This window comes from Pseudorasbora parva, chromosome 13 (assembly GCF_024679245.1).
Source record: "Pseudorasbora parva isolate DD20220531a chromosome 13, ASM2467924v1, whole genome shotgun sequence".
NCBI lineage: Eukaryota > Metazoa > Chordata > Actinopteri > Cypriniformes > Gobionidae > Pseudorasbora > Pseudorasbora parva.
Window position 1 is genome coordinate 33,930,901 of NC_090184.1, and position 70,980 is coordinate 34,001,880.

The 70,980-nt window shown below is 37.5% G+C and overlaps 5 protein-coding genes and 1 long non-coding RNA gene across 10 annotated transcripts; 3 read left to right on the plus strand and 3 right to left on the minus strand.

Moving 5' to 3' along the window:
* Positions 1–10,991: 10,991 nt before the first annotated feature.
* Positions 10,992–17,076, minus strand: dimt1l (DIM1 dimethyladenosine transferase 1-like (S. cerevisiae)). 2 transcript variants are annotated; one of them, XM_067414080.1, is made up of 12 exons: positions 16,883–17,076; positions 16,390–16,463; positions 16,197–16,283; positions 16,040–16,101; positions 15,850–15,943; positions 14,969–15,018; positions 14,560–14,683; positions 14,288–14,380; positions 14,143–14,207; positions 13,984–14,047; positions 12,377–12,483; positions 10,992–12,273 (listed from the first exon to the last, which is right to left on the minus strand). In XM_067414080.1, the coding sequence occupies exons 1-12, from the start codon at positions 16,938–16,940 to the stop codon at positions 12,231–12,233; spliced, it is 921 nt and encodes a 306-aa protein (XP_067270181.1). In that variant the 5' UTR covers positions 16,941–17,076; the 3' UTR covers positions 10,992–12,230. The 2 variants fall into 2 exon arrangements, with proteins under 2 accessions (XP_067270181.1, XP_067270182.1); XM_067414081.1 differs by lacking the exon at positions 16,883–17,076 and having other exon boundaries at positions 16,205–16,283; positions 16,390–16,448.
* Positions 17,077–17,106: 30 nt separating this feature from the next.
* On the plus strand, positions 17,107–23,708 carry pola2 (polymerase (DNA directed), alpha 2). 2 transcript variants are annotated; one of them, XM_067414079.1, is made up of 19 exons: positions 17,107–17,234; positions 17,493–17,588; positions 17,893–18,017; positions 18,159–18,244; positions 18,339–18,396; positions 19,146–19,255; positions 19,442–19,635; positions 19,894–19,982; positions 20,119–20,271; positions 21,042–21,104; positions 21,211–21,265; positions 21,346–21,470; positions 21,613–21,651; positions 21,746–21,819; positions 21,933–22,041; positions 22,737–22,843; positions 23,021–23,077; positions 23,207–23,333; positions 23,432–23,708. In XM_067414079.1, exons 2-19 carry the CDS (start codon positions 17,507–17,509, stop codon positions 23,582–23,584), a joined length of 1,806 nt encoding a protein of 601 aa, XP_067270180.1. In that variant the 5' UTR covers positions 17,107–17,234; positions 17,493–17,506; the 3' UTR covers positions 23,585–23,708. The 2 variants fall into 2 exon arrangements, with proteins under 2 accessions (XP_067270180.1, XP_067270179.1); XM_067414078.1 differs by having other exon boundaries at positions 17,111–17,234; positions 17,472–17,588.
* A 334-nt stretch (positions 23,709–24,042) lies between these two features.
* cenph (centromere protein H) lies at positions 24,043–27,297 on the minus strand. The gene is made up of 10 exons (XM_067414082.1): positions 27,137–27,297; positions 26,309–26,422; positions 25,624–25,679; positions 25,496–25,532; positions 25,348–25,416; positions 25,205–25,261; positions 25,057–25,120; positions 24,905–24,956; positions 24,522–24,679; positions 24,043–24,431 (listed from the first exon to the last, which is right to left on the minus strand). Exons 2-10 carry the CDS (start codon positions 26,416–26,418, stop codon positions 24,345–24,347), a joined length of 690 nt encoding a protein of 229 aa, XP_067270183.1. The 5' UTR covers positions 26,419–26,422; positions 27,137–27,297; the 3' UTR covers positions 24,043–24,344.
* A 23-nt stretch (positions 27,298–27,320) lies between these two features.
* kgd4 (alpha-ketoglutarate dehydrogenase subunit 4) lies at positions 27,321–30,096 on the plus strand. The gene is made up of 5 exons (XM_067414087.1): positions 27,321–27,455; positions 28,150–28,235; positions 28,604–28,667; positions 29,014–29,222; positions 29,695–30,096. Exons 2-5 carry the CDS (start codon positions 28,185–28,187, stop codon positions 29,710–29,712), a joined length of 342 nt encoding a protein of 113 aa, XP_067270188.1. The 5' UTR covers positions 27,321–27,455; positions 28,150–28,184; the 3' UTR covers positions 29,713–30,096.
* A 629-nt stretch (positions 30,097–30,725) lies between these two features.
* Positions 30,726–48,076, minus strand: mier3b (mesoderm induction early response 1, family member 3 b). Of its 3 annotated transcripts, none has more exons than XM_067414084.1 (13): positions 48,033–48,076; positions 47,285–47,309; positions 46,818–46,963; positions 46,547–46,681; positions 46,343–46,466; positions 45,962–46,035; positions 38,741–38,813; positions 37,951–38,096; positions 37,789–37,870; positions 37,609–37,700; positions 35,296–35,423; positions 35,060–35,211; positions 30,726–33,210 (listed from the first exon to the last, which is right to left on the minus strand). In XM_067414084.1, the coding sequence occupies exons 1-13, from the start codon at positions 48,039–48,041 to the stop codon at positions 32,759–32,761; spliced, it is 1,638 nt and encodes a 545-aa protein (XP_067270185.1). In that variant the 5' UTR covers positions 48,042–48,076; the 3' UTR covers positions 30,726–32,758. The 3 variants fall into 3 exon arrangements, with proteins under 3 accessions (XP_067270185.1, XP_067270184.1, XP_067270186.1); XM_067414083.1 differs by having other exon boundaries at positions 37,609–37,703; XM_067414085.1 differs by lacking the exon at positions 48,033–48,076 and adding an exon at positions 47,650–47,849 and having other exon boundaries at positions 37,609–37,703.
* A 2,402-nt stretch (positions 48,077–50,478) lies between these two features.
* Positions 50,479–51,631, plus strand: LOC137038256 (uncharacterized). Its single transcript, XR_010897436.1, has 2 exons — positions 50,479–50,918; positions 51,420–51,631. It is a non-coding gene; the product is annotated as an uncharacterized lncRNA (long non-coding RNA).
* Positions 51,632–70,980: the final 19,349 nt, after the last annotated feature.

The following is a 70,980-nucleotide window of genomic DNA, read 5'->3' on the forward strand; positions in this document are numbered from 1 at the left end:
GCCCCCAGCCGCGCTCCTGTGCCACGACCCACTGAGCACGCAGGGAATACCTTAACGTACAGCCACGACGTACATGAGTTAGTCTGAGAGAGCGGGAGAGGAAATATACGAAGAGAAGACAGACAGTTGCAGGCTTAATCATCAGTGTGAAAGCTCTTAAGAAAGGAACTTGTCACAGGGGTATCATTAATTCAAAGGTCTAGTGAGGGATCACATTAAATTAACAAGGGAGTAATGTCAACAGCATTTAATATTAAAAAAAGTTAAATATTTAGAAAGAGTAGAAATTCTCACAGTAGTTCAATACGCTGCAAAAAAGACTTATTGATGAGTTTTTAATTAGTCTTGTGTGACTTGAGTAAAAAAAATCCTTAAAATAAAGTACATTTACGTAAGAAGATGAGCTGCATAAGATACTGCAACTTGTTCTAATAGAGTATCTTTATTATTGGTGTATTTTTGTCTAAATGCAGTGGCAGACAGTTTCACTTTAACTAGATTACACTTAAAACAAGTGAAAGACCTGTATTAAGACAACATTTAATCATATTAAAGATATACTATATGAAAAAGATGTAACTGAAAAAATGGACAAAAACTTAAGAAAAGCACAATGATTTTGTTATGCACTAGAAAAAAATAGGCCTGGTTTTTCTTAATGAGTATTTTTTTAGGTTTTCCAGTAAAAAATACTTAATCTTTCTTAAAAATAAATAAATGTACTTTTATATTAAAGATATTAAAGAATCTCTGTGGTGAAAATCAGGTTTTTAAAGGTATAACCCTATAAACTTAGCCTGGATGCCAGCCGAACTCAGCCCCGCCCACAACATTTTTAGGTTGGGCGGTTCGGTCTGGACTCGATCCATAGAGGAGTAATTATCCCCGAACAGAAACTGTTCGGACCAATGAAATCATCAGGGCGGGCTTTAGACGATGATGGACAGATGATCAACATTAACGTAATCATCCACGTCATCAAATGGGCTTGGATTATATTTGTTTGAATCCTAAACTGAGAGCTTGTTTGTATATGCATTCACCTTCACAATTTCTCTCAGAAATGATGATCATGTTGGGTAAGTACTCTGTGTATCATTAAATTATTTTATTTTTTTACAACACCGGCTAAGATCGTTTATTCCAATGTGCGTGCAGACAGGGTTGCCAAGTTTTTACAACAAAAACCACCAACTACTAGCCCTAAACAATAGCTTCTCGGGGGGTTCTCCAAAAAAAAAAAAAAAAAGTGTTTGGGGGGTAAAACGTGTATTATTTTGGCAAGGTTGCCTGCTGAAGTTCACACTCATGTGTCTATATATCACAGTCGCTTCAACAAGCGGACATGGAAAACCTGCGGAAAAACGCGGACTTGGCAACACAGTGCAGGTGAGTTCTGTTGACATTTGACAACTAACGTAATATGTCGCTTCGTTGCTCTGATTGGTTGTAGGTTTATCCAATTGAGGTCTTTCCTGGTTCGGTTGAAACACCCCATAATCACAGCCCAATGGAGCAGTTTCAGACTCGTATTCTGACTAGAATTGAGTATGACCATGTCAGGCTAATATAATACTATAAACTATGCAACCTTTTTTGTTTAAAATGTTCTAGTTAGCCTAGAAATCTAGACATACCCTTGTGGCAGCAAATCTAATCTGCCATGAGTGTCGTCTAGCAACTCTCAATACACTTCTGAGCTGTAAAAACCAAACTCTGGTCAGGCCAATCACAACGTGTATAGAGTCAGTGGAAGGGGGTTAACATAATGACGGCAGAGTTGCCTGCTACTTGAAAATAAAGAAGCTGGCGAACTGCGCATCGAATCTTTAAGCATCGAAAATACATTTCCAAAATAGCAAAATCTACGACTTTATTCAGTATTGTCTACTCTTCCGCGTTTGTTTTCAAACCTTAAATAAAGATTCAAATGGTTATGAATCAGCGTATTGATTCATGATTCAGATCGGCAGTGTCACATGATTTCAGCAGTTTGGCAGTTTGGCACGTGATCCAAATCATGAATCAATATGCTGATTCATAACCGTTTGAATCTTTATTTGAGGTTTGAAAACAAACGTGGAAGAGAAGACAATGCTAAATAAAGTTATAGTTTTTGTTATTTTTGGACCAAAATGTATTTTTGATGCTTTAAGAGATTCTAATTAACTAACTGATGTCGCATATGGACTACTTTGATGCTGTTTTTATTCCCTTTCTGGACATGGACAGTATAGTTTGCATACACTTAGATATGCTGTCGGACTCACATTAGTGTGAGTCATTAATGACAAATTTCATTTTTGGGTGAACTAACCCTTTAAAAAGGGAAGATGTGTTCTGAGTTTTGCCGACCGTATACAGTGAAAATTATATCTATCAACTAGCGCCGCTTCAGCTTCGTTGCTCTGGTTGGTTGTAGTGCTATCCAATTGTGCGCAGAAGGAGTTTGAAAGACAACCGTTTATCCCGCTCCTCGGATTGAGCCCTGTCAATGGTGAGTTCCGAGACCCAACATCTTGATGTGGGTCTGGTTTGTCAGGCTAATATATAATTTGAATGTGTGTAATATGAATGTAATCTGGACATACATTTGCCATACTGTCATTATCATTGCATCACTTTACTGCTATTCACAAATTTTCACCTGTGGCCTCATGGGATAGTAAAGTGTCTATCATGCACAGAATGCAGAATCTCAATCTCACTCTTTTATGAGTGCCATGAACTCCAATTTCAAACATATTTTAAACAGTTTTTGCTTACTATAGAGTAGGGAATATATACGATTTCAGATGCAGCCCGTCTCAAAAAATGCAGTTTGAAACCGCCCTAATTTCCTACCGCCACAAACAAGTAACCATTCCTATTAATGTGAGGGGCAGAGCTTGTCCACAGTGAGTACAAGAACACCTTGAAGAAGGGACGTTCAAAGTTGTTCAAAGCGTTTCTAAGCACACTGACTTTTAGAAGGCATCTATCAGACTCTGAGATGGCGAACAGAAACAAGGTTTGTGTAACATTAGCAACAAATTGTTAGACAAACCTGAATAATTTGCTCAAACAAACATATATGGCTGAATTAAACCGATATTTCCACTTGCCACTGTAGCCTTTACTACAGTTGACCGAGTGCATGAAGAAGTCCAGGCTGTGCGAGGGAGTGAAGGCGAGGACTAATTTACAGTCCCTGACAAAAGTCTTGTCGCTTGTGTACAAATTGACCCAAAGTGCCGCTGAAATATATTTCTAATCAAGATTTTTTTTTTACAAGAAATGGCTCATTTTAATCCCACCAGCTTTTGTGATAATGTTTCAGTGAAAAACTAAACTTTCAAAAAGTATTCTAATATTCACAGCTTGGTAAAGCCCATTGAGTCAATTTTTTGCAAAGACATAAGTGTTGTCACCTTGTCATATGAGCTTCACCTGTGACTAATAATGGATCAATTAGGTCTCAAGTGTGTATAAAAAGAACCCCAGTACACTAGACCTTCACATCAACTGCAACTAGACCTCTGCAAACATGCCTAAGATTCACCCTGAGACTAAAGTTTTGATTATCAAGAGGCTGAAGACCAGATCCACTGCTGATGTGGCAGACACCTTCAATGTGTCTCAGCGTCAAGTACAGAGGATAAAAAAAAGATTTGAAGAGACTGGAGACGTTTTTGACAAGCCCAGGTCAGGCAGACCCCGCAAGACAACTGCTCGAGAGGACCGTTTGTTGGCTCGAAAATCCAAGGCCATCCCATTTTCCACTGCAGCAGAGCTCCACGAGACCTGGTCACCTGAAGTCCCTGTGTCAACCAGAACAGTTTGTCGGATTCTGTTGATCCAACAGAATGGATCCGAGATTCACCCAGAAAACAGTGAAGTTTGGTGGCGCCGTGGCGGAAAAATCATGGTCTGGGGTTACATCCATTATGGGGGTGTGCGAGAGATCTGCAGGGTGGAAGGCAACATCAATAGTCTAAAATACCAAGAAATCTTAGCACCTCTTATATTCCCAACCATAAAAGAGGCCAAATTCTGCAGCAGGACGGTGCTCCATCGTATACTTCCATCTCCACATCAAAGTTCCTCAAGGCGAAGAAGATCAAGATGCTCCAGGATTGGCCAGCCCAGTCACCAGACATGAACATCATTGAGCATATGTGGGGTAGGATGAAAGAGGACGCATGGAAGACGAAACCAAAGAATATTGATGAACTCTGGGAGGCATGCAAGACTGCTTTCTTAGCTATTCCTGATGACTTCATCAATAAATTGTATGAATCCTTGCCAAACCGCATGGATGCAGTCCTTCAAGCTCATGGAAGTCATACAAGATATTAAATTTGGATCTCACAGCACCACAACTTAATTTGCTGACATATTTTTGTATTTGCAGTAAATTTGTTCAATTTCTGAATAGGCGACAAAACTTTTGTCTTGCCAAAATTTGAACTTTCTGTCTTGATTAAATGATAAATATTTTTTCTGTGAAAATTATTTATTTCAGTGCATTAAACATAATTTGGGAGGGTTTTAGCTTTTCATATGAGCTATTTCTAACACCAATTAATTAATTAAAAGTCAGGTTAATATCAGGTATTTCTAGAAAATAGGTAAGCGACAAGACTTTTGTCAGGGACTGTATATTATATATATATATATATATATATATATATATATATATATATATATATATATATATATATATATATATATATATATATATATATATATGTATATTATATATATGTATATTATATATATAATATTTATGCTTAAAACAAGAAAATAATCTGTAAATTTACCAACTTAAAGTCTGAAGGAAGTAGATTACCCATTTATTTTTAATTCATTTTGTTCGAACCTGAATGATTTTCTCCTGTGGGACACCAAAGAAAATATTTTGGAAAATGTCAGAGGTTTTTTTTTTTTTTTTTTGGTCCATAGAATGAAAGTCAATCAGCTCCAAATATGTTTTTTGGAACTCCAATATTCTTCAAAATATCTCAAAAAGAGAAAGCAGAGAAAAGAAAAGTCATACAGGTTTGGAATGACATGAAGGTGAGCAAAGAAAAAAAGAAAAACGTGTGTTAGGAAAAATATTTTAAGAAAATTGCACCCATTTCAATGTGAGCAACACGAGTGCATGTTCTCATCATTCTATGCTCTTCTTCACGTAATTTCCACTTCTCTATACCCTCCTAAAAATAATTTAAAAGCTACGAAAAAGAGAAATTTCACTCTCAAGCAGTACTTAAAGTATGCCTACTTGAAATGCTTGCCTTGCTAAATGAGCTTTACAGATTTTAATAGTGGCAGAAATAAAAAAAAGAACATTTTGGCACATCTATAGGCCAGTTCGCACTGCATAGACAAACACCAACAAACAAGTTGGCTGTTAGATTTAGAATTTTATGAAAATAATGTTCACATTCCCCCAACAGACACCAACAAACGCTGACTGAACATGTTTAGTCAGGTGAAAACAACCCCAACCAACGGCAACAAATGCTGAAAGGGGTAACACACTGATCCGACAAAACCCAACAAACGTGTTTGTTGGCGTTTGTCTGTGCCCTGTGAAACGGCCTTAAAGGGTTAGTTCACCCAAAAATGAAAATTAGATGTTTATCTGCTTACCCCCAGTGCATCCAACATGTAGATGTGTCGGTTTCTTCAGTAGAACACAAATGAAGATTTTTAACTCCAACCTTTGGTGTGCGCCAGTCATATAATGGGGTGAAAAGGTAACAAGTCTACGAGAGCAAAACATACAAACAAAAATACATGCTTAGACAGCGTGCACAAAAACCTTGCTGCTCCTGACGACACATTGATTTGTTAAAACACGTTATTTTATATTATTTTTGTACCTCATATCCCGACGAGTCTCATCAAGTTTTCCCATCGGCAGTAACTTCCGTCTAGTGAGGTCAAGCTGGTGCGATCATAGATATAGAATCCTCAGTTGTGCCTGCACAGATTGATCGAATGAGGAATCTACATGGTATATATCTATGATCGCACCAGCTTGACCTCACTAGACAGATGTTCAGAAGACAGAAGAGTAGGGGTGTAACCCCGGCATCCTGGCCAAATTTGCCCATTGGCCCCTGTCCATCATGGCCTCCTAATAATCCCCCTCTCCTGATTGGCTTCATCACTCGGTCTCCTCTCCACCAATCAGCTGGTGTGTGGTGAGCGTTCTGGCGCAATATGGCTGCCGTCGCATCATCCAGGTGGATGCTGCACATTGGTGGTGGTTGAGGAGATTCCCCCCTTCAATGTCAAGCGCTTTGAGTGCCTTGAAAAGTGCTATATAAATCGAACAAATTATTATTATTATTATTATTAAGTTACTGCCGATGGGAAAACTTGATGAAACCTGTCAGGATATGAGGTAAAAAAAAAAAAATACTGTTTGGTTTCTCACAGAAACCAATCGGTTCATGTCTTAACAAATCAATGTGTCATCAGGAGCAGCAGTGTTTTTGTGCACGTTATAAGCAATTTTTTTTTTTTTTTTTTTGCTTTTATAGACTTGTTACCTATTCACCTTAATTTGTGTTCTACTGAAGAAAAAGACACACCTACATGTTGGATACATTGCGGGTAAGCAGATAAACATCTCATTTTCATTTTTGGGTGAACTATCCCTTTAAGATGCAAGATCCATGATGGATCCCAATATGATAGAATGAAATCATCACTGCCAGCCAGGAAATTCTATATTATCATGGACCTATCTTAGTGAAAGACCCTGTGAATAACGGACCCCTGTATGACAACCTTATCATGGCATCAATGTATGGGGGTTGTAAAGACCAGCACCGCACCATTGACCCTGACATGCGCCAAATGCTACATTGAGTATTTATGAGACACCTCCACCACGGTCCACTGCAACCAGCGAAAAAGAAATAGACACTACTTTCATCTGGGCAGCAAAACATGAAGATCAGCGAAAGCAAGAAAAACATCTACAACTACAATAGAAAAAGCAATAGTGAAGTTGAGTCGTCAAATGAAACCTTTCAACGACTGATGCTTGACCCGCTGGTCAGATATTTCCCATGGCCTCCAGTCGCTCAGAGCTCGGCTTTATTCTCTTTTACAGAGACAATGATCAAGAGAATCTAAGCGTCTGCCTCGAGTGAACAATTTAACAGGATAAAAGAGACAGATACAGTAGATAGATAGATAAATAAATAAATAAATCTCAAAGTCAAACACGTTTCGAAGGATCAATGTGTAGATACGACTGGCGTGTCCTCCGGGTGCCAGACTCAAAAGCTCTCTCGCTTTACTTCAAAGAAGGAAGACATTTGAATTTCTAATCTCGATCCTATCAGCAGGCCCAAGGCTCAGAGACTGGCAAGAACCTGCGTTTACAGGAAAACTAGGACAGTATCTGGGCAGCTTGAGAGGGATTCACACCTAAAACCCAATTAATTATTTTCATCAGGACTTCAGGAGACGAGCAGAAAATGGAGAGCCTGCGCTAGGATAATGGAGCATTTTGACTCAGCCGGGAAGTTTGGAACACTGTTAAAAGCATTTTGCTGTAAGGCCACATATATTTCTCAGACAATTCAGACACACCTGCAGACAAGATAAAGCGATACGCTGTGAAACAGTTAGACAGGAATCTGTACAAATGAGCAGGTGTGACGTAAAAAAAAAAAAAGTTGCACAGCAGGACACCCTGGAATAGGAGATACACCTGCTCAGGTGACATTTAGCTCTGGAAATGTCAAACATGACTGTTTGTGCTTCATAATTTCATGTTTTATGCATCACTTTAAAATGTGTGCTTTGGGAAAAAATGTGAGACAGTCAATGTGGGAAGTTTCCACACACACAAAAAAACCCGGAATATTCATCTGCATCATTGTCCGTTGATGTAAAAATTAAAAAGAGATTAAATGATCAGGGTACTTTTAGACATTCATTAGGCTATGTTACAACAAATTTCTAATACAAATAAATGCTGTTCTTTTGAACTTTCTGTTAATCAAATAATCTTGACAGAAAAGCATCACAGTTCCACAAAAATATTAAAGGGTAGTTCACCCAGAAATAAAAATTCTGCAAATTCCTCACCCTCGTGTCGTTCGACGCCCGTAAGACCTCAGTTCGTCTTCAAAACACAAATGAAGATATTTTTGTTGAAATCTGATGGCTCAGAAAGGCCTCCATTGACACCAATGTAATTTCCGCTCTCAAGACCCACAAAAGGCACTAAAGACATCGTTAAAAGTCAGCGTATCGTTCATGATTCCGATCACGTGACTTTGGCGATTCGAATCATGAATCGATAAGCTGATTCATAACAGTTCTAAGCTTTTTTTTTTTTAAATCAGCCCATCACTATATAGGTCGTTATTTATTTTGCGCACAAAAACTATTCTCGTCGCTTCATAAAATTATTATAGAATCACTGTAGTGAGATGGGCTTTCTAATGACGTCTTTAGTGCCTTTTATGTGTCTTGAGAGAGAGTAAATGACAGTGTCAATGGAGGCTTCTGACAGAATTTTCATTTTTGGGTGAACCAACCCTTTACGCAGCACAACAGTTAACATTGATAAGTGTTTCTTGAGCATCAAATCAGCAAAGTAGAATGATTTCTGAAGAATCATGTGACTGGTGTAATGGCTGCTGAAAATTCAGCTCTGTCATCAATAAGTTCATTAATAAATTAATTCTAAAATACATTTAAATGGTTTCATAAACTTTTTTTTCAATCCTACCAAAACATTTTGATTTTATTTTATGGTATTTCAGAAAAAGTACAATTCTATCGGTCTTCTCGCTCTATACTCTTGACTGTGCATGAACAAACCCTTGCATTGATTGACAGTAGAGGCCATTGTCACTCATGTGAGGCTGTACACAATGTGGCGCTCCAAGTCTTAAATCAATTTCTTCCTTTTCCCCATAGAGCAAGATACTTCACCCCATAATATACGAGTCACTGCCAGCTATCAATCAATAGAGCTAGATCTGTCAATACTAGGCTACTATGGTGAGAAACTTCAGCCCAGACATGCAGTGACATTTTGGTGTTGGGAGGAGTGTTGGTAGATGCTTTTGTGGGGGGGTACGTTCAGTATGTTCAAGAACAGTCAGTGCCCTCTAATTATACTGTGTGAAAGAAAGGCTATTAGCTTTCATGTACGTTATACAATAAATAAAATATCTGCAACGGTACTCGGGAGCCACCCAGTGGTCAAATAATGTATTGACAACAAACCAACTGGAAAGTCTAAAACAGCCACTGGAATAATCCACTCATTTAATCCAACACACACACACACACGCACACACACGCACGCACGCACACACACACACACGTCATGTGAATTACCACCATTAGTTAGCTTTTTCATTAAAGCCTTAAGCTTGTGCTTGGCTGAAAGAAGAAAAGTCAGATCAGCTAAAATGTGCCCAAAATCCTTTCAAACCTGTCCATAAGACCAGCTTAGACTTGGGCACAGTTGCATAAACACAGCCACTATGTTAAGACTGTGTTGTGTAAAATGATGTCATTAATTACTAACCTTCATGTCGTTCGACACATGTAAGACCTCCGTTCATCTTCGGAACACAAATTAGGATAATTTTGTTGAAATCCGATGGCTCAGAAAGGCCTCCATTGACACTAATGTCATTTCCTCTCTCAAGACCCATAAAAGGCACTAAAGACGTTGTTTAAAGTCCATCTCACTACAGTGGCTCTACAATCATTTTATGAAGCGGCGAGAATAGTTTTTGTGTGAAAAAAAAAACAAACAAAAAAAACTAAATAACGACTTGTATAGTGATGGGCTGATTTCAAGTCAAAGCTTCGACCAGTTATGAGTCAGTGTATTGATTCATGATTCGGATCGTGGGTCTTGAGAGCGGAAATGACATTGGTGCCAATGAAGGCCTGTCTGAGCCATCGGATTTCAACAAAAAAAAATTTTCATTTGTGTTTCGAAGATGAACGGAGGTATTACAGGTGTCGAACGACATTAGGGTGAGTAATTAATGTCAGAATTTCCATTTTTGGGTGAACTAACCCTTTAAACCTTAATCGGTCTCTGGGGTAAATATGACCCCAATCAACTTTTTCTTAGTAAAAAATTCCCTTCATCTCAGTGGAATAAGATTTTTTTTATCGTTTCACACACACACACAACTGGGCTTGATTCAGTTGTTTTAAAGGTATGTAAAAGAAAAATCCAGTATGACCCCACATTGAAAATGAATGGGAAATGAAAATTATTTGGAATATTATATGTGTGTGTGTGTGTGTGTAATTATTTATTTGTCAAAAACAATCAATAAATCCAACATAAATATGAAAATATCCACAAATGCAATGTCCTGATCACACATTCTTGCTTGCGCGCACACACGCGCGCACACACACTAAAATGTGACTAAAATAGAGCATTTTGATAGAAATTGACACAAAATAATTCCAACATAAATCTGAAGTGTCACACAAAAATGAAGGCCTGTCACTAGATCAACCAATGCAATGTGGAATGAAAATGATCACACACACATATGCGTTCACTCTTCACTTCTGTTCATATCTGCTTATTGTTTTGGTTGTATTGGTTGGTTGGTTTTATTTACTTTTTAAAAATATTTTTAATCCATTTGGATTATTGAAATATCTTATTAAAATCAAGTCTTTTTTTTTATTCACAAAATATTCATAACAAAAGCTGTTATGAGCAGTTGGCCACATCCCAAAAATGAATGGACCTCTATGGAGTCTCTGCTGAAACTATATGGTAACTACACTTTCTTTCTAAAACTATAATTTGTATAATTACAATTTTTATTTTTGTACACAATCAATCTATAAATGTAGTGATTACTTTTGGGATTCAAATTAGATCAATCCACCTTTTATGGTTTAAGCTGGGGGGATTTTTCAGCAGGTTATGCTCCGTATCAGAGGGATGGTCCACAGAAGTATGATGCACAAAGGGGCTTTGTTAAAGTCATTTATTTTTATTCATGTTCAACATAATGAGGAGTATGTTTCTCATTTAAAAGTATTGGCCAGCCTGACATAATCAAAAGCTTTGAAAAAAAATTCTGTGAGAACAAATCATAGCAGTAGTGAATTTAAGATTTTACTGTCAACTCGAGTGTTGCTTATACAGCAGCAAAGCAAAAACAACCACACATAATTGTGGCATCAAAGCAATTTTCCCAAGTTCAGATTTTCATCTTTAGCTTTCATCACACACCAAAACAAGAGGATCTGAAACTCTGCTTGACAGAACAATTAAAAAGCAGCTGAGAGCATCTTTGAACAGTTCAAAGTGATTCCGATGAACATACACTACTTAAAAGTCTCACATACGGTGAGCAAAACAAGTTTCTTTTAGATTTGTATGTAGATTTAACACAAAACATGATTTTCCATTGGTTTTATTGAATTTATACAGCTAAACCTTCCGAAGAAACATGCTTTAAATTAATCTGAGAATAGGTCAATAGGTTACATTTACACATTAAAGTTTACATAGTACAGTTGCATTAACTGTAGATAGAATGCTAATAAAGATTGATCAGTATCACTTCGTTAACCATTTAGCTAACATGAACTAACAATGAATAATACTCTTACAGCATTTATTAAATGAAGCGGATGTTCATTGTTATACAAGTTAATGTATTATAAAATAAACATGATAATTATAAATTAAGATTAACCTAAATAAAAATGCTGTAAAAATGCTGCTCATTGTTAGTTGATAACAATTAGTTCATGAAACTAATCTTAACCAAATGGACTTTATTTTGAAGTCTTAGCAATTGTACTGAGCAAGTGTTTTGTGTGTATACTTTTGAGATTGAAAGGGATGAAGACTAATATTCTCTATAACATCAGTTATATGAAAAGTAAACTGGTGTACTCACAACTGCAGAGTACATATAGATGAAAGTGTAAGAAGCCATTAGATATGTCCTCTTCAAAGCCTCTTACCAGTCACCATGCACACAACTAAAGTTTTACCTCAGAAAGAAGTCCGTTAATATTTCACCATTTAGCAAAGGCACATAAGATTCCCAGTCTGAGAGATTAAGTGTCCCACTCCACATCCATTGAAAATAAATGCCATTCATTTCTTCATAAGGATGAAAGCATTAACCAGAATACAGAGAAGACTGTGACATCACTTCCTGTCAACCTAGTAGCAGTTCCCTGTTCCTTAAGTCTTAGGAGAAGTGTATCCCGGCAGAGTTGAAGGCATGAAGAAGCCTACCATAAAATATGGATGCAGAAAAGATGCTTAATGAAACGCCCTTCCAAAAAACACAAATATATAAAAACATTCTTATGAAGTTAAGCATGTCATACTTACACCATGAAATCATCTATATCCATGGAACGTGCCCTCTTTTCATTAAACTTCGACTCTTGAAGGATGCTATCAATTTTCTGAGCAATGCTGAAATCCTGTTGTACTTCCTGCAGTACAATTTGAAAATATATTTTAATATAATTGTGTATCAGGTCAAGTATAATTAAATTGTCTAAAGCCTTGTTCAGGCTGTCAGTCCAAATCTGAGTTTTGTGCATATCCACTGGAATCGAATAATATTTATCAAGTTGAACAGCAAAAGAATAAAAGAAAAAGAAAAAAAATCCCATTTCTGGGAATTAGTTTCATTCAATCGCTCTGGATTTTGCACATGTTTTGATTATGTCACTTCCTTACTCCATGTAAAACATATTAAACGAATCAGACTTGCTGTTGCTGTTGTCGTATATTGTAAGACAACATTGCAAATCCCTCCGTGTTATTTCTGCCATATGCCTACTAACACTACATCTTGATCTTTGTCTTCGAAACCAACTACAATATTCCAGAAAATTAAACAATGCCACAGGATATACCAATTGGATCTGACCGGTTGCGATACACAACGTGTCCTTTAGATCAGATTCCAATCGGATACACAAATATTTGGACGCAGTCAAAAGTCCCATTTCCACTGCAGGAACTTTTTCCCAGGAACTATGGACATTGGGGTTGTACTCAATGCGTTTCAACCATAGACTGTATAAAAATATGGACGTAGTGTCCGTGACGTCACCCATAGGTTTCCTATAAGCTGTCCTGAAGCTTAAAGTAGGGGCGAGCTGGGCATTGCCATCTTGCGAGCGAGTCATCGCGTGTCACTCCCGGATAACAGAAAATGGGCAAGGGGCTTAGGTGACGCAATGACTATAGACAACGGATAAATGGCTATCCACCTGTCACTCAAAGTAACTATGCCCTTAATTATGCAGAACTTTAAGGCTTTATAAAACGTAAACAAATGAGTTATAAAAAAATTCCCCCCCCTCACAGTTGTCATGAAGGTCAAAATTAGCCGTATAGGCCAAAACCACAATTTGTACCAGGCTGTAAACATGTTTTTTTCTGCTGTAAAGTCGGGAATTTTAACATGGGGCTCAATCAGATTTTGCTTCCTTCCGGAGCCTGTCCCTAGTGGCCAGTCGAAAGAATTGCAGTTTACATTACTTCCGAATTGGCTTCAAGAGAGATCGCGAGAGGTTGCCACTTGGTTTCAACCACAGGAACTGGGGTTCCTATATGAAGTTCCGGGTAAAAATTCCCCCCTCAAAACAGCTCTGCTCACGAGGTAGTACTTTTTCAAAGTTCAGGAACTTTCGGGGGTGGGACCTGTGCACTGAACATGCTGATAGGTTGAGCTTGCGTTACATTGTATTTTAAACCTATAAGTCTTTTCTGTGCGTGCAGTAAGAGTTGTTTGCTATTCAAATCAACAATGTAGTTTAAAGAATATGACCAATGGACCGAAGACGAGGTTCCGGCTTATTTGCAGACGAAATCCATTGGGCTCTGGATAGTAGCGTGCGGTCCTACATCCCCATACTAATCTTTGCTGTACTTTATATCATGATTGTTGTGGAAAAAGGGCTAAAATAAAGCAGACTCACTATGTTGTGCACAGAACAGTGGATTCTGTAGTTCTTCTCCAATAATTGCTCGACCGCAGCAGACCTGCGTTGAAAAAAAAAAAATTTCAATCCCAGGCCAGATTGTTGAATTTATTTCTACTTTACTGATCACTCAACAAAAACACCAAGACGTCTTACTTGAAAGCAGCACTGAGCGTTTTGTTCTTTCTGACAAATGCAATTCTGACAAGACCATCCCATTCCTTTAAATGAGGGGGGAAAAAAATTGTTATATTATTTCCAATAACTGCACAGAGTGTACACTTTAATTAAGGACACTTACCTGAAAGTTGACAGGCGGCGGAGGATTTTTGGGCTCTATCCTCACCACGCTGGACTCTACTTTTGGAGGTGGTCTGAAATTGTTCTTTCCCACCTTCATAAAAATAACATTTCGGTATCTGTGTCAAACTATGCATTCCACACAAACTTGAGGATTTATCCATTCCTATGCCACAGTCATTACTTTTTTCCCCACATTATTTTGGTATGATTAAGAACAGTAAATAAATCAATACAGACACCAATAGCAATCAATTAATAGACTTTCCAAACCTTCATGAGATGGTCCACGCGGGCTAGGAGCTGTGTGTTGATGGAAAGCCTGCAGTATAGCTTGTCTCCTGGTTTAGCCACCAACCGCATGGCAAATTCCCTTTGAAACATCAGCACGGCACACCTACAAATAAACAGTATCAAACCATGACGGTTTGCGTCATAAACATACTGATTAACTCATCTGCCTCTAATAATGTTTTCACTATTTATGTTCCATTATAGAGCAGTGGGTTTTACTGGTTAAGGTAAAGTCATAGAGTACAAGGGGGAGAAGACAAGCCACTCGCACAAATATATAAATGCTCTGATAGCATTAGCAATTCAAGTTCCATCGTTTGTTTACTCTGTACTGCACTCACATCACATTTAATGAATCGGCCTAAAAAATAGATATTTTTTAACTTACCTAAAAAATGGCCTGTGGAGTAACAGCTTGAACACGAAAGGCGATGATATCTAAAGGGGAAGGGGTAAAATCTCAGTGTGAATACCTGTGATTTAGTAACAGTTTACAGTAAGGTTCAATTTGGTAACATTAGTTAAAGATACACTATGCAACTTCTTTGTTCAAAATTTAAATAACGAGTCTAGACGCACCCTAGCGGCAGCAAATCTAATCTCGGCTAGCAACTCTCAATACCCTTCTGAGCTGTAAACACCAAACTCTGGGCGGGCCAATCACATCGTGTCTAGAGTCGGTGGGCGGGGCTTAACATAACGACGGCCGAGTTGCGTTTGCGTGCTTCTAGTAAACACAGAAACTGGCGAACGGCGGTCTTTCGAATCAGCTTTGACCGTGACTCCGGAAGACTTGGAGTTAAGCTTTTCTCTGAGAAAAGAAAGGCAATGAAGTCATTCTTAAGAAGGGAAGATGTGTTCTGAGTTTTGCCGACCGGATACGGTGAAAGTTTAAACTAGCTCTGGTCGGTTGTAGCGCTATCCAATTGCGTGCACGACATGCAGAAGGAGTTTGAAAGACAACCGTTTATCCCGCCCCTCGGAGTGAGCCCTGTCAATGGTGAGTTTCCAGACCAAACATCTTGATGTGGGTCTGGCTTGTCAGGCTAGTAGTTCTATACCAAAATGTATTTTCGATGCTTCAAAAGATTCAAATTACCCAACTGATGACACATATGGACTACTTTTAAAAAAAAAAGTGTTGCTCATTGTTTATTAATGCCAGTCCATGCATAAACTAAAGTTAACTAATGGGATCTTCATGTAAAGTGTTCCCAGTGACTCAAGAGAGAGCTAAAGCAACCAAAAAATAAATCTCTGAATTAATACCTGATAAGGCAAGTTAGCCACACACACATCAAAAAAGGGGAGCTCCGTCTTTAGGACATCTCCTATGAGGATCTGAAGCTTGTTCTGCATTGGACTGTTCAAGAAAACAGATTGTTCAATCAAAGAGATGCTGACGTTGTTGCTGGGTTTTTAACAATAGTAGCAATGAATGCGTATGAAAAACATTTACGTGCACTGGACTCTTTTCTGAAGTTCAGCAACAAGCCTGGTGTCCAACTCACATGCAACCACCTTTGAATTACAGTAAATTGATTAAGTTTTGCTTGGGGGAACAAAATATATATTAAAATTTAACTAGCAATAAACAATCAGTGTAGCTTATTTACTTTCTTGCCTTTCTCCAGGAGTTTGACAGTCATGTTACCAGTTCCAGGACCAACTTCCAAAATCACATCTGTTGGCCGTAGTGCTGCCTGAAAAGATAGTAGTGTATTTTACAAATATGCTGATTATTGTGGTAACACATTCAGAAAAGGAAAATGACATTTACAAGAAAAAGTCACAATCCACATTACTGACCTTTTCTATGATGGCGTTGACAACCAAAGGGTTTTTTAAAATATGCTGACCAATACCAGTATTGAACATAATTCCTGAAACACATCGAGACATGGATTTTTAAATGTATTTATGGGAGGACTGTCAAAAAAGAAGAAGAAATTGTTTGTTTTGTTTAATGTTTGAAATTGTTACTGTTCATATATTATATATATATATATATATAAACACTGGTGGGTTTCATATCAAATGTAAAAGGTATATATTACGTGTTACAGTGATGAGACTGGATGAAAATCCGTTTAACAAAAACAATGTCACAATGTTCCGTGTTCAAAAAAATAGGCTTCGTTTCTAGTATGTGAGTTGGACGTGCTGTTGACAGGTTTCTAAAGGTTCTCCCTTAATCCAAATTAAATTCATAGCAGGTTTAACTTTCACAACATATCTATAAGTACAGGCTTTATTAAATCGTCTAACAACAAGCAGTGCAAAACATCACAACGAACCCTACCTTGACTCTTCACCTCCTGGTGTTTTCGAGTTTTTTTCTCGGCTTTAACCTTGGGCATTTTGATAAGTAACGGCTGAGATTCCAAAGAATGAAATTGACTGTACAAATTTTAGTTTAGATTTACGGTATCATAAACACGTGTAGCACCAACAGGCTTTGCTTTCTCTCAGCAGCTGATCTGCTAGAATTCAGTTGTACAGCCTCAAGCTCCCCCTGGCGTCCTGGAGGGCGCGGGGAGAAACCGGAAGTGACCTTTCAGTTCTGTTTTGCTGGTACTTTTTCGCGGCAATCCGAACGTGAGGCAAAAGCTGATGAGGAATATGACAGCTGATTTTTGACGATAATATAGAAGGTAACCTTTCATATTATTGTATTGTCTGTGTTAACGATTTTTTTCTAATTTCGAGCTCTATCTTGAACTGAATAAAAGGGTATTTAGAAAGAAAAATAGTTTACGTTGTTATGTTCAGCGTCAGTTCAGTGTTTTATTAGTGAGGTTTTTTTTCACTGTTAAAATTAAAGTTATGCTTGATGATGGAATGTGTGAATCGGAACGTCTACCTCTTCTTGAGTGCGTTTCTATTTACAGATTTTTATATTTGAACATCAGTGAACACATCGACAATGGCATCAGTCAGTGCAGAGGACATCAAATCTGACCTGGACACTTTCAACATAGCCTTCAACAATGACACTGTGGACAAAAGTAAACATCAATTTTCCTATTTATAGGTTTTATATATAGAAAGTAAAACATTGCTTGCCTTACTGTGAAAATATAAATTGTGTGTGTGTGTATATATATATATATATATATATATATATATATATATATATATATATATATATACCGGTATATATATATATATATATATATATATATATATATATATATATATATATATATATATATATATATATATATATATATATACATACATACATATACACACACACACACACACACACACCTTACAATGGTCATATGCTGTAATAATTGTCTCTTGTAGTGTTGGAGCAGTGTTTGTGTCACAGGCTGAAGGGTGATGAGATTGTATTCGAGTGGGTTGCTTTCAGCACCTCTAAAGACCAGCTGCCACTCACTCTTGAAAATCTGGATCAGTTTGAACATGAGGTTTGTACAAGGCTATTATAAACACATACTACTGGATGTCAACTGCAGCACAGATATTCTGTAATATTCAGATATCAATAAATAAGATAGGCTACTATGTTTTCCCTGCTTGATTTACATAATGCTGATGTATCCTTACAGATACTCAACAAGAAGAAAAAGTCAAAAGGCTCATCAAAGGGAAACCAGTTTAACAAGACTAGAGACATAAACTCTATCCAGGAACTGTATCCTTTTCACTCAAATCATCACTAGGTTTAATTTGACATAATTTACTTTTGGCCCTAAATGTTCAGAGTGGTCTTCTTAATAGTCTCACAGAATCCGAGCAGAAGAGGAAGAGGAGAACATGTTGGATTCCTATTCAACACCTGCCAAGGTGAGAAAAATAGGAAACGGATTAATGGGGGAGATGTACTGGTCAATTTATTTCTGTGATGCAAAGCTGAATTTTAATCAGCAATTACTCCAGTCTGCACTATCACATGATCCCTCTGAAATCATTCTAATATGTTGATTTGATACTTGGTTATTATCAATGTTAGCGCATTTTTAGGGTTAAAAAAAAGCAGCATTGTTCAATCACTGTAGAAGTGTTTTCTGAAAATATAAATCTTTATTTTCGCTTTTTATCAATTTAACACATCCTTGCTGGATACAGGTATTAATTTATTTTAAAAAGTAAGAAAAAAAAGCGCTATCCAATTGTGGGTGATGTGGGTCTGGCTTGTCAGACTATATTGTTACATAAGATTTCTATTTTAAATAAATGCTGTTGTTCTTTTTTTATTTTTACTTTAAATTCATCAATGAAATCTGAAAAAAGTCACAGGTTAAAAACACAAGTGTTTAGCAGCACAACCATTTCTAACATTGAGGATAAATCAGCATATTAGAATGATTTCTGATTGATCATGTGACACTGAAGACTGGAGTAATGATGCTGAAAATTGAAAGTATACATTTTTTTTTTTTTAGCTCAGCTCTTAAATTAAATCTCATTTTTGCCAACTTCTAATTGAACTGCTGATTTGCAATATATTGAAATGTACTTTCTTTTTAATTGGAATGTAATAAAGCACAAATGTATTATAATGTATTATTGTCTTCATCTGCATGTTACCGTAGGGCTCTCAGAAGCGAGCGTTGACCACCCCAGAACATCCTCAGTCCAAGAGAGGTGTGGCCCGACTCGCCAGTCCCAGTCTAATGCTGTCACCTGCCAGCTTCTCACCAAGGTAACCAATTCACCAAACTTTTATCTAGATAGCTTGAAATAAGTTCTTCATAAATTTGATCTCCCAGTAAGGATCCTAAAGACAACATGGACCAATTACCATGGCAAACTGAATCTGATGTCTTTTTTCTCCAAGATGACATAATACATTTAATCTAATATAAAGTTGTTCTATATGTTTGTGTAGTGCAACACCTTCTCAGAAATATGGCATGCGTGGAGGACGAGGAGAGGTGGTTTCTTCTTTTGGGACAGTGCAGGGTCCTCGCTGGATGGGTAAAGGACAGACCGGTGTTAGGGTGGAGATGCTGGAAGGAGGAGACAATTCACTCATCAGCAGCTACAAGTACATGTTCCAGAGACTCAGAGACGTGCGGGATGGTGAGTCTGTGTTCTCATTGCTGCCGTCAATCAAACCTTCATACAAAATTTTGCTTTTTCCAAGATATGCATTGTCATGATTATATGATTGTTTTACATGACATTTGATGAAACACTTCAAGGTACATGGCAGGAAGTAAAATTAGTTTGTTCTTTTTTTTTGCATGACATAGTCTGTATGTATCATCCAATATACATACAATTTGTGTCTCCTTATATATTCTTACCATTTATTTCTGTTCTCTGTCCTACCTGTAGTTCTGACCGAAAAGATTGAAGAGCTCGGAGAGGAATTGCGAAGTCATTTTAACATTGAGGAATTCTCTCCAGTTTCATTACCTGTTCAGGTACAAGCACAGATATCATCATTATGGCTCAATATTCATTTATAAGTGATAAAAATAGAACAAACTTTTGGCTGGTGTACAAAAGTTAATTTGAGTCGTATGTATTTAATGATTTCACTTTCTTTCTGTCCTACAGGATAGCATCACAGTATTGGGGCAGGTGTGTTGTGACAGTAACGGGAAGCTCAATGCCCAGTCTGTGCTGCTGGAGGCTGGACAGGAGCAGGGAGGCAGACAGGTGCCTGTGGATCTGTCAGAGCTCAAAGAGTTCTCACTCTTCCCTGGACAGGTGATATACACACCTACTATTTCATGCACATACTGCTTTTTCCTTTTTCTTTAGTCTTTGTCTTTAATAAATTGCTAAGGAATGTTATATTTAGGAGTGTAACGATTCATCTACTACATCAATGTATTGATTTATATTCCTATGATCCGACTACATTGATCTGTGCTCGGCAAGTTGGCCTTCCGGATGACATATATCGATCTAAGATCATTTTAAAAGATAATCAATCGATTGTATCGATAATAGGAAATAACGCATTTGATTTAAAGGGTTAGTTCAACCAAAAATTAAATTTATGTCATTAATGACTCACCCTAACGTCGTTCCACACCCATAAGACCTCCGCTCATCTTCGGAGCACAGTTTAAGATATTTTATATTTAGTCCGACAGCGTATCTAAGTGTAGGCACACTATACTGTCCATGTCCAGAAAGGAAATAAAAACATCAAAATAGTCCATATGTGACATCAGTTAGTTAATTAGAATCTCTTGAAGCATCGAAAATACATTTTGGTCCAAAACTAGCAAAACTAGCAAAATCTTCGACTTTATTCAGCATGGTCTTCTCTCCCGCGTTTGTTTTCGTACCTCAAATAAAGATTCAAACGGTCATGAATCAGTGTATTGATTCATGATCCGGATCGCCAATGTCATTCTGAAAAAGAATCTAAGGGTTACTGATTAGTTTTTGTAGGTAAATTCAGTAATTTGTGAATGAATAGTGATGTTTGGCATAAGGTTTTGTTTTTTTTTGGTTTTTTTTTGTAGGTTGTTGTCATGGATGGTATGAACACCTCTGGGGAGAAGTTTGTAGCCACCAATTTATATGAGGTAACTCTCACTTATACCCTTTTTAGTTTGGACTTGTTTAGGTTAAGTTTAACATTTCTTGAATTATACCTACTCATATTTATTCAGTGATTTGTTTGTCCACTAGGGTATTCCCCTGCCTTTTTACTGCCCTTCTGAAGTGAAACAAGAAACGGATGAAGGTAAGATTGGTGAAAATGTATCAAGAACATCTGAGATCATGGCACACATTAAATCAATCCTTCATAACACCATTTTTTAGTGTCTGAGCCTGTGATGGTTGTGATGGCTTGTGGACCGTACACCCCCTCTGAAAGTCTGACCTATGACCCTCTGATTGACCTCATTACTATCATCAATAAAGATCGTCCTGATGTATGCATTCTGGTAGGTACAGCTTCCAACGATTAGATTGTTGTAATAAAACCTCTTTTATCTCACAGTATGGCTGCTTTTCTGGACATTTAAACAATATATATTTGAATCTGTGACATTTTCACTAGTAATTAACAGTTTATTTCTCTCATAGTTTGGGCCATTTGTTGATTCCAAACATGAGCAGATTGAGGTAAACCAGATTTTGTATGCGTTTGAAGTTCCTATATTACATATTTTTCGTCATGGCCACAAATTTAAGCCCTTGAATTTCAATTTTTTCACAGAAAAACCAGGTAACAGAAACATTTGAATCCATCTTTAAAAGATGTGTGGACAGCATAGTGGAAGGAACCAAAGGGTGTGTTTTTCTTTCTTTCTTTCCTTTTTTTCTTTCTTTCTTTCTTTCTTACAGCTTCACATTGCTCACCAATGTATAATTGTGTTTTTAACACTTGCATTCCTGTACTATAGTTCAGGATGCAGGTTGGTGTTTGTGCCATCTCAGAGGGATGTCCATCATCATTACATCTATCCTCAGCCACCCTTCAACCTGACCAACCTCAGCAAAGATGATACAGCGGTGAGATGATTAGTTAAATTCTCTGTTCATTTGAATGTAATTGGCAACCTTTTTTATTCTGAAGTACTGGTGATTAATATTTTATCTATTAATATGATTCATACTTAAAAGGATAGTTCAACCAACAAATGAATTAATGGATGAATTAATGTCTTCTAAAGTGCTTGATGGGTGTGTGTAAGAAAAATACTAATGTGTATTTCCAACAGTAAGTAATGAGGAAGCACAGAGGAACGCATCTTCTCACATAAACTTAAACGATGCACTTAAATCACACGTCACAATATTCCTCTCATGAACCCTCATATGACGGTAGACCTTTATAGTTAATAAAAATAGTTATTTTTACACACCTATCGTTACGCTTCAGAAAACATTGACCCATCCTGTGGATTAGCGTCACGACTCGTGTTCGCTTTGAGTGGTTTCTCAAGCGTCAACCGAGCAGCAGCCATTCACTTGCATTGTACAGATTCTGAAATTATTTTCCTATAAATCTGTTTGTTTTCATGTACCATACATCAGGCATGGCATAAAAGAGAATTTTCATTTTGGGTTGAATTATTCCTTTTTTCCATTAGAAACACATGGTTTTATTCCATTATATTTTATTATTCTTACATTATCTTAAGCTGAATTAATTAAACCGTTTCTATTACTGCTCTTGTCATCCAATATTACTTTTCCACCCTTAGCGAGTGACCTTAGCAAGTGACCCCTGCACACTCCTCATTGGTAATGTGACTTTTGGCCTGACATCTACAGACATTGTGTTTCATATGGGAGCTGAAGAGATCAGCAGGTAATACCACTGAACCAACTGGTAATTACAGCATGAAAACCTACACTTCTACTACTACTTTAGGAACGAGTAAATTAACTTTTGTATAAAATGTACTGTTTTCTGATTCATTCATTGAATTTAAAAATAAAGTCTTAAGTGTACACAAGCTGATGTGTCATTACCTTTTTTTTGCAGTGGCACTGGCACAGAGCGTTTCTCACGGATCATGAAACACATGTTGACCCAGAGGAGGTTTGTAGAACATTCCTCATCTTAAATAAAATGACCTCGGGCTTGAGTAGCAGTAAAACGTTGTTTGAAATGTTATTCTTCTCTGCTGCTCCTGTAATACACAGTTATAAATCTTAATTGTTCTTGTAGCTACTATCCTCTCTATCCTCCTGCGGAGGAAGTTAACATGGATTATGAGAAGTTTCAACAATTCAGCCAAATGAACCTCACACCTGACATTCTTATCGTTCCTTCTGAACTTCGGTATTTCATCAAGGTAAATAAATCACATTTCAAAAAAAGTGTTATTTATATATCACGTCAACAATTTTTAATTTCTATTCTGACCGGAACAAATTTGCTGTTATTTCCCAGGATGTGATTGGCTGTGTATGTGTCAATCCTGGCCGTCTCACTAAAGGACAGGTGGGAGGGACTTACGGACGGTTACTCATTCAGGCCAACCCTGTGCTAGTGGATGGAAAGAGAGTGAGCCCTTGTATAGCAGGACAGGTGGTGAAAATATGATGCTATACTTTTTCTACTGCCTAAAATTTATTAAATCATGTCTGTATTTTTTATGTCTGTATTAAATCTTTTCACTTAATGTAGCTGGAAAATAAAATGCTTTGTAAAAGGCTGTTTTGTTTAGTTGATGTCTAGTTTATTTTGTTGTTGTTGTTGTTTTTTTAACTATATGAAATAATAAAAGTCAAACATAATCAAAACTGATCTTGCACATTATATATTGTGTATTATGTATCAGTGCATGTTATTCCAAAAAACATATCTGTAATATATGAATGAAAATGTAAACACTTACTATTCCTCTTTTCCATTCAGCTGATGTTACAGCAGATCGCACAGGCTATTGAATAATATTAACCATAAGCTAACTAGCCATTAAGGCTTCCTGGTCTGCATTCTGGTATGCGACAACCATTTTTCACTCCATTTATGACAATACAAAAGTTAAACAGGTTGTGAACATGGTTTCATGTTACTTTTATTTAAATTCAGTTTGAACTTCATTTTAAAAAGGTCATTTCATCTGTAAATGGAGTTAATTTAATCTAATAATATCCCATTTCAAGGTGTTTCTAAAATATTCTCTACAGTTTATATATAAAACGAGCTGTTATGAAAAGCTTAAATATACATTTTGCCTGTTTCAGCGAAATATCCTTGACATAAATGTACAAGAATCCATTAAACTGTACATGGTAACAGTGAGCGCATTTACAGGTGAGCTATATACATTAATCTGAACTGTTCAGATGAGTCCTTTTTAGTTAGGTATGTTCTCTAGTCCCATCGCAATGTCTCTTAATTTAGGATCATCTCTCCAGTTGACTTTACTGGCCAGTATAATTCCCTGAAAAACAAGCAAGATTGTTTATAAAAGAGGTTCAAATGCATAATGAGCCAAAAAAACAAGTGACGAGGACACAAGCAAGCCACATACCCGGAGCACATTTTGTAAAATGGTGGTGACTTTCTGGTATTTCTGTAGAACCGCTTCAGCTCTTTCCTTGGTTCTCTGCTGAACCTCTCCCTGATTTTCCTTCACCCGTTTCAAGTCATTTATCTCCAGCATTTTTTTCTTAATTCGTCCTTTTAAGTCTAGGAAAACATGAATGAGATATGGTTGTTTTCTACTAACCTGCTTACTGAAAATGTGAGCGTAGCTTTTTTTCTTTAATTTTTAAAAACAGTTTGACCCATCAGATGTTGCATCTCATCAAAATACATTATACCATTAAACAAGCTTTAAAGCTTTCATTTTTAAAATCAGCTGAAAATACTGTGCATTAAAAGTCTATAATTCATCTAGACCTTAGCACATACCAAGTCTTTCCTTTTGAACATCTGTGATCTGGTCCTGAAGCTCTCGTGTTTCCTGGAAAAAAATAATCGACAATTAAATATTCTATGGCCATAACACCGTTTAGAAAGGGAATTATTCATAAATATGAGAATTAATGTTTCTAAAAACATACTTTTAAAATTTTCATGGTCTTTTCACAGAGCTCAGTGTTCTGCTTGGTCAGTTCCTTTAGTGGCCTGTGTGATGAAAGATTGGATTACTGTTAGGACATCTGGATCTGAATGTGCTCATTCGATTTATTTAAATTAAGATTCACTCACTCTGCATCTGCATCATTCTGAATCATCTTATCAATGATGGCATTCCAAATCTGCATTCTAGAAAACACACAAAAACATTTTAACATGGACGCAATCAGATTGATTGTATTGGGGGGGAAAGTTTGACACCACCTAATATTTACCTGTTTAATACCAGTGTTTTGTTGAAGTATGAGAATCTTGCCTGCTCTATTGCACTTTCATACTTGGATCTACAGATTGGTGGAGATGAATGTAAGGTTATTTTATAACAGTATACACATACAGGATTAGTTATAAATCCGCACTTACTGATCTGCCTCAGCTTCACATGTCTCTTTGTGTTTTCCTAAGAATTAAACACAATTAGCATTAGGTCAATTACTAGTGGTTAATATTTACATAAGTGTTTTGCTTATTCACATATAATTGAAGCTTACCCATGTTGACTTTAACATTCATTTCAAAACACTGATTTTCCATTATTTCTTTCATTCTTGAAAAAAAAGACACAAGAAACTAATTGAGCATAGTTACACTGTTATCTATTACATAATGTACTTCAGGGCTGTAACTATATGTTGTTAATATTGTTTTCCATTACGTACCACTGTTGTTTATTGCCACAACTTCACAGACCATTTAAAAAGTTACATTTTTAAGCTGGTCTGCCAGAGCAGTCTAACAGTGCTCGACAATGATGGCCAGTCAGACCAGGGAAGGTGATGCAGAGAATATTTACTGAAGATGATTGTCAATTCCAATGCAACACTTTTTTTTTTTACAGTTAAACTATTAATGTGTGTTAAGATATACATAGCTAAACATTTAATATTGGATGTTTAAATATTATTATAAGTCTACCATAATGATTCAGGGTAAGACAAAAACACGATAGAAAATGGATTTATGTCGTACATTCTCGTTACGTAAATTTTATTTTTATTATTTAAGTTATGGATAGCAGCTTTAATTAATTTAAAATAAAAACATTTTAGACACTGGATTTCTGTACATAATACATAGTAAACAACAGTTGTAGTTGTATACTGTTAATTTGTACTGTACATTTGTAACGATAACAACAAACCATACAAATAAAACAAAGAAAGAATGGAAAATCACTTTAGCAAATGTGTGGGTGTCACTCCATCAGAAGCTGATGGATCAGGCAGGCTGTTTATTTCAGCAGGGTCAGACTCTGAAGAGGGTCCATCATGGCCACTGGAACTCATCGTTCTATGTGCAAAAATGTTTTAGTTATTAATCCCATTCAGATATCTGATGAAGGTTGCAAAAACCTCAGATATAAAACGTTTACATTTTATTTTGTTAACAGACGCAGTAATTTCTGAAAAACAGATTTGTGATATAATAGATTCATGATTAGTTTCAATGATACATGCCAAATGGGATTTGATTAGGTCCAATGTTCCCACATCTTACAATCAATGACTTTCTAGTAATGAATTTAGTAGGATGAGCTTAGGGTAAGGGTACAGTGAATTTTGTGCGTTTTTTCTGAAGTGATGCATTATTGATGTGAGATATCAAAGCTCATGAATTAGACTAATTCGCATGTGAGAATGAATTAACATACTGTTTCAAGTTAATGCAAATAATTGTGACATATTCACAATTTATAATAATTAATATTTGTTGCACTTTGAGATTCTTCGGAATGAAAAGTGCATTATAAATAAAATCTATTATATTCGCTGCTACATACTCGAACATAAAGATTGCAGTTACTTCTGAATAATTAATGCGATAGTTCAGCATTAACTGCCTTTATGGTAGACCTTACATGCCCTCGTCTCGTCTGGTTGCGTGTAAACAATTTTTCGAATATTTTCACTGAACCATTTAAGCTGGTTCGCAAAATTGGTGGACAAGGATTTAAAACAATTACACTCACAAAGTGAGCAAATGTGAACAACTCGTCTCACTTACTGTCGCTTCTGGTTTTTGCTCTTGGTGTTTTGTTTACTAATATTACTTTTTTGTTAAAAGATTCCAAGCTGCGCAACAACGATCCCGTCCGTATCCGAAACTACCGCCAGGAAGTCGTCGAGACGTCACGTGACAGTCATGTGACTAGGTGATCCACGAAACCCCGCCCACTTGCATCAAACTAAGCATGAGCAGCCAGAAATAAAGGATTGGCCGTTAAAGGCCGCTGTCATCACGGTGTGTATTGTGTTTCGGAGGTCAACATGGAAAAATAAGGTTATATGCTCTACTACTAGCACTACTGGATATCGTATTGATGGTAAGAATGTATGTTTGTTGTGCTTATTATGAAGCGTGGCTCTATAGAATTTAAATGTTACGCTATTTTTTAGGCATAAGTTAACTGCTTGTAATGGATATTAGCAGGATGAGCTAGGGTAAGGGTACAGTGAATTAATAATTTTGCGTTTTTTCTGCAGTAATGTATTATTGTGCGATATCAAAGCTCATGAATTAGATGGATTCGCATGTATATGTGAATGACACTGTTTCAAGTTCATTCATTATGATTTACTGATGCAGCTAATGTGACAGCTTCTCTGATACACACTCGATCATAACGATAGTATTTTACTTCTGGATAACTTAATTAATGCGATATTTGAATTGTCTTCCATGATAGTCCTTACATGCTCTCGTCTGGTTGCCAAATGCAAACTCTTCATTTGTGTCGAATCTTTTCAGTGAATCATTAAAGCCGTTGCGCAAAATTGGTTTGAAATGACTGTTATTAATACTATTATTGTTATTGTTTTATCGTTAATCGTGCCAAACGGTCACCTGTAGTAAAACTGCTACAATGATTTTTGAACCAGTTGATACGAACGGTTCCAAAGAACGAATGCGGGAAAATATATTCTCATCACTATTTGTTTGCCGCGTTTGTCCTTAAATTTATGATACAACAGTGCCCTCTTCTGGTTAATAATGTATTAGCTTTGTGGTCTTGTCAGTGTGTTTGAACCGGAAGCAGTGATCGGATGTCGTCATGGGAAGCAAAGTGAGTGGCAAGATGGCAGCTGCCAGTCGGGTCGTGCAGGTAAACACTTGCTTCAGCCTGTATACCGATCATTTTGCTGTGACATCTTGCTCCTTTGAGCTCATTGTTGAAGCGATGATCTCTTATCTGCATAGTATTGAGTAATTTTGATCTTGAGTGTTTTTACCTCACCGATATGCATTGATTCCCCTGGTTTGACAGATGCCCTTGTGGACAGCCGAAGTTTCCTCTCTGTTTATTGCTTTATTTCACTCCTGTAAAGCACAATATCATCGCATCCAAACGTTAAAGCATTATGTGCAGTAAATGCAATCCCTGTATGTTTATAAGTGTCTATGGTTGTAGAAAAGTCACTTATGCTAAACATTTTTATTTTTTTCTCATTACATTTAACTATTCCTTTGCAGGCTGTGCGACCTCATGCACCTTTAATTAAATTTCCTGATCGAAATGGTGTCCCTAGGCCAAATGGTCAGTAGTAACCTCATTGCTTTATTTCTTCCATAACCATTACATGTAATGTAATGCCTGTTATTATGTGAAATATATTATGTGAAGTTTTTATTTGTGTAATGTATTAAAAGTTCTCCAAACTGCTCCTTGTAATAGATGTAGTAAATTTATCATGCCAAACATTCGTTTTTCCCCCTAGTTTCCATTGTGGTATATGTTTAGCCTACTTTCATTGATTTAGTTTGTCATGGTAGCAAACTTAAAATCTTGCTCTACTAGTTTGTTGGTAACGTGTGTGTGTGTGTGTGTGTGTGTGTGTGTGTGTGTGTGTGTGTGTGTGTGTGTGTGTGTACTGTGTTTTCAGTACAAGAGGCACTGAAGGTGCTTACAGCCAGTCTCCCACAGATCTCGCCATCCGCACCGCCACCTGCAACGTCAATATCACCTCCACCCAGACCACCGGGACCCGTCAGCCGACTGCCGGGCACCCCCGACAGCATCTCTGTAGTTAAAGATCTCCCTCAGAGATACCGCAGAAGAACCCTTGCGTTCGATGAAATGGACTACATCCAGGTTAGTGTTCTTTTGTTTGCACATCCCAATCAGAATCAGTATACTTGCATTTTGAGAGAATATGAAGAACGCATTTCATTTCAGTTTTAACAATCGGTAACTCTTTGCTTAAAGCCTTTCTGTATAATTGCATTATAAAGGTTTTCATAATGTACAATATAATTCATTATAATATTACAGACTCGTTACATCTGAAATTGGTTGTTTGCTGTGTTTTAATACATTGTTTTCTAAAAGGTGTATTATAACTGGTTAGAATTATTCATGAGATTACACAATGCATATAATAAGGTCCATTGCAAGCCATAATCAATGTATTAAAAATGTGTTATACATAAAGGCTTTAAGTAAAGTGTTACCTAACAAACTTCTATATCTGCACTTAAATATAAACGCTTTTATAAATGTTGTAATGGTTTTTAGACCAGAATATAGACAAACCTCTGACCATAGCTTGTTTTCTCTTTTGCAGCGAGGCGGACCAGAGTGATGTGCCTGTTCCAGTTTATTCAGAAATCTGTTATCTGACAGTTTTTCTTAGTGTAAGAGGAGTTCATAATGCCATCTAAATAAATTATAGTTATATTGTACATACAGATTATCATTTGACAGTTATAAAGCCTACATTTGGATGTACAGGTGCTCTGTATTTACATTAAAATGCAAAACTCTTTGCTTTCCTTCCATCTGTTGTATTGGCCACTCTGGCCAGAACCTCTTCTGACCATCATGAACAAAGTCAAGGAATTTCCTCTTCATTATATATTCTGGATTCAGAGAGAGCATTGAGTGAATATTCTACAGGTCTCTGAACAAAATGGATCACTACGAGTATTGCAAATCTGAACGATTAAAATATTTACACATTTTTGAACGTTTGTTTTCAGTTCTTTTCTTACTTTATCTAATCATAACCACCACCTCACCATATTTTACTTAATTGAGTAGGATGTAAATAACCACAGTAAATGGCCAAGTTTGTTTCCAGAGCTTTTATTTCTGGAGCTTCTTACACCAAGTAATAAAGTACAACAAAAATACAAAATAATGAAAAACCAACCAAAAAGCAATACAATTATATGTACATATTTTATAAACAATAGAGATATCTGAATAATTCTGTAATTAAATGTTATGATTGTCTGTATATATGGATATACATTTATAGGATTTGTTGGTTTTATTCACAAGGTTTACCTTTGTCCTCCCCTCCATGGTTGAATGTGAAAACCTATTTAATCATTCTTTTAAATTTCTAAATTAAATACATAACACACACATCCACTTTACCAAATTTTTCTTAATATTTTGAAGATGTAAAAGTTTACTTCTATAGGTCAAAACAACCTGTACATTCGGGTATTTTAGTTGTCTTTAAAATGAAACTTCGTAAAATATTTGGGGGTAAAATTACTGCCAATGTACTTCAGATAATCAAGCCGAAGTTCACTTTCATTTATAAAAAGTACTAATACAGAATAGTAGGAGCACAGAGACTTTAAGTATGAAAATAAAAAAAAACTTTTTATATGAGCACCAAGTACTACATCTGTTGTATGCTGCGCATGATACATTTCTCTGCTTGATTTATAGACACTGAAATAAAAATTAAACAAAAAAGATTGACAGAAATAACCAACTCTTTGTAGTGCTTTCTATCCCGTCAAGGAATAATGGCATCTATGGATCCATTCCACTTCTGTAATCGCAGCTCCACACATGCTACTATGTTTTAAGTAAGTAGATACACAAGACTCTTTCAACTCAACTTAAAATTGCAACTGCAGTGCATTCAATAGAAAATACTCTTCACATTACTATTAGCAGCTGTAAGTATAAAGGGTGTAAGAATCACGGTGAACAAATTAAACTCCTTAGTCTACTAAGCAAAGAGATGAACAAATGGGTTTAAATGAGAGCGTCCAAAAGGCATGTGCCACGCAGAATTCCATTTCTACACGACCATCATGAGCATGCATGTTTTTGATGTCCCTTACTGCAGTAAAGAAACAAAGGCAAGAATAAGATATGGATACTGTAAGACTTACAGAAATAACAACAATCTATACATATCTACATATTATTGCCATAAACAAAAAAATATTTTTTTAGCATTTTTGGATTACCCTAGTCAGTCAGGGCTTTTAGTATACAAATGAATTCTATGGTAAATCGTTTTAAAATGCAAATAGCAGGAAGGACTCGAGCTCAGAGGCAGTATCGGTTCTGATACGGTGCGGCAAGCTGACTGCTTTTTGGCATTTAGTATTAATCAGCTTGAAATATGTCAAAGGATCAACAAGAGTCTAATCTGCATAATGCATACAATATACAACAATATAAAGAACTTAAGATAGAGAGCTTAACATTAAACGAGGTCCAGAGTGATTAGCTCAATTAACATTCAGGTGTTCTCAGTACCTCTGGCAGCTACAAAATATACATAATGCATAGCTGAAAATGAACAAAAAATAACACTGGTTGAACTGGTACTAAAGCGGATGCAGTTCAAAACACCCGCAGATGTTACTGACGATTAGTAAAAATCACATGTGAAGTTAATGACTAGCATGTGCCCTAGCTCAAAGGGGAATCATAAACGGCCTGCATCCAATATTTATTCATGACTTATGCTAATACTGTCAAATGCAGGTGACTGCCCCATAGAGCCCGTCTCATAAAGTATCATAACTTGAGTGCCAAATCTTTAGCAGAAACTTTTGGGACTGGAAAATCTACATTTCTAACAGCGCGCAGCTGAGAAAGATTCAATCTGCATTCTTCTCAGTCATTTGTGAAACTTGAGAATAAAGCAAAAAGTAAAAGAAAACTTTCCAGCAAAATTTTGGTAATATCCACAAAATTTAGCAATTTTGCACACAAAAAAAAAAATAAAACCCAAAAAACAAGCTATTAAATGCTTGGATTACCACGATAAATTGAATTATTAAAGCTTATACTTAAAAATATCCTAACTCAAACACCAACCAAAACCAAGATACAAAGTGCTCTTTGTTTTAACATGTAAGTCTCCTGCTCCAAGAAAAACACTATTTTCAATTACAAAAGCCAGTTTCCTGATATACAAAATGCTACATTTCCCAAGGCTTAGTCTATCTCGGGCGGTGTAAACACTGAAAAAAAGTACCCATTTTTGAAACAGACACACGTACATGAAAAGCCTAAAACAACGACAACGAAAAATGCAGTTTTGGCGGCAGCAAATATTTCTTGAGACAAAAAAACTGAAAGATGCAGGTGTCGGGATGAGTACAGTAAGAGACTTTAGCTCCAGCATTTAGGTTTAACTGTATATCACCAAAGACAAAAAGGATATTAAATATCTGAAGGACCAGAAAAATAAATGGCTATTTAAACTCTTGAGAAATCAAGATTTCTTAGCTCTGTACAATAAAGACATCACTGATGTCATATTCCAAAAACAAAAAACGACCAAAAAGTATATTCATATATAGATATTTTTTTCTTAATTTAAAAAAGAACTAATAGTCAGTGAGCAAGATGTCTGGAAGGAGTCAGTCGGACTGAAGTGCAGTGTGTTGGTGATGTCGTGAATGAGAGCCAATGAAACCGTTGGCTTCGCCGCTCCCTATGCTGCTGAAGTCTGTGACCGACACCGCCATTGAGGTGCCTGTAATGCGATGTGCGCGTCTGCCCTCGAAGTCCACGCCCAGGTTAGTAACAGACACGTCGTTAATGAAGGATTCCGAGAGGCCCATCTTGAGCCTCTTGGAGGGCCGTTCACAGTCTTTGGTGCTGCACACGCTGATCTGGCCCAGATCTGAGCGGTAGAAGCCAGAATCCAGCATGTTGAGGCAGCCGCTGTCTCCATTCGTGGCGTAGCTGAGCTGATCGTCATGGTTCATGGCTCCTCTGTGTATACTCTCCAGAGGGGGGAAATAAGGGGAGTCTAAACAGCTCATGTCTCCTGGACCGCTGCACACAGTTGCTACGCTGTTACTAAGGGCTGCAAGAAAAAGAACAAAAACAGACTATTTAAAATGTTGTATCGTTGTCCAAATGCATGATTGTATTTGTACAAATTTTACATATACACTGGCTGTCAAAAGTTTGGAATAATAATCTGTTTTCATATTTTTGAAAGAAGTCGCTTATGCTGACCAATGCTGCAATATTGTGAAATATTACTTTATTAATATAAATTATTTTCTATTTCAAAAAATGTAGCTTATTCCTGTAATGGCAAGGCTGAATTTTACAGTCTTCAGTGTCACATAAACCTTTAGTTAATTAACTCGTTTAATTTGCAAATTAGATGCTCAAGAAACATTACTTAACATTAAGGCTATAAACAGATGTACTGCTTAATATTTCTGTGACTGTATTACACATTAATAAGAACCAATGTAAATAATTGAGCACCAATAATAATTGATAATAATCGAGCACTAAATAAGCATATTAGAAAGTTTTATTAAGTATCATGTTACACTGAAGACTGGATTAATTCAGCTTTTTTTTTCATCACAGGAATCATTTACACATACAATATGTTAAAATACTGTATGAAAGTTTTTTACAAATTTACAAAAAAAAGTTATTTTAAATTTCAGTGATATTTCACAATATTAAAGGTCCCGTTATTCGCGATTCCATCTTTCAAACTTTAGTTTGTGTGTAATGTTGCTGTTAGAGCATAAATAATACCTGTAAAATTATAAAGCTCAAAGTTCAATGCCAAGCGAGATATTTTATTTTAACAGAAGTTCCCTTTCAAAGCCTACAGCGAACGGCCGGTCTGGACTACACCAGGAAGTGCAGGGATGTTATGACGTCACTAGAACCGTTTGTTGACTAACCCTCCGCCCACAAGAACACGCAAAATAGGGGGCGTGGTCTTGTTGCTCTCCCACGTAGAGAAGAGCGCACATTCAGCGCTTGCATCTCCCCGTTATGGTAAGAGGCGGGACCTTTCCGGGCAAAGTGCACTAAACTGCTGTCCAATCACAACACGGGAAGCGCTGGCCCAATCAGAACTTGTCACGTATTTCTGAAGGAGGGACTTCATAGAACAAGGAAATCATCAGGCCGGTTTTAGGATAGAGGAAACACCGGTATACAGATAAGTAAATTGTGTGAAAAATACTGTTTTTTTACACGCGAAACATGAACTCATGTTATATTGCACACTGTAAACATAATCAAAGCTTCGAAAACACGCGAAGAACGGGACCTTTAAAGGAAATGTATTTAAGTTTGTGGCCAAAACTGGTACTGCAATCACTTTCAAATGACTGTAGAGCGGTGTATTTGAAATGAACATGATTTTATGATTAATTGAAATCAATTTCTTACATACAGTTCCTTAAACTTGTTTTACTGTATTTTTGATCAAATAAGTTCAGCCAGGGTGAGCATAAGAGATTTTTTTCATAAACCTTTTTAAAATTCTTCAAAACTTTGACCACCTGTATACCATTACACACTTATGTAAAATTTCTGAGGAAAAAAATGGATAGGCGGGATAAAAGAAATTCTTGCTAATAGCATTACAATAGTGTTGTTTCTTTCAGAAATATTTGTATAATTTATTTTGAAATATATATATTTACTTAATTAAAATAAAAAGACAGACAGAGGGAAATGTACCTTTAACAACATTTTGTGATATGAATGAACAATCAGTCAGTAAATTAGTCATTTGGTTGATTCAGTTAACTCAGTGAAGTGTTCATTTGATTCAAAATGCAAACAATCTTTTTGAGTGGTTCATTAAAAGAACCAGAATAAATGATTAATACATTTATAAGAATAAATCATTTGTGAATCATGACTACCATGGCAGCTGAGCTCACCTGTGAGGTCACTGGCAGTGATGGAGTTGAGCAGTCCAAGCTGTTGCTCTGCAGACGCCTCCATCCTTCCTCCTGCTCCTGCTGAACACACGGATAACGAGCTGTCCACCGCCAGACCCTCCGCCTCATCCACCAGACGGTCCATCAGGTCTCTGAGGACACAACCAACACATACTTTCCTTGAAACGCACATTATTACACAGGCACAAGCACCAATTTCACATCCCAACACTTACGTCACACCCGGGTAACAACTGTACTTCTTCTTGCCGAATCGGTTCTGTTGAGCAAAGTAGTCAAAACGTTCTGACTTTTTCCACATGTAATAAAAAGCCACACATTCTGCTACAGTCCGTGTCTGAACCTGAATAAAAAAGAAGAAACAAGCTATGAGAATATAGTCATGTACAACAAAAATAACAAAGGTAAATGTCTTCATAACTAACCATTTATAACAACCACCACTATAATGGTAAATTCCATTATAAATGGTTTCTATGCAATGTGACATCACATATGCTGAGACCCTGTCCCCAACTGCTGACAGACGGCCGTGTTTATCTCCTCGCCAGAACATTAACAGCAGCACTCGAGTAAGAAATGCTTTCTTATTAAAGCTACTAAAGTTATTCAGTCATAGGCAGTGAGTGATTTTCTGCTTTCTTTTGTTGCTTGATTCATAACAGCATATATAGCAGTAGGTACTATCATGCAATTTCTTTACTTGCGTATGTGGACCTGCTTCAGATGTGTGCGCTCAGAAGACCATATATCAGAAGTTCAGACTGATATGTCTTTATAACAAATGCAGATAATAAACTTTCATGGCTTTCGTTTTTAATATCTGAGGCACAAGCTGTAAAGGCTCCACCCTCTTCTGTAAAGTGGGTTGGGGAGCAGCAGCTCATTTGCATGCAAAGATACATGGCCAAAAACAACACGTTTTTCCTTCCACTCAAAAATAAGCATTTACAACACGGTATAATAAATAGTCCGTGGGGTATTTTGAGCTAAAACTTCACAGACACATTCTGGGGACACCTGAGACTAAAACTACATCTTGTTAAAAGGGGCATAATAGGTTTCCTTCAATGTTAAAAATTCCACAATTTTAAATCAATCAACCACAATTTCCATGACACCGTTTTCAACTAAAAACAGAAAACTTATGTAATTTGGCTGTTCTTATTAACACAACAACAGTGTTTTGGGGGCCTGAAAATGCACATTTTGGAAACTACAAAAATAGGAATTCTAGCATATTTTGAACAGTATCCCAGGAAAATAAATTATATCCATATTTTAATATGATTTGACAGTTTATTTTATCAAATATCAAAAAGGTGTGCATTATACCCGACACCTATGAATACTTTACAGTTAGTTTTATACAAACGCGCATAACCAATGTATGTAACTTTAGAGACGGTCCCTAAATTATCTTGACCGTCAAGCCACCTTTATGCCAGTCATATCAGATGCGCTATGGTTCTGTGGTGTTTGTTTTAAACTATTTTCGCTGCTGAAATAGAACAAAAACATTCAACCGTATGCTGAATGAATCTCCTGCGTACATCGCACGCTCATCTCTGCTTTGAGTGCAGATTTCAGTGAGAGCGCGCTCTGAACAAAACTCTGAACGCATCTGATTATTAGACATTGCATTCATAAACTTAATAGAAACACGTGTGATAGGTTATAATGCGTAACGCGATTATAATAGATGGCTTTGGAGAAGCCTATAATAAGTAGGTGACTATAGCAACAGCGATGTGAGTGACTGTGTTACACGCCACAGCCGAAATACACAAACAAATGGGGGTTGTTATGTCAAGCCCTGATTATTATTCCTTAAATTTCACCCTAGTCGTGTCTGAACGTGTTCGTTCGTCTTTGGCTCAAGCTTCATGTTATTATTTCCCAGACGTAGGTTGGTATTGAGGTCAAAGTCCACTTGCCTTGCGTTCGCAAATCTTCGCATATTTGAAGCGTTTCCCCTGTTAAAGCGACTTTCTTCTGACATGTTCTGCTGCAGACAGGGTGACCAGAGCCTCTTTGATTAATTTTCCCCTTTAGGACTTTTGTAAAAGCCAAAATATGGCCACACCTCAGATTTTTTACTTTTAGAAGGCTGGAAAATCTCCCGGTGCTGTCACTGCATTCTGTCATTTCTTCTCATTCAGAAAACAGCGTTGCGTCACGAGCTGCGCGCGCATGCACCAGACTGGACAGAATTTCCTGCGAGTTTTCAAAATCGTGATAATCACTGACGGTTTTAATGATAATTACATTTTAAACGATATTACTAACCGTCAGGACATTTTATCGTGGTTTATCGTGAAACCGGTAATCGTTACATCCCTAAAATGCACCCCTGCGGAGTATAAAATACTTCTTTCAAAAAATGTATCAACTCCAAACATTCAATTTTTACTACACTTTTGAACAGTAGTGTAGAACAGCAGTGTAGTAAAAAATAACAAAATTAACAAAGTAATACATTCCACCAGTTGATGAGCCCAGTAAAAATGTCAATATACATAACTTGCCTTGTGTTTCTGAATGAGATGGAAGTTTTTCTCATAAATCTGCAGAGCATGTTCAAAACTCCTACATTCATCCTCTGACCACGGTGGGGATTCTTCTATTTAAACAACATAAAGAGAAGTAAACATTTATGCCACTACAGAGATAAAGATTTTAAGCTGGTCCTGTACAGAACAACCTACCCTTCGAGGTCTTCACATTACTGCAGTATTGCGTCAGTGCCTCACGCGTGTCGTAATCACATTTAAAAAGTTCGAACAAGGCCTAAAAAAGAGGAAAATTTGTGTAAAAAAGATTTTTACACAAATTATTTGAATAAATGGGAGCTTTTAGAGAGCACAGACCTGTTCGTTATCTCGTATGTGTTCAGATGTGGAATCTTGTTTGCCGTCATCTGTAGATTGTGACAGCGCTTCTCTGAGGTAGTCTCTCACTTTACACTCTGACAACACGTCAGGACACCACAGCAGCTGATCGTCCTCCTCATACACTTTAAAACACAATATACATTCAAACTTGGCTCATTCACAGTGATATCCATGTGATACTAGTTAGCTAGAAAAATTATTGTCAGTTTACGGTCACTGAATGTTTTCAAAGGTATTGATAACCGCCTTTTTCCACGGTTAAAACACAGAGCGATTTCATGAGACGCGATACATTAAGAGGTCCTGTATCTTTCAGCATATCTTCTGATGTGCAATCATGTTTACTTTGTGCTATAACTAGTATTAAAGCAAAATAAATGATCAGTTCACATGCACTCAGTGCTGCCGCTTTGCTCAAACTCTGGAGCTTAAGCGATCCATCACGGCACAATAAAGAGCACTAAAACACTATATATTGTTTAAATTTCCTGATAAAATTGACAATTTGAAAGCCAAGACTTTGTGTCATATCAAAAGTAACAAGCACAAACCTATTGTGATTTATTGGATGGGAGGAGTGCTACAAATAATGTTGTTCATGCATTAACTGAAAACAGCATTCATTCTTGGGATTTAAGAGTCAGAATCAGTTCATCAAAATGAGTCGATTAAAATTGAGTATTTTCAACACAGCCCGTGTGATTCAAAGTATTTACTATGGTTTATTACAGTTAAAAGTCACACCAAGTAATTTAAACACACTTACCTTTTTCATCCTCATTGTAGTGGCTAAGCCCCAAGGGAACTTCTGCTTGATACTGAGACCCAACCATTATTTCCTGTGTTTTGAAGCGAAAAAAAAGTAAATATAAATAAACAAAATTAATTATCAAACTTTTTTTACTTACATGCACCACAACATACACTACAGTTCAATAGTTTGAGGGTCCGCATGAGTTATCTGATTTAGCTTTAATTCAGCTAGGACACATTTACTTGATCATAGTGACAGAAAAAACATTTATGATGGTTCAGGCCCTGTTCACACGAAGCCAGCGCTTTCCCAATCCGATCTTTTTTTCCCCTCGTTTCAAGAAATATCTGCGTCCACACGAGATTACAAAAACGGACTAAAAACGATGTAGTTTGCATGCCAGGCCAGTGTGTGGCGCTGTAAATCTGCCACAGAAATACACTAAAAACGGAGAAGAAGAGTTGTGGCTAGCAGGGGTATAGCAGTGATCGGAGGTGAGGCAAAATCTCACAATAAAATAACAATAAATACATTTGCTACTTAACAGATGTGTTTTATTAATGCCTACACCTACCCCAACCCAAAACATACCCTTACAGGTATGCAGATACGTTAATTAAATGACGTGATATTGATGTGCGCATGCCCAGTGCCCATAGTTGTATCCCTTACCTCTTTCACCGTGCTGGACGTAGTGTGACGACATCACCGTTTCAGAAAATATATGGATTCGCTGTACACACGAAAACGGAAGATGATCGTTTTCAGATTTATCCGCTTTGGGACCCGGTTTCGAAAAATATCGGATGCATGCTTCTAAAACGCCGGATCCGTGTGGACAAAACGCTGATACGGTACAAAATGTATACGTATACAGCTAAACGCGTCTCCGTGTGGACGGGGCCTCAGGAAATTTCTATATCAATTTTTCTTTTTACTTTCGAAGTTTGGCTGCTGAAATTTTTGCTTCACCATGACAGAAATACATTTTAAAATTGACATGTCTTTGACAAATGAATTTGTTGATCAAATAAATGGTATTGGTTAGCATAAATATTTAAAAAATACATTTTCAGTGAACAATTAACCTAGCACACCTGTAAGTACTTGATGGGTGTGTAGTGTAGGACAAAGGCAATTATGAAAATCCAATGCAATAAACTAGAAAAAGAAATCCCACACACAATCCCAACTTGCAAAAGTTATCAATTTATTAAGCAACATTTCAGTCCCATGACCTTTATCAGGCATTTAGACTCAAACAAATTCAAGATAAAGGAATTTAAAACACAATACACCCAATCCCTACATCCAACTATTATTAAAGTAACAGTATGGTACTTTTACCCCTTTTTGCAGTTAAAAAACAAGAGACCACAGACATGAGGGCAGTTTCAAATAGCATTATACTGCTTTTTTTCTACATACTAGAAGATTTGTCCAGACCACAAAACTGTCGATTCTAGTAACATTTTCACACTGAGACGAGATCTCATGGACTCGCAAGATCAAATGTGACGAGAAGAAAAGAAAAAATGGAGGAAGATTGACGTCTTCAGCTGGTTCTCTTGCTGTGAGTTTTGTTTTACATTGAAGAAAAACAAAGGAGTAAAAAAGAACATGGGTGATCTTTTTTAATATTTTCATGTCATGTTTGTGGCTGCCAAGTGTCAGTTATAGAAGCGTGCAACATCTATTCGGTGAAGCTTGCTCGCTCTCTTTGACTATCACAGGAATCATATCAGACGCAGCCTTGATTTAAGATCATGCAGGCTACAACATGGGCAGTAATGACACCACACAATTGAGAAATTTTGGGACAAAAAGTCAGTTGCGAGAAGCTTTGAATATTGTATTGATTTTTTCCCTTCCTCCTCTAGCTTGTTCTCATCTGTTTGTTTTTATTAGGGATGAAAAATTTTGTCAATTTCTCATTTCGATCATCAATAGGTCTCAAAAACAAGAAACAAAATGACCGTCTCAAATAAGCCAGTCAATAATTTTGGACATTGTATTTGAGCGGAAATTGTGAATACACCACCCTGCAGAGTGGTTTACGTGTTTACGGTAAAGGTGATTACGGGCATCACTGCGCATTTCTGAATCCATGAGCAACAACTTTAAAGGTGCCCTAGAATGAAAAATAGAATTAACCTTATCATAATTAAATAAGAGTTTCATACATGGACATCACATACTGTGAGTCTCAATTGCCTCCTCCTTCATATGTAAATCATGTTTGTAAAAAAAAAAAACACAGTGACGCAATCGCTGGGATCATTAATATGTACGCCCCCAACATTTGCATGTCAGCCCATGTGCAATGTCAGGCGGAATGGCACAGCCGAATAATCAGTTCTGCAGGTAGAGTCACGCAAGGATAGCGAAAACGGCAGATCATGGAAATAAATGTCATGTTCCAGGCTGTGCAGGGGATGTGAGGTCTTTTTATAGCCTTCCCACAGATTAAAAATGTCAACAGTCATGTTTGATGTTTATTTATAATCAGATACCGCAACAATTTAATTCAAAGTTGTTCGTTTGCTCGGACCATTTCACCACGGACAGTTTTTCTAAACTGGGACAATATCAAGCAGGATTCGCTCAGCGTCTAAAACTGAAGAAAGGGCCGATTCCAACAATATTCCTGCAAGCAGTAAGTAGTGATTTTATCCACTTCTTGACTGTCCATCTGATTAAATTGAAAGTTTCTTAGTAAGACAACATTAACGATAATATCCCCTGTGTTGTCTAGATCCAACGCAAGATGCTAGTAAAGTAACAATTGGAAACTCCAAGTAGAGCACATAACAGTTTGTCAAATGACAAAGGTTAATATTATTTCCTACCAGTGTTTTCATACAACACAACAGTAGATACGCATGTCGATTCCTTTTGTCAGATTGAAATCTAAATTAGCCTAAATTTTATCATCAACACATAACTCAGAAGCTAACTACCTTTACTTCTACTACTGTTTAGTCGCTATAGCTCACTCGATCCTTGTAGCTAACGTCACCTTTTCCACCATCTAAGTTGAAACGATAGTCATTTGACAAGACTTCTAGTCAATTTGTTAGATAAATATACATTTTTGAGAACTGAAGTATGATTATTTTTGCAGCGGTTGATTAGTAAAAATGACACTGGCTATTTTGAGTGGCTTCCACATTACTTTGTTTGGCTAAATAAATCGAATTTTAAACCAGAATTCTACTGTGAAACTTTAACGTTAATGTTCAAACAACATATTTACTCGCTACCTAGTTGAGTTTGTGACTCAAAGTTAAGAAGCTATCATTGTAAAATCACTGTCATGACGGATGGTATAGATGTGTTAGCTGTGCAGTGAAACAGCCAATCAGAGCAGAACTCTGCATTAATATACACAACAGAGCATTACTACTAATATCAATGATTTTGAAAAAGAAATAGCCCATCTAAAAAGAATATGACTGTTTCATAACCCAGAGTCGATAATGTCGGGCTGTTCGCATTTGAGCTAAAGCTAAAGAGAATGAACACCAGCTGATATATAACGGCAGCTCTTTGCTAGTTGGTTATTAAACTCAACCAAACACCATTCTATATGAGATTAATCAGATATAGACAACACATAAACAAATATTAAACAAGTAATCTTACAACCTGCATCTGAAAAGGACGCAGATGCACACATAACTTGACCGCGCTCTAATGTAATTCTCGTTCTGGATTTCCTTTAAAGGTGTCATGAACTTGCTTTTTTTTGTTTATACTGTTGTCTGAGGTCAACTAATGATGTTCGTGTGGTTTTTACATTTAAAAACATCATAACTAATAAGTAATAGGCTATTTTCTACACTGGTTATGAGGCTCTCTCCAAAACGCTGGGTTTGATTTGGGCGTGCCGCACTGGAGACTTGGAAGTAAACGCCCACTGCTAGGATTGGAGAAGATTTGCATATTTAATGAGCTTAAGCTCCCCTGTCAGTTCAGTTCACATGAGAGAGGACAGAATGAGGGAGAAGCGGCAACCGGAATGATTTTTTCGATCACAGGGCTCTTAAACGTCTTTGTCAAACAAACACAAAGATTTATTTATTTTTCAACCCCCCGGGATTGATTGGACCATTATTTTTGTAGTGCACATAGCTCGCAAGATTGGACGATATAAGCCACCCTTCAGATGTCAACTTGAGAGAGAGAATAGCAGAACAAGAACGGAATATAATGAGATTTATCGGCCTGCCGGCCTTTGTGAGCCCTTGCCCATACGTGTCTACAAAAGGTATGCTCTGTTAAGGTGGGCGAACAACAGTGCGATTTTTGAGGTCGTACGAACTCGCAAACGATTTTTTTTCTCGGGAGAAATCACAAGGTCATCGTGGATGCTCGTATGGTCGTGGCTCGCACCGTGTAAGAGGAAATACAGGACGATCTGAGCACATTAGGAGCACCGCCTGACCTTACAATAATTTTTAAGCATGTTTAAAAAGTTCGGAGAGTCGGCCCGATTTTTACCAGCATATAACTGTCTCCTATTGCTAAATCATGCACAATCACGTCACATAGGCTCAATCTCTGAATATTATTAGCTCAGTGGAATTGCTCTCTGAATTGCGTCTGCGGCAGTGCGTGGGCGGCGCCCATCGCGCATACAGATAGTTATAAAAGTGTTTAAATGACAATATACTTCCACTTGGCATGTATTTGACAATCGGAATATCAGATATTTCATGCCATACCTAAAACATTTGTGGTCCCTGGTAGTGTGCGCGTGCTGGCTTTAGCGGTGTATTCAAGAGCACTCGTAAAACTGATGTTTGTTGTGACTGCTAGAGTTGTATGCAGGGCGAGCGCGGAGAGGGGAAATCTATATTGTCTATATCGTTGCTTTTTTCGATAGCAATATCTTGAAAGTTCATATCTAGATATAGATATGTTAACGATATATCGTTCAGCCCTACTGTCTTCACTATGTGCTTACAAATCCCTACTGTTACTAACGATCATAAATCACGTGTCACGCGTTGGATGCAGCTCAATCTTAACAACCTGCGGATTTTCCTTTAGTATATCACTTTCTTTTCCTTTTGGTCTCTGGAATCGCAAGTCTGCAGTAAACCAAGCAGACTTCATTACATCTATTACTCGTCATTCAGGTCTCAACCTTGTGGCCCTGAGTGAGACCTGGATTAGACTAGAGGACACTGTCACACCCGCAGCCCTCTCTACTCATTTCAGGTTTTCACACAACACTCACCTGACTGGGAGGGGTGGGGGTTCTGGTTTGCGTATGTCCAATCAGTGGAAATTGAATCCTTTACCATCTCTGTGTGACAATAGCTCCTTTAAATTGCATGCAATTACTATTACCAGCCCTATTGAAATCCATTTTGTAGTCGAGTATCCTCCCCCATGAGAACTAGGTCATTTTTTTTTTTGTAGGAGTTGGATATTTTACTCTCATCCTTCCCTGAGGATGGTACTCCTCTGGAAGTACATAGACTTCAACATCCACCTAGAAAAAACTTAGGCTGCTGACTTCCACTCTCTGCCGGCCACGTTTGACCTCAAGCGAGTGTCTACTGCAGCTACTCATAAATCAGGTAACCAGTTACCTTATTTACACGTGCCACTGCTCCAAGGACCATATGCTGGGCACTCAACTGCACAGCTCAGATCACAGATCACTTTCGGTGTAACCTATGCTCCATACCACCTTTCCTCTGACCTAACTTCCTCCACACTTCCTACCCTAATTATGCTCTGTTCCCCACTCTAACATCTTTTTTAGACAACTGTTAACAACTCTTGCCCCCTTTCATCCAGGCCAGCCAGCGCCACGCCTTCTGCCCTCTGGATATCTGATTTTCTCCACTAGTATTGTTCTAAACTCTTGGCACAAATCTAATGATCCCACTGACCTTGGTTTGTATCAATCACTCTTCTTTTGCTTCTTTTTCCCCTCTTTACTAACCGCTGACAAGTTTGCAACATTCTTCATTAATAAAACACCCATCAGTGACCAGTTTTTCCACACCACAAACTGACACACATCTTAACAGTAAACACACACTTTTTCCTTTCCTTTTCTCTGCTCTCAGAGACAGAAGTCTCTAAACTCATCCTTTCAGTCACCCTACTACTACTCATCCCCATCAAGCCATTTCTTCTTTAATTGTTCCTGCACTCACTTCAAATCCTAAGTACTCATCTTTCACTCTCATGACTAAGGGCATCTCAGGAACTGCACTCTAATGGTTTAAGTCTTACCTCTCAGGTAGGTCCTTCAGGGTGTCTAAGTCGCAACATCTAGCTACTGGGGTGCCTCGGGGCTCAGTGCTTGGATCGCTTCTCTTCTCCATCTGCTTGTCATCTCTAGGATCTGTCATTCAGACATATGGTTTTTCCTATCACTGCTACCCTGATGACACAACTCTACCTCTCCTACCAACCAGAAGATCTGACGGTAGTTGATCACATCTCAGCCTACTTGACAGACATTTCTTGCTAGATGAAGGACCAGCATCTTCATCTCAACCTTGTGAAGGTTAAGATCTCCGCACCGCTTTTATGGTTAAAATCCCTACGTTTTTGGCATCTCCGAAAAGACAAGCTAAAGTTGATTCTTGTCTTATTACAAGCTTTTTTGTGTTCTCTTTTTGCCAGCAGACTCTCCTGTTTTTTTTTTTTAAATGGGTGATTCCCCATAGGTTCAAGATTTAGTGTGCTCCATTTCCAGCTTTCTCACTCATGGCAACTAACCTATACCACTTCTATGCCATATACGCGTCAAAGTAGCCGGAGCAACATTTCTCTATTTATGGATATGGCGAGACAAACGCGGGCCAGTAACGTATTACCAAATAACCTAGAAACCACCAACAGGTCTAAAATATAAGCACTTATAATAAGCTCACCATAGTGAATCAGGTTTAGTCCAAACATATTTTGGAAGAAAGACTGATGAGTTATTGACTTTATATTTAAATGTTGTTCAATTTTTTTTTACCTTTAACGTCATAATAGTAGGATGTGGGTATTGGCTATGTTGTATTTTAAATTAGTTGATATAAAAATATTTTTAAACTTTTACTGACCCCAAAAGAATATTAGAAAAAAAACTTTTATATCATTTATAATTAGGGATGTCTATATGTCTTCCCCATATATATATATATATATATATATATATATATATATATATATATATATATGAGAATGTGTACCACATATGATAAGACTAACCTTTCTAGAATCTTCACTGCTCACACCATCCTCCTCCCCCTCAGATTCTTTATCACCATCATATGTTGCCTTGGCTGGAACAAAAAGTTTAGTGCATTAAATATATTTTCATATACCTTTAAAAGGCAAAAAAAAGGTCATGTTTTTAAATTATGACATTTCCCCTGCAGCCTATGCAAGTTTAAGTTCTCAGTGCAAAAAAAGATATATAAACATAGTATTATAATGACCCCTTACCAATTACTATATTCTGTCATATAATACATTAAATGATACAACTATAAAAAAAAACCTCCAGCATTCAGAAGGAAAACATGAACAGTTAAGCATCATGTAATAACACAAACTGTACTAGTAGAAGATAGTAATAACTCTTCTCACATCTGAGTGTTCTAGGGAAGAAGTCTGTGGCATCATGGGAGGTTACAGAAGGGGTCAGATCATCAGCAGAGGACTGGGTCTCCTCCTCATAATCTCCTGACAAGAGATCTTTCGCTATCTCCTCCTGCAGTAAAAGACCATTCGTGATTTCAACTGGTTGGCAATTTCCCCTGGCTGGCACTAAAGCAAAATCATTTCAATTACCTTGTCCAGGGTCATGTCAGGCAGATCATCAGCTAGCTCAACAGAAGAACTATCCATGCTAGATCCCGCTCCTGTACTGACTGACGCCTCATAACGATACATGGCCAACAACTCCTCGATCGGCATATTCCCCTCCTGCTCAATTAAGAAAATAAATGTGTCACAGCAGAAATATGATCCTTATCATACATTGATTGTAACAGAGTTGACACAATGCATACACTTTCGAATGGGGGAAAAAAAATGTGGATTGTTAATAATGCACGTTTACCCTCTCCAAGTCTGACAATTCTGCACTGAAATTCTTCTCTCCATCCAAAAGCTCCTCCTCCTCCAATGTTCTCTCATCATCATACTCATGAATTAACATCTCAGCTGTTGGATCAAAATCGTGGTCCTCTGAGGACAAAGAGCCAACTGGGAAAAGAAACGAAACCGTTACTGATTTTAGCGTTTTCTGGAACTTGATAGAAATGATGCATGTATGTATGTTTGTCTGTGCATTTCTAAAAAAGTTGATATTGTGCAAATATTTGCAAAATGTTCACTTAATTTCAACATTTTGTACATCTAATTGTATAATTAATTTAATTATTAACATTTTACATCATTGTATGAACTGTCTTACCCTATGGATAGAAGTATTAGCTACTGGAAACCCCATTTTGGTTAACTGTTACTATTAGTACTACTGGCAAGACAATATAATAATAAATAATACATAAACAATAAACCTACCAGGGCTCGAACTCCCAAAGGAAGCCTGTAGACACATATAAAGAAAAAGAAGGCAGAACAATTTGATTATTACATGATGCAAAATATATTATAGTACAATGACCAGCACAAACTTATGAAACCGAATGAATATCCATTTTTTCATCCGCCTGCTTGCAAAAAGTAAAATGAAAACCCATGACAAGAAGACTGTACGTCAATGTAAATACAAAACGGAGTATCTTCTAATAAAACATCATATCATGTATCCATTTTTTAATGCAACACAATTACTGAGACAAACCAAACAACCATCATCTATATACCGGTGCTGTCATCATCTATAAACACTGCAAAATCCCTTTTTGCTCACACCACTAACAAACCTTTTCTGCACGTTAACAGTCCATTTGCATGCCCACAATATATTGAAAAACAATGAGGCCTTAAAAAACAGCCCAATGCGTAATGAAAACGACGTTTATATCGAGTAATGTATCAATTACAGGCGACGATTTCTTGTTTGTTTGTTTTTTTCCCTGTGAGCTAACGGGGATGAAATTCAGAGGCCTCTCCGATCCTGATAGATCACTCTTCACTTATACCGGTTTACCATCGTCAGTTTTACATAATTAATAGTAAAACCCCAGCCGCATACATATCAGGCTCTAATTTACGCTTATATATTAACGAAAGCCATGTCTATCACAGAAAATCGTTAAAGAGATAGATTTAAAATTGAATACTTTTTTCCAGCTATCCAGCTTACCTCCGCCATATTGGTGTCTTTGGCCTCATAGGTTGGCTGTTCTGGAGCTGCAGTACCCGGATGGATACAGGGAGCCAATGATACACGCAGAATTTTTGGCACACTTTTCAAAAAGATTTACAGCAAAAAGGGTTTTTACACATTCAATACGTTTGTTACTTGCACATTCTAAAAAAAGGTGAAATGTGTTTTCTCCAACCCCTCATGCAGACTAAACAATGCAAAATATAAGGTACAGTAAATGAGAATACAATAAGTTATATAGGTTATTAGTTAAAGAAAAATAAACTTTATCATACTATTAAAAAAAAAAAAAACAACTTACTACTGTCATAATAGATGTAATGATGCAAACCTAGTAAATCTGTATTAAAGGGGTAGTTCACTTAGAAATTAAATTTTGATATGTTTTAGCTTACCTCATGAGCATCCGAGATATTTGTTTCCCCAGTAGTTTCAATTTTGATCATTTTAGGTGAAACCGTTCTTGTCTGTGCCTCACATAATGCAGGTCTATGGTCACCACCTCAAAAAGCATGCACAGAGAAGTCCAAATTAAAGAATCCCCCATCGTAAGTACATACTGATGGCCTAAGACACGAAACAAACGGTTTGTGTAAGAAAACAAACAGTATTTATATCTTTTTTTCCTCTTGTACAGCACTACGTCCGACTGTTCCGAGGGCGCCCGTGCGTGTTTCCTGTGGTGTTAGTGTACAGAGTTGATCAAAACTGATGAGTTGATTCTCAGAGAAACCGTCAAACTCTTTACAACTTATAAACATTCTTTCGTTAACTTGTGTGAGCCATCATATTCAAAATGATCCATTCAGTGATCAAAATCTGTCAGACATGTTATATTCTATAAATATTTCTGACATAGAATGTTTGTTAAATTGCAACAAACACTCTCACACACACACTGTATATCAAAAGAGGTCCAAGGAAGGAACAATTGTGAACCGGACACAGGGTCATGGCTCACTGGGGAGTGAAGGCTGGCCCATGTGGTCCCGATCAAACAGTCGAGCTACTGTGCATGTCACCTGGGGAACACATGGCACGAGGATGCACTATGGGAAGAAGGCAAGCCAACAGAGGCAGTGTGATGCTTTGGGCAATGTTCTGCTGAGAAACCGTGTGTCCTGCCATCCATATGGATGTTACTTTGACACGTACCATCTACCTAAGCATTGTTGTAGACCATGTACACCCTTTCATGGAAACGGTATTCACTGGTAGCTCTGGCCTCTTTCAGCAGGATAAGGAGCACAAAAACGAGTTTGAGGTGTTGACTTGGCCTCCATATTCCCCAGATCTCAATCCTATCGAGCATCTGTGGGATGTGCTGAACAAACAAGTCCGAACAATGGAGGCCCCACCTCGCAACTTACAGGACTTAAAGGATCTGCTGCTAACATCTTGGTGCCAAATACTATGGCACACTTTCAAGGATCTAGTGAAGTCCATGCCTCGACAAGTCAGTGCTGTTTTGGTATAGCAAATGGGGGACCAAGACAATGTTATGAGGGTGGTCATAATAATCAAAATGTTATGCCTCATCGGTATATGTATACATATAGAAATATACATGGTACATAGATATATACGCTATACTATATATATATATATATATATATATATATATATATATATATATATATATATATATATATATATATATATGTATATTGTGACAGTTGAAATTACAGTTTAGAGAATGTTAAGACTGTTTCGAATAAATGTGCCAAAGCAATTGAGGAAAACCTGTAACAAACATTCCATTTCATAAATATTTATAGGATATTACATATCTGACAGATTTTGATTACTGAGAGGATAATTTTGCATATGATGGCTCACACAATGAAAGGATGCATAAGTTGCGAAGAGTTAGGGTTAGGGTTTCACTGATCAGTAGCCATGTGCATTTAGTCATTGTGCATATTGTAAACAATTGTACTTGAAAAAGTCTAAAAAGTATTTTGCAGACGTATGCAAAGACAAATGTAATTTGCTTAAATCAATAAGAATTTCTAATCTGATGTGAACAAGAAACTAACTGTTCAGAGATCTGAACTTTTTTATTTGAGAATTGAGCAAAAGCAATGAGAAAAACTGTAAAAACTACAATAGTAACTCATCTGATACCAAAATGATACTGCTTTACAATGGTAGAGTTAGGCATATATAATTCTACAATTCTATAAGTGTCACAACTGAACTTTTCCACGGGGTGGCAGTAGAAGCAAACACTCCGCGCATTAGTCACAAGTCAAAGGCAGTTTGTTCATGTTTTCAATTTATATTTAATATGTTCTCCGAGAAGAGGAGCACTTCATGCATTCATTCATTTGACAGTGTTGCTCTTTACCCAACTAAAATTGTTGTTGAGTAAAATCAGAACATGTGTCATCTTGTTGAGAAAGGGCACATCTCTTCTTAACCCTTTAAAACCGAACGTGTCGTCGACGACACAGCCAACCAAGCTGTATTTAAGTTACCGTAACTCTTCAACCATTTGCACTATCATAATAATTTAAATTGCTCCTGAAAGTAGACAGCCTGTGCTTTCCGCCTATATACGGCTTATTACGGTAATGTCATGTTTTCCATCGGCAAATCACCGCGGCTTTCGGGGGGGAGCGGGAAGGGGCGAATAGAACGGAGATACGGAGCGCGGCAGAGTTTTATAGGATTTTTAGATTCCAAAACACAATTAAAAAAGGACAAAAGCATGGTGAAGACAGTGTATACAAGATAGGAGGCTATTGAGTTTATCTTTGACACTTGGAAAGCGGCTGAGAGGGACTCTTCAGACCCAGAGACTGCATATTCAGATGTTGAGGAGGCATTTGTTGCTACCCTTGATCTAGACATGGATTGGTAAGTGAAGCTTGTCTTTTCTATGCTGAAACTGTGAGAAATGTCGGTGAAATAGGCATAGATTCAATGTTTTAGTTCAAAATATCCCTGTTTCATGCATCATAGTGTGTGTGTGTGTGTGTGTACACGCGCGTATGCGTTGCATGTGTCGTTCATGTGTTTACATCCACTAACGTTACATTCATGTGTTTGCGTGTGTTCAAATGTGTTTGCATGCAAGTCGTTCATGTGTTTGCATGCATGGCATTCATGTGTTTGTCTGTGTTCATGTGTTTACATGCATGTGTATGTGTTTACATGTGTGTGATGTGTACATGTGTGTGTTGGCATGTGTGTAAGTAATTATTTTGTATTATTACGTCATTGTTATTTGGTTGCATTTATAAGTGTTTATTTAGTTTTTTTACAATTTTGCTTTAATGTATTATTTTATAATGGAAAATACATTTATACATATATTGTGAGTTTGTAATACAAGCTTGTTTTGTTTTTTTTCCCCAGTGTGGCTTGTACAAAAGCAATCGAGCCCTCCACAACACCACCTCAGAGGGGCCATGGGGTAAAGAAAAAGGCTCCTGAGTGAAAACTCTGCAACCCAGTGTCACAAAAAGACTTGTATATATGTATTATAGTTTATTCTTCAAGTTTAAAGTGTTAGATTCTTTCGTTCAGTGGGTTTCTGATTTTTTCTCAATAAAAAGCAGTAAAATGTATTCCCGTTTTTGCAGTTTTTGCCTATTTAAATTCTATTTTCAAACTTACCATATACAGTGAGGGTCAATAACTGTAATTTATTGAAAGCCAGTTGTCTTCTGAAAAAAATAACACCTTGCACTTGAGGATAGCACATTCTGTTATAATTCTACAGTCAAAAAAACAAAATATGTGAAAACGCCCCTTTTTAGCTTTAGGTTCTAAAGGGTTAAAGCTACCATTGTAATGTTTTAAAGTCATACTCCTATAATTCATCTCTGCCAGGACTGTTGTCTGTGATTACTCTGACCCTCAGTTCACGCAGGAACTGGATATGTTATTTTGTTCTGCAATGACGTCAGCAGATTGTAGTAGACTAGTTGTACAAGGTCATGCACTTAATGCAGATGTATTGCTCAGTTAAGCATGACATTTACTGTTAAAATCACTTTCTTATAACAGTATGAATGAAAGCATTATTACATGTACAGTATATTTAGACACAGAAGAGAGCGTATCTGCTCTTTAATGGAAAAATTAAGGTCAATTCTTATATACTGTCAGGCCTCATTTGTATTTCTACCAAAACAAGATTGATTATTTATTAATGAATTCATTAATGTATTGATTTATTCATCTGGACAAATTGAAATGCAAGAAACATTCAAATGTTTTCATGTACATTTTTTCTCTCCAAAAAAAAAAAATATTTCTAAATATATTTGTCAAAAAACTCACTGGATTAATTCCAGACGGAACTTAAGATGACAAAAATCATCTGTATCAAGGATATAATGTCAGCGTATTGTCCTGTATATCTGCATAAAACAATTGACAAGGACAGAAAAAATGATAATCAAGCCCCTTCCAGGGCATCTGCATATCTGATTTTGCTTCAGACATGCATGCTAAATATAGACCATGCCCTCCCTTATCCGTGAGAAACAGGAGGTCTTTATTTTAGCAACACGTTCCTCTCACCGGGTTGAGACACTAATTGCTACTTTTTGTGCACATTTCCTCTCTCAGTATTTGATTATATGAGCACCACTGTAATTTTAAGCAGAAAATATAAAATAACTACTATGTTGAAAAGACAATAGCATCAGTTGCCATATCAGTCAAGGTTTTTATGCTGATTAGTGCTGTTTTGGTACTGGTTTAGCTGGTGGACCAACATATCCAAGCTGTATTCCTCGGGTTAACCAGTTTGGTGGACCAAAGGAAGGTCTTGCTTTTAAAAAGCCTGGTGAGGGCATGATATTGGATTCAAAAGTCTTTTATGCTGAAAAATACAGTAAAACAGTGGTATTATGAAATGTTCTGATGATCAGAATATATATTCCTTTGATAACAAAGCTGAATTTGCATCAGCCATTACTCCAGTCTTTAATGTCACACAATTATTCAGAAATCAGTCTAATATGGTGGTCAAGAAACATTTTGTATTATTAGCAATATTTTTCACAACTGCTTTTTTCAAGGTCCTTTGATTAATTGAAAGTTCAAAAGAACAGCATTTAATTGAAATATAGTTTGCCATGCAAAAGCTTAACTGTCACTGTTGATCAATGCAATGCACTTTAATCACTTGAAAATGTATAAACAGCTTGCCTCATTCATGGCTTGTGAATGAATCCAATGCAAAGCTGGGTGTTGGTTACATTTCACACCATTGTCCTGTTCTTTGCGGAAGCTAGGAAGTCTTGTTGCAATGTATCACACTGACCTGAGCTTGGACCCCACTGTGTCAGGACACCTCGCCCAGCTTTTGATGACCCCCGGGAGCAGGGAAATGCTGAAAGACCCCCGCCTCAGCTGAGGTTATCATCACACGTGTCACATCTGTTCTGTCAGGCTCTCCGGTAAGGCTACACCAGCCCCCTTATGTTTCATAATAATAGAATAACTAGTATAATACCACCAATATGTCACAAAATATGTATTATATTGTAAGAGCAATAACTATAACAATAACTATTAGTGCACACCTAAACAAATGATAAAGTTAAAGTCATCATGGAATCAAAATGTAATGTTTTTATGGAATATTGCAGTATTTATTATAAATAATATCCATGCATATTATTATTTAAATTTGTTATTCATGTGCCCTTGTAATCTTTCATCAAAATAACTTCCGCTCTCTCTTGCAACAATGGCTGCGTCTGAAGTTGCATACTCAGCGTCAGTTATGTTGTTTCACCTCCGTTCACAAATTCTCTCAGCCTTTCGGTCAAACCCGATTCCAAAAAATGTGGGACACTGTACAAATTGTGAATAAAAAAGGAATGCAATAAAATAATCTCATAAACTTATATTTTATTCATAATAGAATATTGATCACATATCAAATGTCAAAAAAAAGGCCATTTTGAAATGTCATGTCAAATATTGGCTCATTTTGGAATTCACGAGAGCTACATATTACAAGAAAAGTTAAATGTACGTATAAGGAACAGTTGGAGGACCAATGTGCAACTTATAAGGTCAATTGGCAACATGTTTGGGTATTAAAAGAGCCTCTCAGAGTGGCAATGTCTCTCAGAAGTCAAGATGGGCAGAGGATCACAAATTCCCCTGCTGTGGCGAAAAATAGTGGAGTAATTTGAGAAAGGAGTTTTTCAGAGAAATAAATGCAAAGAGTTTAAAGTTATCATCATCTGCAGTGCATCACATCCTCCAAAGATTCAGAGAATCTGGAACAATCTCTGTGCATAAGGGTCAAGGCCGGAAAACAGCTTCAAATCTTCTGGGAATTTTTGACCATTCTTCTAGAAGCATATTTGTGAGGTCAAGTTGCAGTCTCTGCTTTAATTCATCCTAAAGGTGTCCTATTAAATTGAGGTCAGGACTCAGGCCAGTCAAGTTCCTCCACACCAAATTTACTCATCCATGTATTTACGGACCTTGATTTGTGCACTGGTGCACAGCCATGTTGGAACAGAAAGGGGACATTCCCAAACTACCCACAAAGTTGGGAGCATGAAATGATCCAAAATGTCTTGATAGTTCCTTTAAGAAACCCAACCCCTGAAAAACAAGCAGTCAAGGCAGAGGGACCAATATAATAAAGGTTCATTGTTATGGGAAGGAGGTGGGAACCGGCGAACATTTAACAACTTTAATCCAAAATAAACAAACCATTTCATATTCACATTTGCACACATTTTGCAAGAGGTTCACATGGCAATATATAAAACAGGTAATACATCCCATATACTGAAAGATCTGCATATAAGTACCAGAATGTCAGTCATATCAATTCCCGTGGCATAACAGCATATAGGCAGATGAAAGGAAGTGAGGTACAATTTTTTCTGCACTTTCTAGTGACAAGATGACGCAATGATGATTTGTAGTCTTAACACTCAGCGGTCTGAGCTTAAAATAGAGTCTGCCTCACAGCGAGAAAACATCAACAGATTGTCACTTGCTTCCTGTTTGACAGTTTCCCATCCCTTATCTTCCCAAAGCTGTCTAAATTCATTGTGTTGATAAATGCGACTGTGGCCCAGATAGAGCTTTTGTGTGACCATTTTGTCCCTAATGCTTATAAACAACAGAAGTCCCAAGTCCCAAAATATCTCCAAACAAAATGAAAAATACATGCATGTACACAAGATGGATGGATGGATGGATGGATGGATGGATGGATGGATGGATGGATGGATGGATGGATGGATGGATAGATAGATAGATAGATAGATAGATAGATAGATAGATAGATAGATAGATAGATAGATAGATAGATACATAGATAGATAGATAGATAGATAGATAGATAGATAGATGGATAGATGGATAGATGGATAGATAGATAGATAGATAGATAGATAGATAGATAGATAGATAGATAGATAGATAGATAGATAGATAGATAGATAGATAGATAGAATTTGTATACACTGATTAGATTTTATTCATGTCTGATTTGCTGTTTACATTGACATCTTTTCTTTGGACTCATCACATGGGGGAACTTCCTCCAGGTTTCCGTTCGTCTGTTTCCCGGACAACTGAGGAAGGATGCCACACATATCCTCTGCAGATTCTTCCTGCTTCCTTTACTCTCTTTCAGCCCAGCTGAGAGTTTTGTGCGTGTATGTGTGTGTGATTAGCAATTACAGAAAAAAAAACACCCACTTCCTGTAATCAATGCATAAACAATGTCTACAACAAAAACGCAGCCTTGTGCCTTTTCCCAGTGTGTTCTTTATAATAGGCCTGTGTCCATGTAATCAAATTACGTAGAGCTAGTCGTGATGTCAGTTTGGAGCCCACCTGAAAGGGTAATTCCCCACGGCTTCCCCGGAATATCTAATGGGTTTTAGAATAGCAAAATAGAATGGGTCTGAGGTTAATATAACATGAACAGAATGTTGTGCTCTAATTTGTTTCTGAATTATGCTCACCAAGGTGGCATTTATTTACAGTAAAATACAGTAATAAAACTGGTTTTGTTTATTTTTAAATTTCATTTATTCCGGTGATGCAAAACTGCATTTTCAGCATCTTTACTCCAGTTTTCAGTGTCATACAATCCTTTAGCCTGACAAGCCAGACCCACATCAAGATGTTTGGTCTGGAAACTCACCATAGACAGGGCTCAATCCGAGGGGCGGGATAAACGGTTGTCTTTCAAACTCCCCCTGCACACGATAGGATAGCGCTACAACACACCAGAGCAACGAAGGTGAAACAGAGCTTGTTGATAGATTAAACATTCACCGTATCCGGACGGTAAAACTCTGAACACATCTTCCCTTTTTAAGAATGACTTCAGTGCCGTTCTTTGTTCCTTTTTTTAGAGAAAAGCTTACCGTAACTCCAAGTCTTCCAGTCGCGGTCAAAGCTGATTCGAAAGACCGCCGTTCGCCAGTTTCTGTGTTTACTAGAAGCACGCAAACGCAACTCGGCCGTTGTCATTATGGCCCCGCCCGAGAGTTGAGAGTTCCTAGACGACACTTGCGGGCAGATTAAATTTGCTGCCGCTAGGGTGCGTCTAGATTTCTAGGCTAACAATCCTTTAGAAATCATTTTAATTTCCTGATTTAATTCTCAAGAAACATTTATTGTTATTATCAGTGTTAAAAACAGCTATGCTTAATATTTTTTGTGGAGACCATGATACATTTATTTTTCTTTGATGAATAAAATGTTTTATTTCAATGAGAAATCTTTTGTAACATTACAAATGTTTTCACGGTCACTTGTTATCAATTTAATGCATCCTTGTTGAGTGGCAGGTACAAGTAAACTGCTACTTACCCTTTGGGTATAAGGTGGCCCTCTCGTATAACTTGTCCTAGACCTTGTGAATTTTAGTGACGGCTTTGATGAATCAAGAATAGTTGAGACTTCATAAAGAAGTTGAGAAAGCGTGAAAGACTGTTGAGGGTTACCGGGTTTCTCATCTGTTTCACTGGAACATCAGAGAGAATGTGGGCTGGTGAATCTCCATGTTGCCCAAGTTTACAAAGCTGGCCTGCGGTCTCCAGTGTCCGTGCTGCTACTCTCAGCAAGTCCTTTATGAATCACACCACTGCAGGCTATAGCAGGGAAATTCATATCTTGATGAACTGTGAGACTGTGTGACCAGTGTAGGTGTAGGAATGCCTATTTGCACATGTTGTGCAGTTTAAATCATTTTAATACTGTGAGAGTCAGAAATGTACCTCCAGATATCTCAATTATGGCAAGGTTAATTTAAGGTATGCCTGTTTAAAGGAACAGTTCGCTCCAAACCTGAATTTACTGCATTTAAAACACAAAAAAATATATTTTGAAGGATGTTTATACTCTATTTGTCCATACATGAAATAAGAGAGGGGTATAAGTGTTGTTTTTGTAAGTATTTAATGCATTGCAGGTACATAGTCATAAAACAAAAATAGCTAATCTGGCTGGATGCATGTGGCAAGCAGCGTTGAGGGACTGTGAGAGCGGCGAGTGTTGATGAGCGCCGGCTGCGCGCCACACCAGTCTCGTCTCACAGTCCCTCACCTCACTGCTTGCAACAGCATGCAAGGGTTTTTCTTGATAGTTTCAGCCCAATGCAGTTACCATTTTCACGTCCAGCGCCACATTGTTTAAATAGCAAATGCACTCACGAACATCTGTTCACCCATGGGTGTGCTGATCTGAAAACGAGGTGTGTTCAGGCGCATTGTTGGCGTGTTGCAATTTTGAGGGAACTGAAAAATGACTGCGTCATTGACCAACAAAAATCTAGTCACAGTTTTTTGTGTGTGTGTGTGTGTGTTATTTAAAGGCCGTGTTAGATGCGCCTATAGGCGGGTGCACAACATGCCTCACAAGCATTTTTAAATATAAAAAATAAAGAGAGAAGCGTTCAGTCTTTCCGCTTGCAAATTCTGGCATGTTGCGAATCCGCCATGGTAAGAGTGTAACTGGCTTTTAAAAGGGAATGGGAGATGAGAATGGTTTATTACACACACATTATGGCCAAAACACTCCCAAGACTAATTAAGACACAAGGAACAAGCCTTTTGGACAATGCCCCTGGCGCGACGACAGTTTTTCCCGTCATTAAACTAGCAAAATTGCATTCGAACACACCCTAAATGAACCTGCGCTTCAGATTGTTAAAATAGGGCACATAGTTTGGAAGAACTACCCATTAAATTATTTTTAAGATATAAGTTCAAATGAAGAAGAATAAACTTGCTGCTGAAGTTCAAAAACATTCATTAAAGATCAGCCATCTGTGTTCCTGGTGTGACCTCACATATGTGGGAATGTCCTGAGAAAGCACCATGGAGAAACGTGTGACTTGAATGAAACTGTGCACGCACTGGTTAGTCATCATCACTTTCCAGGCGCAAACGGGGAAGCCGTTAATGCACTGATGTCATCTTTTCATGTTGTCTTGCATATATTTACTGGCTTGTGTTGAAAAGAGAAGAAAACATGTCTAGCTGACGAAAGCTTAATAACCACAGAAGTTTTTTGAATTAATTGACTGAAGATCATAGCAAAAGATCGTGCTTTTCTCTTTGATCAACAGCAGTTTTGCAGTTAAGCTCATACTCAACATAAGAAATGAAAAATGACTAATGCAATAATCTATGGCATCACAAGTATGTTTTCACAAGCAAAGCCATGAATAACTGTTCAGACAGGCCAGTACTAATGGAATGTAACTTAACTTGATTAAGAGTAGTTCGTAATCCATCAGATGAGTTTACTGTAACCTTAAACAATGCTGTTGTACTGTTGATTTATAAGTACCAGCTATGTGGACAGAAACTAGAGTGTTTTTCATTGTTCAGATCATTTGAATTCCATTCATTTTCTATTTGGCAGAAGCATCCAGTAAACTTTTTCTGCTCTGTCCGCTTCCGTTTCATCTAAAATACAAAAAAATACGTATAGGTTTGACATAATGGTTTGACATACAACAGGGATGTAGATGTTATTAAATCACATTAGTGTATTTTATAATGCTAAGTATATTGAATGCAGAATATTGATATGCTTACATAATAGAAGTCTTGTGTAGTGTAGTAGACTTTTGCCCTATGCACATGTGGTTTGATATTTGTTAAAAATGAATCTTGCTTGATGAATATTTGTTTGTTTATATATATATCATCATGTCTCAGCTTTTAATGTATTTCAATTTGATGTCGAACAATAGGTGAGGTCACCCCTTCGAGGCAATGTTTTGAGTGTGCTGGGAAAAGAAGGCCAGGCCGTGGTAAGACCTCCTGACCATCCAGCATGACCGGCTGCTTCAGCAAACAATGATGTGAAATGGAAAAAGGGAAAACAGGATCCAGAGTTTGGGAACTCCCTTTGCCTGCAATTACAACACAGTTATCTGGGTTAGAGGCCTTTGGTGGGAAAAAACAATGACAGAAGATCACAGCAGGTCATAGTCAATGTTTATCACAGGTTTATTCCAGCACATACATACAGATGCTCTTTTGCTTATTCATTTTATAGATCACATACAGTATAAATACACATATACATACATCATTTGTGATCTATAAAATTCACATACTCACATTTAAATTTAGTCCACAAGATGAAATTTTAATTTTGTGTTGTTACCCTTGCTTGTCCTGAGCAGTCCTGAGAAACGCCAATGCACTATTCTTCAGAAAAATCCTCCAGGTCCTGAGGTTTCTGTTTAGTTTGCACTTAGGCAACGATAATAATATTTATTTGCGTTTTCGCGTACAGAAGACAACATTGTCAAAATGGTTGCCGCTCACATGAATTCTTGAAAACGACAAAAAAAAGCTGTATACACTGTAAAAAAAATTTTTTTTTTGATTTAACTTAAAAAAGTAAGTAACCTGGTTGCCCTTAAATTTTGAGTTAAAATGGAATGGGAGATGAGAATGGTATAAATACCATACCATACCATACCAATGAAATAAATTGGTATAAAAAAATAGAAACTCAAAATATTATTGTATCTGAACCACATAAAAAAATTATAAATCATTTGCCATGTTTCACTGCGTCATCACAAATAAAACACACACACAATTACCCAATATGCTTACAAAATCTTTTAATAATATTTCAATAAAGGTTCTCAAAAATGTTCATTGTATTAACTCAAATTTTTAATTTCAATGAGCTCAAAATTTTAAGGCAACCAGGTAACTTATTTTTTAAATATTTTTTACAGTGTAGGGGTTATACACAACAAACTTCCGTATTCTGTAAGACAGGCCACACTGCTTCCAGTTTAGGTCTTTTTAAAGGTCCCGTTCTTCGCGATTCCATCTTTCAAACTTTAGTTAGTGTGTAATGTTGCTGTTAGAGCATAAATAATACCTTTAAAATTATAAAGCTCAAAGTGCAAGGCCAAGCGAGATATTTTATTTAACAGAAGTTCCCTTTCAAAGCCTACAGCGAACGGCCGGTTTGGACTACAGCAGGAATGCAGGGATGTAATGACGTCACTAGAACCGTTTGTTGACTAACACTCCGCCCACAAGAACACGCAAAATCGGGGGCGTGGTCTTGTTGCTCTCCCACGTGGAGAAGAGCGCGCATTCAGCGCTTGCATCTCCCTGTTATGGTAAGAGGCGGGACCTTTCCGGGCAAAGTGCGCTAAACTGCTGTCCAATCACAACACAGGAAGTGCTAGCCCAATCAGAACTCGTTACGTGTTTCTGAAGGAGGGACTTCATAAAACAAGGAAATCATCAGGCCGTTTTTAGGACAGAGGAAACAGTGCTGTACAGATAAATAAATTGTGTGAAAAATACTGTGTTTTTTTACACGCGAAACATGAACTCATGTTATATTGCACACTCTAAACATAATCAAAGCTTCGAAAACACACAAAGAACGGGACCTTTAAGATGCATTCAAAGGAGCTACCAAAGATTAACCAATGTACATATGCAGATTGATATCTAAAGCTTTTTCTTTTTTTTGTTCTCACTAACATTTAGATATTTAAATTGATTAAAAAAAATGCCAAAAATAATTTAAAAAAACTAGTAACACTGTAAAATTCAACAGTGATTCTAACTAACACATTTTATGTCACGGTGTGTTTGGGGTTTGTTCATGTTTCATGTTTACTGGTTTTGCCATGTTCACTAACATGCACTTCCTGTGCTGCGTTCCAGTTCGTTTTTATCATGCCCTTCACTCGAAAACTTCCCTCCGTCTCGTTCACTCGAATGTGCGTCATTGCTTACGTTGCATGAGTGCCCACTACTGGCGGACACTTTGCAATGGCCTGAACTGGAACGCCCTAAGCCCTTGATCACTTGGAATCCACTTGAGTTGATTTATTATTTATTTTTTCCTTTACGAATGTTTAATGCAACATTCTATATGTATATGGATGTGTTTGGGTTGTTTTAAATGTTTTTAAAAATATCATAGAGTTGTTTGTGGTGGGGTAAATTAAACGCGATATGTGGTGATGTCACAATCGCGTTGCATTTAAGTATATGAAGCTGGCTGAAGTGTACATATGAAGTAGACTCGCTCAATCGGTCAAAATCGAGGGAGCAAGGGTCTGTCCATATAAACTTCCCTTGTCCACTTCATGAAGTGGAACGCACTTCAAAATGGCGGCAGGGATTCCCCCAAGGGGAAGTGCTTAGGGAAGTTTGCAAGTGCGTGTCTTAAAGTGGAGTGGAACGCAGCACTGGTCTTGTCATGTAACTCCTTGCCCTCATGTGATCCTGACATTTGCTCCCATGTCCTGTTGTCATGTTCTCATTGGTTCATTGTTCACAGGTGTCCCTTGTCTAGTCATAAGTCCTTGTGTATTTAAGCCATCATGTTTGCCATGGTGGTGTGACTGCTGTGGGTGTGTCGAGTCTGTGTCAAGTGTAGTCTGTGTTGAGTTGAGTCGAGTCGAGTCGAGTCTATTCTGTGTCGAGTGTTGTCTATGTTGAGTCGAGTCGAGTCTATTCTGTGCTGAGTGTAGTCTATGTTGAGTTGAGTCTACTCTGTGTCGAGTCTAGTCTGTGTCGAGTCGAGACTAGTCTGTCGAGTGTAGTCTATGTTGAGTCGAGTCTAGTATGTGTTGAGTCGGTGTCGAGTCTACGCTGTAACAAAAATTCAGGTCTCCAATTGAAAATTTTCAAGTGACTGATCACATCTAAATTTTTCAGTTGGCCGACTTGAATTTCTGCTAATTAAATTGCATCAATTAACAGAATTTCAATTCGGCCAACTGAAAAATGTAGATGTAATCAGTCACTAGAACATTTTTAATTGGAGCCATTTTTTTTTACAGTGTAGTCTGTGTCAAGCCTAGTCTAGTCTACGTTAATAAAGATGTAAAAAAAATGAGGTTGCAATATCCTTTTCTTCCCTATTTTGTCCTAAGTGAAACTATTTTAAACTACTACTACTAAGAAACAAATTTAGGACAGGACTTAATTTTGTCCATGGGGAATTGACAGGGTCTTTGGATGGATGAGTTGCTATAACTGTGATCTCCTGTGATTGACAGGTTGTCCCGCCCTTGTGCCAGTAAACATCTCAAAAGGCTTGTTCGACTTCCCCTAGCGATGCGCAGACCGATCGGCGGCTGACATGAAGCAGTGCATGCCGGTTAGAAATTTTGTCCGACTTGAGACAGCGCTGACAGCACGTGACTGTGACGAATGTCAAAAAAAAACCGCGAGAGCGATTCGAGAGCAGCCGGCTGATGCAGCCGGTGCAGATACTCAAGGGGGACTGCAGGAGGCTGCTCAAGCTCTGATGATGACACAGCTGATCCACGATTGGCCAATTCACAACATGACAGCAATAACGTGCGTTTCGTGTTTATTCTTAAACCATATGTTAAGCTAATGCTCACAAATGATTTATTTATAACAGTACAACCTCTTTTCATGTAGTTGCGATGTTATATTGTCATGTTTATCAAACTAAAACTGATAAAACCCGTTGACAAGACTTCATTGATAGTGTATGTTTATAGGTTGAAGTTTATTCTTGTCCAAATAGACGCTTTATTAGACAGTACATAAAGTATTGGATGAAAATATCATTTGAAACATCTGTGTATTTGAGAAATACTACTACTACTACTAATATTGTTAGTAGTATTAGTCTAGTCGTGTTTACCTGCCTTCTTTCTGCAGTTTGTTATTTTTTCCCTGTTTTTGTTTTGAGCTCCCGTCTGGCTAGTTCAGTTTTAGTGCGTTTTCCCCTCTCCTTTTCTTTTTGCGCCCAGCTTCCCCATCTACGCTGGCCGCCAGATCCCAACCTTCCTGATACCCTATTTTGGATCTCCCGTGCCTGTCTGCCACCAAGGATTTCAGCCTACACTGCCAGGTCCCTTCCTCCATTCTCCAGGTTTACTCTTTCTTTCTCTCTCTCTCTCCCCCTGCCATTGTGACATTACATCACCAAGTATTTGTCCGTGAACTCGCCTACCACATTGACTTTGGTCCACTCATTACTATCTCCATTCTCCAGTGTTGCAGTTTGGACCTGCTCTGCCAATTGCGCTGAGAACGCTTTCTCCTATGCCCCCTGTTCCGCAGACGTAGTACTTCCTTGTACCAGGCTGGCATCATCCCGGTTTCCCCTTCTGACCAAGGACTCACTTTTTCTCGCTGTGATCCTTATTTTGTTTGCTCGTCCCCTAATAAACACTGTTATCCCAGCAACTGATTCCTCATCTTTTACCACCTTAACAGTTCCTAACAGTAAGAGGAAAAGGACGTTTTTATCATGAAAGATTTTGAGGGTGATAATTTTTGAATGATGTGCATGGATAATTCATTTATAATACATACTGCAATATTTACAAAAAATATATATTTCGTGGTGACTTTAATTATGTTTCAAGATACTAACCATAACTCTCCATTAGTGGAACCATTTCTAAATCAGGAAACAGAAATTTCTAGAGATGAATACAATAAAACTTGCTTAAAAGTTTCCTTAACCTTTAAGTTAGATTGCTGAACGATGCATGACGATGTGTAGTTCACACATGTTCCTCATTGGCACTTCCTTCTCACACTGGCATTTCTCTCTCACACACAAAGATCTTTGCGCAATTCAGCTCTGACTAAGTGGCAGTGACTTTTTCTCCCTCTGTCTGTTTTGGCCTGCATACTATGGTGAACCACACCAGCCAAGCAAGTAAACTTGAGGTTAATCTCCAAAAGATGTTTGATTGTGGTACTTTGTTACAATGATGCTGTCAGGTGGTAATACCATAGTACTTAACGATTACTGTATTCACATACCATATAATTTACTCGCAATACTCAAAGATAATTCAAAGAATACCACAGTACTGCCACGGTACATATATCATGGTGGTACAAAATCAAAAATTACCCTACAAAATTAGTTTTTGCAATTTAGGCATGGAGAAATTTAAATTGTAAATATATATAGTGTATATACTGTATATTTTTGCTTCTCTCTGGTACACAAATAAGTGAATGTGAACTTGAACTTAAAGCTGTTTAAATAGCAGCAGGGCAAAACAGGAACCAGCTGCAGTAATGCATAAGGGAGGGAAACAATGTTATTGTTGAAAAATCTGTCCGTCATCTGTCAAAAAGAAAAAAAAAAACATAAGACTTTTTTATGTAAGATTTCAGCAAAGCTTTGTTGCTTGTATCTATGAATTACCAACAAACTAGGAACAAATCACCAGCATCAGTTGATTCGCATCATGTCGTCAAACTCTCTGAAAAACAAGAAAAAACAAAGCATGTCATCATGGTCCTACCAACACAATAATGTTATCCAGAAACTGATGCATCTAGCACTATTGAACAATGATTACTAAGCTCAGAACATCATGTTCTCTGGACTCGTTAATGGTATCAGTACTTGAGACACAGCAGCTGGTTGGTTCTGAAGAACAAGACAGTCTCTCTCTTGTATCTGTGGGCTTGAGTTTCTCTCCTACTTGTGAAAACATCGCATTTGTATTCAAGTGAAGCATTCTTTGGAAGAACACAACATAAAGGAGTAATTTTCGTTGCAGGCCAGAGATTAATAGATCTGTATGAAAGGTCCAATTTGATATGTTATAATTAAAGAAACAGAGAGTTCAAGTTGGTCACATCAGATTATCCAAGTAATAATGTAGTTAAAATACAGTGGCGCAAAAAAGTATCTAGTCAGCCACCAATTGTGCAAGTTCTCCCACTTAAAAAGATGAGAGAGGCCAGTCATTTTTATCATAGGTACACTTTAAAAATGCGAGACAGAATGAGTAAAAAAAAATCCAGCAAATCACATGGTCTGATTTTTAAAGAATTGATTTGCAAATTATGGTGGAAAATAAGTATTTGATCAATAATAAAAGTTAATCTCAATACTTTATATCATTTGTTGACAATGACAGAGGTCAAACGTTTTTTGTAAGTCACCACAAGGTGTTGTTGCTGGTAGTTTGGCCCATTCCTTCATGCAGATGTCCTCTAGATCAGTGATGTTTTGGGGCTGTCGCTGGGAAACACGGATTTTCAACTCCCTCCAAAGATTTTCTATGGAGTTGAGATCTGGAGACTAAGGACAGTGAAATGCTTCTCAAGAAGCCACTCCTTCGTTGCCTGGGCAGTGTGTTTCTGATCATTGTCATGCTGAAAGACCCAGCCATGTTTCATCTTCAATACCCTTGCTGATGGAAGGAGGTTTTTTACTCAAAATCTCACGATACATGGCCTCATCCTGGTCCCTTTGCAGAAAAACAGCCCCAAAGCATGATGCTTCCACCCCCATGCTTTACAGTAGTAAATAGTTATGGTTCAACTCAAAATTCCTTCTCCTCCAAACACGACAAGTTGAGTTTTTACCAAAATAGTTTTATTTTGGTTTCATCTGACCATATGACATTCTCCCAATCCTCTTCTGGATCATCCAAATGCAATTATCCTTGTGCAATCAAAAAATACACAGACTTGCAGGTAATACTTTATTGTACAGTGTTCTTGTTACACGTTACTTGTAGTTACTTTAGTAATAACTATAAATTATGCATAATGCAACTAACCCTAAATCAACCCCTATTTCTAACCCTATAGTACATGCCGTTAATTTTTATTACTTAAAGCTGGTGCCTGTAACTTTTTGGGGTTAAAAATGATCCAAAATATTTGTTTGAGCAAGTACATAACCAGCTAGTGTTCAAAACTATCTGCTTACCTTGGCACAATTTACAACAGTAAGCTTGTAATAATAATAATAATAATAATAATAATAATAATTTTGAGCATGAGCATTAACCAGATAGCAAGACATACTACCAGCTAGGTCAAGTGAGATCAAATATTTCTATGTTGTATTAAATTAGTCTTGTAGATAAACATTTCTTTCACAACTTTCCTCACCTGGTCCTTGATATGTAAATATTTCTCAGTAGCTTTCCTGCTTATCCACATCATTTACTACACAGGAATAATTAAAGCCTGGGAATCTGTGCTGTTCAAAGGAATCATTAATATGGAACATACTTCAACAAGTTAAAGAGCAAGCCCCTAATGTCTTTTTCATCTCAAATTGACAAACGCACAAACAAACCTCTCCATATTTAACATGATTCTTCCTCTCTCTTATATAACGGACTGCAGGTTACAGACATTACGTTCTTATGTAAGGGTGGAGGGAAGGGAGAGATGATTGGAAAGGACTGCACAGATCTGCCCTGCACCATTTCCTTTCAAGTTTGATTATTAATTTAATGAGGGCGAAGACAAAGAACATAATTGCTATGAGTGCAGAAAAAAATTGTTCAGTTTGGATCCTTAGCATTAATCTTGTTCTTATTTTTAATGAAAGTACATTTGGTTCTTATTTTGACCAACAAAACTGATTTGAAACTAAATTGATATGTTACTATTATACACTCACCTAAAGGATTATTAGGAACACCATACTAATACTGTGTTTGACCCATTTTGCCTTCAGAACTGCCTTAAAGGGATAGTTCACTTTGAAATTAAATTTTGATATGTTTTAGCTTACCTTATGGGCATCCGAGATGTAGGAGTATGTTTCCCCAGTAGTTTCAATTTTGATCATTTTAGGTCAAACCGTTCTTGTCTGTGCCTCACATAATGCAGGTCTATGGTCACCACCTCAAAGAGCATGCACAGAGAAGTCCAAATTAAAAAATCCCCCATTGTCAGCTCAGTACACATTGATGGCCTAAGACACAAAATGAGCGGTTTGTGTGAGAAAACGAACAGTATTTATATCGTTTTTACCTCTTGTACACCACAGGAAACACGCACGCGCGCCCTTGGATCAGTCGGACGTAGTGGTGTACAATTGAAATTGAAACTACTGGGGAATTGAAACTACTGGGGAAACAAATACTCCTACATCTCGGATGCCCATGAGGTAAGCTAAAACATATCAAAATATAATTTCAAAGTGAACTATCCCTTTAATTCAATGTGGCATTGATTCAACAAGGTGCTGAAAGCATTCTTTAGAAATGTTGGCCCGTATTGATAGGATAGCATCTTGTGGTTGACGGAGATTTGTGGGAGGCACATCCAGGGCACAAAGCTCAGGTTCCACCACATCTCAAATATGCTCTATTGGGTTGAGATCTGGTGACTGTGAAGTACATTTTAGTACAGTGAACTCATTGTCATGTTCAAGAAACCAATTTGAAATGATTTGAGCTTTGTGAAATGGTGCATTATCCTGCTGGAATTAGCTAGGGGGGGGGGGGTGAAATGCTGTTTCATGCATACTGAGCTTTTTACACTGTTAAAGACTTGGATTCCCATCCTAAACATAGACAAAGTTTAAAAAACTAAGTAGGACATTTGATGGAGTATTTCTGTGTCAAAAATACTCCTTCTGGTTTCTCACAAGTTTCGGAGATTTTTTTTCGAGTATGGCTCGGCTTGAAGTCGATAGAGCGGAAGATCCTTGTATGGGCCGTACGGGCTCTTCTCCCGGAAAGGTGCGCGTGACTAGATGCACGCCGCCCATAAACACTGCTCTCAGGTGTAGCAGTTCTAGTCGTCCGTGCAACACGTCTGTCGCTCCACTTTATTCCTATGGGTGACATCAAGCGACTTCAACGCTTCAGCACAGCATTCCGGGAAGGCAGCGCTGCATTTGAACCGATTTGAACGCAGAAATGACGGGAAGCTTCACAACATCGCTTCAGTCGCAAAAGTGGTCTCTGCTGTCAGGACTTCACGAAATCAACAGTTAACTTACCAAAGAAGTGTGTTTTTGACGGAGTGGTCCCAACGATAATGGTTCACGGTCCTGCTTTGGAAACAGGCGGTGAGTAAAACTGCTTCAAATGTCTGTTGTTGGCTATCTTCGCGTAAGTAAACATCAGTAAACAAAACGATCGTGTATAACGTTAGTTAACTTATCAATGGAGCATGTGATCTATGGTGTGTGTTTAAATACATTTGTTTAGCTGACCAATATAGGTGTCAGTTTGTTTATTGGAAACCACCCAAACATAAAGCTAGCGTTCTCACAAAGCGTGCTTCGTCATGCAAATGCGCTAACGGTTACTCCATTGTTGTTCTGTATAACGTTACACTAGTCTGACGTGCAAAACGTCCATAAACCGAATCATGTCCTCATAAACTGTGAGTAAACCCACACAAATGTTGACAGGCCACTAAATACAGTACATAGCACAGAGACGGACGTCCTGATGTTGTTGCTTCCCCTGTTCAATTTATTTCAGCCTCCGTATCTGATTGTGGATCATATATGTATTAGTTGAATCTGATAGCCATGGTTTATTTAGGGTAAAATTTTCATCTCCATGCTTGAGTTTGTCAGCTTTCAGAAGCTCACGTGCAGTAGCTGCATGCTCGTCATTCTTTAGCTCCGCCCACACGATACGGCTCCAGGTGCTCGGTTTTTTCCGGAAAGACACGGTACAGCCTATATTTCTTTTATAAATATAATAAAACTAAAGACTTTTCAGAGATATGAAGGATGCAATACTACTCTATAGGTACTCAAGATTGACATGAGATTGACTGAAACTGAGTGTTTCACCCCCCCCCTTTAAAAGAACCGAACTCAGACTCCTTTAAGTGGACCAAGAAGTGAATCAAGTGAAAAAGGACCCAGTTCTCTTTACGTTCACACTGTCCATGTACCTTAAAGAGGACTCAGATCCTTTTTGGTCCACTTTAGTGGGAATGTGGTCTCAGAACCCTTTGTGTTCAGACTGTTGCCTTTTGGATCATTGTTTGTCTGAACACAAAAGGGTCTGAGACCACATTCCTACTAAAGTGGACCAAAAAGGATCTGAGTTCTCTTTCAGGTACAGGGACAGTGTGAACGTGAAGAGAACTGGGTCCTATTTCACTTGGTTCATGTCCTTGTCCACTTAAAGGAGTCTGAGATCAGTTCTTTTAAAGAGGACCCAAGTGTGAAAACACCCTAAGGAACAAAAAGTCCAGTCCTTATTCTCTCAACTTCCTGTGTGACAGTTTACTTCCTTTCATGTCTTGTTTAGAGTGAGAATTCTAATGTTATGGCACCTGCAAGCATTACATCAATACAAGCTACTAGAGGAAGACAGAAGTGCCTGAAAATGTATTCTAATTATGTCTCTATTTTCTCTCTGTGACTTTCTCAGTCGCATAAAATTGCTGGTTGCCGTGGAGCCTGTCGTCATTGTGATGTGGTGGATGACAGCAGTAAAAGAACACTGAATCAGTATTAGTGAGGATGACTAACCCCAGAAATCACAGCTGTGTAAGAAAATGCTCAGAGAGATCTGGTCTCCTCACACGTTCACATTAGTATTCTGCTCATCCAGTCACTGTCTGATCGTGAGACCCTACGTAAATCCTCTCTTCTCTCATTCCTCCTCCTCATCTCGCTTTTCTGTTTGAACTGGTGGAGCTAAAATAATGACAAAAATTGAATATTGAATTCATCTTCAACACTTGAAGCTGTCATTTTGAAGCGGTCATCATATTTTTACATGTTTGATGTGTGTTTGTGGGTTTGTATGTGTGTGTGTGTGTGTGTGTGTGTGTGTGTTTTCATACACACAAAGACTGTTAGATTTGTTTCATGTCCATGGTGCATGTCTTTTATTTTATAATTTTGCCTCAGTCATGTTTCCTGTTTTCTGCTTGTCACATGCTTTCCTTGCTCCTCATGTTATCCTGCCATGTGCTCCCCTTTTGAATGTGACATGTCATGTATCCTATGTTCTCATTGGTTCATTGTTCGATTTAGTTTTTTTGATAAATCATACGTATTTGATAGGTTGATCAATTCGCATGATCCTGATTCTTTCACACTTTTGCTGGAACCAATCACAGACTGGCTTATTCCACCTGTCGCGCTATTGGCGGGTTAAACACAATGACGGATAGAGAAGGATGGCTCGATGCCCGTTGATCGCGCCTCTTGTGGTCTGATTAGTTGAAGGACTGTCTAATTGCATACAGAGTCATTTAAATTATGCTCGATGATCATGCCTCTTGTGCAGTAGAAAATACAGAGCAGACTCCCCATACCAACGTTTAAAAGATTGGTCTGGTGATAACCAGACAAACAAATTACTTACCCCTAAACCCCCCCCTAAAACCATCACTCCAGTATAGACAAATCGTATGAATCCATAAGAGTGAGGCTATACGAATTAGTCACCTCATACAAATAAGCATGAATTGGTCATGAGATAGTGTTGGTTCATTTGACTACAGTGAACCATTAGAGAAAAAGGAATGAACCATGAACTTGTGATGCAAAGTCTTCATTTCAGCAAACCGGTTATTTTTGGACAGTTCTGCTCAATGAACTGGTTCAAAAAGCTGATTTATAGGTTCCTGACGTCATCATGGAATGTCACTACACATTTCTTTTCAAACAACTCAGTGTCTTGTTAAAGGAAACATTTAAATAAGGT

What these genes read in the sequence shown, in the direction of transcription:
- pola2 (XM_067414079.1), top strand. Translation starts at nt 17,507, where the DNA reads ATGGCATCAGTCAGTGCAGAGGACATCAAATCTGACCTGGACACTTTC. An exon ending in TAGCCACCAATTTATATGAG is followed by an intron (nt 21,105 to 21,210) that starts GTAACTCTCACT and finishes TTTGTCCACTAG; the next exon opens with GGTATTCCCCTGCCTTTTTA. An exon ending in AACTTCGGTATTTCATCAAG is followed by an intron (nt 23,334 to 23,431) that starts GTAAATAAATCA and finishes GTTATTTCCCAG; the next exon opens with GATGTGATTGGCTGTGTATG.
- mier3b (XM_067414083.1), bottom strand. An exon ending in CTTTGGGAGTTCGAGCCCTG is followed by an intron (nt 46,964 to 47,284) that starts GTAGGTTTATTG and finishes TTCTTTTCCCAG; the next exon opens with TTGGCTCTTTGTCCTCAGAG. An exon ending in ACATACGAGATAACGAACAG is followed by an intron (nt 37,871 to 37,950) that starts GTCTGTGCTCTC and finishes CCTCTTTTTTAG; the next exon opens with GCCTTGTTCGAACTTTTTAA.
- dimt1l (XM_067414080.1), bottom strand. Translation starts at nt 16,940, where the DNA reads ATGCCCAAGGTTAAAGCCGAGAAAAAAACTCGAAAACACCAGGAGGTG. An exon ending in TCCTGGAGAAAGGCAAGAAA is followed by an intron (nt 16,102 to 16,196) that starts GTAAATAAGCTA and finishes TGTAATTCAAAG; the next exon opens with GTGGTTGCATGTGAGTTGGA. An exon ending in ACGCTCAGTGCTGCTTTCAA is followed by an intron (nt 14,048 to 14,142) that starts GTAAGACGTCTT and finishes TTTTCAACGCAG; the next exon opens with GTCTGCTGCGGTCGAGCAAT.
- cenph (XM_067414082.1), bottom strand. Translation starts at nt 26,418, where the DNA reads ATGAGTTCCAGTGGCCATGATGGACCCTCTTCAGAGTCTGACCCTGCT. An exon ending in ACACCCACACATTTGCTAAA is followed by an intron (nt 25,680 to 26,308) that starts GTGATTTTCCAT and finishes TTTTTTTTCAAG; the next exon opens with AATGAAAGAAATAATGGAAA. An exon ending in TGTTCAAAAGGAAAGACTTG is followed by an intron (nt 24,680 to 24,904) that starts GTATGTGCTAAG and finishes ATGTTTTCCTAG; the next exon opens with ACTTAAAAGGACGAATTAAG.
- kgd4 (XM_067414087.1), top strand. Translation starts at nt 28,185, where the DNA reads ATGGGAAGCAAAGTGAGTGGCAAGATGGCAGCTGCCAGTCGGGTCGTG. An exon ending in CTGCCAGTCGGGTCGTGCAG is followed by an intron (nt 28,236 to 28,603) that starts GTAAACACTTGC and finishes ATTCCTTTGCAG; the next exon opens with GCTGTGCGACCTCATGCACC. An exon ending in TGGTGTCCCTAGGCCAAATG is followed by an intron (nt 28,668 to 29,013) that starts GTCAGTAGTAAC and finishes CTGTGTTTTCAG; the next exon opens with TACAAGAGGCACTGAAGGTG.